This window comes from Haemaphysalis longicornis, unplaced genomic scaffold (genome assembly GCF_048455015.1).
Source record: "Haemaphysalis longicornis isolate Haplotype H1 unplaced genomic scaffold, Haemaphysalis longicornis Haplotype H1 scaffold_18, whole genome shotgun sequence".
Classification (NCBI taxonomy): Eukaryota; Metazoa; Arthropoda; class Arachnida; order Ixodida; family Ixodidae; genus Haemaphysalis; species Haemaphysalis longicornis.
The window spans coordinates 3,870,837-3,942,925 of NW_027526282.1; positions in this window are offsets into that span (position 1 = coordinate 3,870,837).

A 72,089-nucleotide genomic window follows, 5' to 3' on the forward strand; every position below is an offset into this window, starting at 1 on the left:
TCTTCCTTGACGCTGCGAATATCCTCGGCGAACCCTCCCGGTCTCTCCTCATCCGCTTCTACGAGAGAGCGCATACATTCTACTAGTCAACTTCATTTCGCCTTTTTGTCTCGCGCCTCCTGTTGTCCGACTGCAATGGCTGCTCCTTTGACGCGCTTTTTAAAACGCTCCCACGACACCGCGTCGATGCTCTGCGGTCGACGAAGGCAGCGTCATCAAGGACCATAGCGTTCATCAGCCAACGACTGCCGACCTTTTTGATTTCAGGCCTGATTTTGAGGGAGCATGCTACGAGGCCATGGTCCGACAAAGCGACAGGGGTGACGGTGTAATCGGTCACCAGTGATAGCGCGTCACCCGTCACGTAGACCCGATCTAAACGAGCTTGTGACGTGCCACGCCACCAGGGTGAAGCGAGTGGTCGACCACCCGCGCAGCAGCGCCACGTCAATCAGGTCACCTTCGCGAAGGGTAGCTTTCAAAATACGTGCCGATGGGTCCACTACACCCCGAGCACCCGCTCTGTCGCTGGCATTGACAACACAGTTAAAATCGCCTGCTAGGACGAGGCGACCCGGAACCACGAGAATGTCCCGAATGCAAGAAAAGAAGTCGGCACGCGCCGCCTGGTCATTCGGCGCATAAACGCACATAAAGCGTGTAAGCTACCCTCCCACCCGGATGTCGACAATACAAAAACGCCCGTCCTTTGCCAGCTAGCAGTCAATTACGGTTACGAAATCATCCTTCCGGATTAGAATTGCGGTTCCACCCGCTCGCGTAGGGGTGAGGGTGTTTTTAAAAACACCAAAATTAATGGCCAAAAAACGTACGAAATTTTGGGCGTCCTCTCGTTAGGCAATTTTGGTTTCTTGTAGAAAAGCCATGTCTATATTTTTTTCGTTTAGAAGGTCTGCCAGCCAATGTTTCCTGTTATGTGAGGTTAGGCTCACCATATTTAACGTGGCTAGCGTTACTGCGTTCTCGTGTGCTGTCATGGTGAGAGAGGTGCTTACCGACTGGGCTTTCAACTCCTTCCGCCTGTTGAGCTTCCCCCAAGGTTTGTTGACCCGGTGTCTCCCTGGCTTGGCTTGTTGGTAGCTGCACCGCCGTGTTTCCCGCGTGCCTTCCGTCGCGTCTCAACTCCCGTGCGCGGTGGTGCGGCGGCCTTCGTCGGGAGCTCCTCGTCCGCGTCGTCACAGCTGGTCCCTCCTGGCTGGTCGCTCAGGAAGGCTGCCTCCTCTCCCTCAACATCGGTGGTTTTCACCTCTTCACTCCGCTGTTCGCCGTCCGCCGTGGGCTTGGGGTTGGTTGGGGCAACGGTCGGGGAAGCCTCAGCATCGCGCTCGGTGAACGGTTCCTTGAGTTCGCCAGCCGCGCCGCTCTCGTGGGCCCCGTCGCTGCATTGTGGCAGAGGGGAAAGGGTGTTGTGTGCCTGCGGCACTCCCTCTTTTCCCATTGCAACGCCGGCCGCCGTAGTGTGGGACGCTACGGTAATCCGGCTCGTCTCGACTGCCGGAGGGTGGGTGAGGGCCGCTGGGGAGGGCTCCTCCTCACTCGGCGGGCTTGGGGTTGGTGTCAGTGCCGCAGACATGGCCTCCATCTCTTCGGCATCCATGTATTCTTCTAAAGATTGCGCTGCCTCAGGTTGCCTGGTCCTGGCTGCGTACGACTGCGAGCAGTCTGCCTTCGAATGCCCGAACGAACGGCAGCCGCGGCACCACGGTGTCGTGCACAACCTCCGGATGCGACCGATCTGGCGGCACCGCAAGCACATGGGTGGTCACCCGGGTACGTCGTTCAGTATAGGGCTCCCGTTGATCAGGGTTTGATGCGGCACTGATTCGAGCGAGTTGGGCTCCCTGAGGATGATGTGCACCACCCTGGTGGTGCTGGTCATGTGCTCTATGCCGGGGCGGCGCCACCATTCTCTAACGACGCGCAGAACTCGGCCGAAGCGGGCGAACTGTCGTGTGAGCAGCTCGTCCGGGGCTTTGGGCGGCATCCAATGGATCTTGACCTCTTTTTCCTGCTGGTTGGGGTTGATGACCAGGCACCTCCTCCCTTTGGCCTTGATCTCCGTTTGCGATGCCAGCTGCAGCATTTCTTTCTCAGTCCTGAAGGTCACCATCCACACGTGGTTGAACTGAAAGGGCCCCAGGTTGGTGATGGTCTTCAGGTCCGCCACTGCAGATATCGCTGCGACGATGTCGTCGATGCCGTACGGCCTGGCCCAAGGGTCCGCTTGCAAGAATACAGCGTTCTCGCTCATTTTGCCGGTCGGGAGCGTGGGCAGCAAGGTCCGGTAGGCCGTCGCGGCCGCCGGCGCGGGGCGCGGGTTGTCGGAAAACCGGTCCGGCGCGGCTTGGAAATATAAGGTATATAATGTATAACCAGTTTACACTTTTATTTAGTTTTAGCATTCCAAGCAGCTTAGGTGACTATTTGTAGTTTTGAGCTCGTGCAGTAAGCATCCCCCAAGTTTCCACAATATATCACGTCTAGCAATCGCATTTCTTAGACGGAAAAGCGTTCGCAGATGCGTAGTTCTGCTGCTGGCCGCTGTGCTTGTTCGCCCAGCGCAAAGAAGTGCTTTCCACACCCCAGTTTTACGCTGTACGGTAAAAATATCAGTTGATTTTATTTCCTTAGTACCTATATTGACTTCGCTGACTCTTCTCCCGTCTTCAAGAGGCCTTATATATTTCCTACTGGCGTACCAGTCAGCGAAGCGTCGCATGTGCGCTTGTGCAGCGCTTGTGTGAAGCGACCTTGACTTGGACCTAGATACAGTGTACAAACTAACCAAGTAAAGAAAGGCACATTCTTCCATTCACAAACGTGTCCTGGCTTCGTTTCAACTGAGCGAACGAATTGCGACGACCCGTCGGCGGTCGGCGGATGGAACGCTCGGCCGACTGACTCTGCATGAAGGCCGGGGAGCCGTGCAGTAGCGCAGCCCATTGCGAGGTCGGCTCCTCCCGACGTCGCACGAAAACGCCACAGAAAATGGGCGAGCGTAAAGGGAGGAGGGCAGCATTTTCCAATTAATTTTTCTACTAAATAAAATCGCGTAAACGCGCCCAGAGTGGTCGAAACATGGCCTGGGGACTCCGGACAACAATTTGCGCAAGTAATCCCGCAATGTTTACATATCACTTCAGTGCCCCTTTAAAGGAGCCATGAAGAGAAAATACAACTTCGTGTAATTTGAAAGAACTAGGATTCAGTATCTCACTCAGCTCCATTACAGCCCCAAAAGATGTTTTTAACGAAAAAAAGCAAGAAGTATTTAGAAACTTTCAAATTGGGTGCCACAGTGACGTGTATAAGCAAGAATGACGTCATACGGGCCAACAATAAAACATAATTTTCACTGCGTTAACAGCACGTTAGCATTCAAGGTCAAATGGAACTAGAGGCCTCATTACAGACGTCCAGTCATGTGTCGTCCCGACAGGTCAGTTAGGCGGCCGCCATTCGCACAAACAAGGTTCCGTGACGTTATAGAAAAGTTGCGTGAAATTGGCTAATGGGTCGCGACTGCTTCACACATTTTCTCTAATATCTCCGTTATTTGTTCGAAGATTGCGATGATATTGATATCATTGTTATCGGGACTAAGCAGTCTTTTTAATAAACCCAACTTGTATTTTGTCTTCATGGCTCATTTATTAGAAAGATGATTAAAACGCGAAGCTTTCGCCCATGCTACCTGAGTTACACTGAAAGACCAAAAACCAGGCTGCTTCGACCGTGTCGGGATGGCGCAGTCGAACAGACGTCGACTTCATAACGCGAGGTACCCGGCAGGTTCGATTCCTAACACAAGAAGCGTTTCTTTATGAGGCTCTTGCTGTGTCTTCGCTAATCATCATAATCATCACTATAGTAGTAGTAGCAGTTTTGTGAAACCATGTTACAAAGTTGGCTTTCCTCCAGTGCGTTTTCCGCAACGAACGACGCCAATGAGTGAGGTATAGCAAGCTTACCTTTAAAAAGCTTGTTTGTGACTTCACGGCGAGATGCACGTTTTTGCTACCAAATGAAAGCTTACACGATGGGTATTGACAAAGCGAACGAGTCAAATACACATAGCTGATAAAAGCAGTTATGCTATGCGTTAAAAGTGTGCTTGTGAGGCCAGTGTTGTGAATATGTAGGGTTGCGGTTTAATATTTGGTGAATGTGAAAGAGAACCACTTGTGCTACAATATTAAACTACGTGTATGCACAACGCATCATTTACTTCAATTTTCTACCGATTATTTCTGATGGTTTGGTGTGGCAGTATTCTACGGAATTCCAGTGGTGTGACACGGTTGCATGCATATTTCGTAATTCATAGCCGCACTGTCATATTACTGCCGACAACTTGTCAGAGCGTGAGTGATTATGTGGTTGGCGGAAACCGCTTAGGACACCAAGGTTTTCTAAACGGTTTCCCTAAGAAACCTAGACTCTAACGTTAAAGTAGTATTTGTCATACTGTCAGGTGAAGGTGGCTATTATCATGATATTATCATCTGGACTGAAAGGGCAAAGCCAATACACCGTTCTTTCTTTGATTGACACCGAAGGCATCTAATATATGAGAATATTATCTTGTCAAAGGCTTCAACGAAGGCCTTTGAACTATATATCTGCTGAAAACGGGTGACGTCAAAATCACTGTTTTTTGCGATTTGGGGCCGTTCACAAAAGCGAAAAAGTTCAATTAGTGAGCGGCGCCACCGATATTTAAACTGAGTGTTTTTGTGGACCGTCATTGGCTCAGCAGCAGTCTTCACGTGTCCCTTAATTGGGGAGCCATGCTGTTCCATCTGTAAAAGAGGGCTAGCCATCGCTCCCCCTCCCGCCACTATTCCGACGTCCGTGGACGTGCCCACACTTCGCTGAACATGACCGGGGAAAACTCCGGGGAAACCTTAATATCATATATTCACATGACGAGGCGTGCACACAGGCGAATCTTTATTGCGACGAATTGGCACTTTTGCAGCTGAGAGTTATCTGGCGCGAGTAATTTAGTTGAGGACGATTCCGGTGAAGACTCCCAGGCGCCATCGCCAAGAAAGCTCCACCTTGAAAGCGCTCCTCCAGCAAAAACTCCTTCCTCTCATCCCATCTCCCGACGCTACGGCACAGGCTCTTCTTGTTCAGTTAAAATTTTCACTGGCTACCTAGCGCTCCCCTTCACCCACCTATCTTTCATATCTTCCATTTACCCATTTGTACTCGTCCACTTGAATTGCACTGGAACGCATTTGTCCCGAACAAAACACGCGATGCCCCACGAAGCTGCCGCGAAACGGAATCGCGTGTTCAATTGCGGATTCCCGATATAACGCCACACTACAACGGCGGTCAAGGACGCCAAGATGGCCCCAGGTTTCCCATGGGCAAAAATTGTTTTATTTGTTTTTTTAAATAAGCAGGCAAGTGCCATTCGTGTACTTGTAAAACAAGGAACCACAAATTGCGACCCTGGTGTAAAACTTTGAGCGTGAACGGGGGAGCGGTTGGCGCGAAAAAAACTTTTTAAAGACATTAAGTTGTCGATGTATCACACTCAATAGTTGTGATTACAACCGATTGTATACTACGGAGATGAACTGACGTGTGCAGGTTCGCAACGTGTTTTGCCGGAAAATACACTGCGTGCTGTTCCATACTGCACCGGGTGTCCTTGTCCTACCTTTTATTTACGAGTGGGCACCCAGATATTCACAATATGCTATACATTCGTGCAGCATGACCGAAACAGAAAACTTACGTGCTCGTTTTGTTCTCTTCAGGCCTGCGACCGCTCTACTCCTCTTGGTAAAACCAGCCTGAGGAAGAACTACAAGTACGACGATGCTGTTTTTTCATCGCTCGCCTACGACCAGAACGCAGAGCGCACCATGACGTTCGACACCATTAAGGAACTGAGCTTCAAGGTTCGTGTCCACACACTACCCTTTCGTAACGCCCGGAGTGCGGAGTGCCAATAGAATAAGTCAATTTCTAAATTAATCAATCCATCGACCGCTTATGACAACTACGCACTTAAAGCAGCACCTTACCGTTTCAGTTGAGTTGTACAGCTGAAGTTTGGGATGGGGAACTGAATGTGGTTGGCAGTGCAGTGTCACATTGCGCGTAAGCCGCATGTCAACGATAGGCGAACTGAGATAGCAACTATCCAAAACCGGAAAAGACCTATCGAAAAGCTGCGCACAAAGCACCTTGAATATTCATGTTGGCTGCTTGGCGGCAACGCGGACCGCGAGCTGCCCGCTCACGTCGTAACCTGCTGTGGCATAGTTGAAAGGCGAAGAGAGAGAATGCGCATACGGGGGGCCGTCGGTGCCTTGTGCAGCCCCGTTCCACTCTGTCAACGAGGGAAAGGGCCCCGCGACCTTATTAGGTACCAGGGTAACCCCAAAGGACTCTACCCGGTCCCTGATGTTTATACGACACGAAGGAAACCCAAAACCCCGCTCCACAAATGAACAGTTCCTGTAACAGGCTGCACCAAACAATTCTTTCTTCCAAGACTGACTGAACGCCATCACCTTCTCCTCTTCACTTCTTCTCTTTCCCAAACTACGGCCATGTGTCCTATCCGTCTCAACAAATGTTAACCAAGTGCCCGCCATTATCTGCCCCAATCTCGACAACTACACTTGTTTTCATGTGATCGAATCAGTTGATCAGCCTCGCAGACCGAATTGATGATTTTAAAACTCCTCAAGATCACCATTGGGAAGTCATACAAAGCAAAAAAAAAGAGAACTCAGAACCGGCTAAGTCCTAGGAGCAGCAATAGAGAGAAACATGCCACAAACCTCCTCAATGAAACCTTCATGGCCGATCTGCTGAACACCAAGGTCACATCTCACCGCAGACTGTACAGGTCACAGGGTGTCATCTCTGAGCCAGATCTCACGAATAAGAAAGAAGGTTATCTTTGAAAAGAGCTGAGAGATAAGTGCGTAGTGGAAGTGTCCTCATCGTCATGCATAGAGCCAACGACGAACTTCAACGCCTTGTCAGCTGAGTTTCGGTCGCTGCAAAGTCTCAGAATACATCTCTACAGAGAGTTCTTCAATACACACGGGTTTCGAAATTCCGCTTCATAAACCGGGCGGTGCGAGCACCCCTACCTCCAAGGAGTAAAGAAAAGCTTGGGAGAAGCCCTGACGTCACTATTACTGAAGCCGTAACGCCATTTTGGTAAGCGGCGCTTTTATGCTTGTATTTTACGCGCACGCGTCACCTCCTCCGCCTTTGCTCGCTCCAGTTCATAGGTCGGCGTACTCACTCGTGAGTATACTCATTTGTACTCATTTGTACTCAAACTCACGAGTGAGTACGATGATGAGTGAGTACACACCCAGAAGAAAATTGAGTACAATGACGAGTGAGTACAGGGGTAAGTCCACTACTCGTGAGTACAGTACTCATGAGTACACTACTCATGAGTATGAGTACTCATGAGTACAGCATTTATGAGTATGAGTACTCAGGAGTTTGAGTATAATGAGTATGAGTACTCATGAGTGCACTGTACTCGTGAATACACAGTACTCATGAGTACACAGTACTCATGAGTACAATACTCATGAATAGTGCTTTTGCGAGTGCTTGCACTCTTGAGTATGTGCACTCGTGAGTACAGTATTTAGTGCAAACAAGTTTTATCACGAGCTCGAGTTTGGACGCGCGTGTACGAGTCGCAAACATTTAGCGGTGCCGCTTAACTGTCAAGGATGGCAAAATTAAACAACGAAAACTGCACCTCCCCCCTTTCCCGGTCCCTGTTTGGTGCTGTAAGCGGTTCTCGGCGGTCGCTTGCAAAGGGGTCACGGTGAAGAGGGGAAAGCGAGGGGGTGAGGGCCCGGCGGGAAACGCGGCCGCAGTTAATCTGCTCCTATGGCACTTGTTGACTGCCGCAGTTATTTTTGTTGACGCGGCCTGTGAACGCGTAGCGGCTTCATTGCGCCTGCTCCCTTCCAGTTGTTTTAGGGGAGAGGCGGTGGAGGCTGCTAACAATGCACGCACTAGGCGTACTGAAGACCATCTTTTTCGGTCTTCAGAAGTTTCCGTAGACGCATGTCAGGCTGTGTAGTCGTTTCGTGAGCCAAACCGCTCATTTCAATGGTCGCAGTTAATTTATGTAACTCGCGTCAAACCGACTGCGTGGTTTGTAACGTTTGTCTCATCGAAATTGTCCGCATCATTCCGCTTGAGTATTCAAGCGAAAATTTGGCTGATGTACGTGCGCCCATATGGTTTTATTAGGTTCCCGTTTTGAAACATTTTGCTCTGGTTCGCTAGTAATATGGTCTCGTGTAGTGCCATTTACAAGTGAGCATATAGCCCCACCGTACAGGCGCGGTGGTGGAATTTGCCCCAGCAATGGAAACAAAATATCCGAGTACACCTAAGCACGTTTGTGAGTTGTGAATCGGACATCATAATATCCAGTTGAACGCGTGCGACGCCTTGTTTAGCCTCGCATATTTTGTCGAAGAGCTCTGGCATCTTGCCGCTGGAGGAGTGTTTTGCTTTCGAATGGCTTTACTTTCGAGTGGCAACCCCATTCGCCGCTTCTCGTTTATGCCACCGTGTAATGACGGCGCTGACGATGACGGTGAATTTCGGTGGTTGTTATTCCCCTACCTTCACTACTGTTTACAGGCGGGCGACCACCCCTCGCTAGCAGCTACTGCCGAGTTTAAAGGGACACTGAAGTGAATTTGTCAAGCTCCCGTTTTTGCTTGCACTGCGTAGACTGGCTCAAATTAGCACACTTTTCATCGTTTATTCGGTTGACAAATCGGTAATTATTTTACAAAGCGCGAAAGAAGAAAAACTACCATGCGCGGTTTGCGGCGGCCGCACCAACTAAAGCTGTGACGTTAGGAGGAGCGGGCACCGTGATTGGACGATGCCCAAGGTGAGCAACCAAACAAGTTTCGGTTTCGGTTTCGGTTCTGTAAAACACAACCGTTGGCGTTGTTGGATGGGCATTCTCAATAACTCAGTAATCATCGTACCGCGCTTCTGCCATGTTGTCAGCTGTAAAAATGCATAAAGATAAGACTCCTAGGACGGATTGGAATCGTAGCATTCACTAGCGGAAACCCACGCAGTGCATGAACGCCCTCCGCGTACCCGCAGACGCCCAAATGTCATGCGCTTTTCCCCCATATTTGGAGCTTGCCTCCCTCATGCCTGTGTCGTAAAAAGCGTGTTCGCACCAGGCCAAGGATCTGTTCATTCTGGCCTGTGCCCACTGCCTGCAAGCAGTCGGTGCTTATGGCAACAGCACGCCAACGAGAACTCGCTAGCGCGCCAGTGCCAGCCTGCGCGCGTTTTGTGAACTAGTTCGTGGAGCCATGAACATTGCGGCCCAAAAAAAGGTGAACTCAATATAGAAAACATCGGCGAAAAACGAAAAAGTTAACTTACAAAAAAAAAAAAAAAAACGCAAGTACCCGCGGGGATTCGAACTCGTGACTTGCAAAATACTTGCGGTGGCAAATCTAGCACCCCAGACCGCTCGGCCACGGAGGGGGCATCTGGAGGCAGCGATAATATAGGGTATATATTGTCAACCAGTTTACACTTTTATTTAGTTTTGGCATTTCAAGCAGCTTAGGTGACTGTTTGTTGTATTGCGCTCGTGCAGTAAGCGTCGCCCGAGTTTCCACACTAGCTCACGTCTACCAATTGCATTTCGTAGACGGAAAAGCGTTCGCAGATGCGTAGTCGTGCTGCTGACCGCTGTGGTTGTTCGCCCAGCGCAAAAAAGTGCTTCCCGCACCCTAGTTTTACGCTGTACGGTAAAAATATCAGTTGATTTTATTTCCTTGGTACCTATATTGACTTCGCTGACTCTTCTCCCGCCTTCAAGAGGCCTTATATTTTCCTACTGGCATACCAGTCAGCGAAGCGTCGCATGTGCGCTTGTGCGCAGCGCTTGTGTGAAGCGGCCTTGACTTGGAGCTAGATACAGTGTACAAACTAACCAAGTAAAGAAAGGCAACTTCTACCATTCACAAGCGTGTCCTGGCTTCGTTTCAACTGAGCGAACGAATTGCGACGACCCGTCGGCGGCCGGCGGACGAAACGCTGGGCCGACTGACTCTGTCTGAAGGCCGGGGAGCCGTGCAGTGCAGCCAATTGCCAGCTCATCCCCTCCTGACGTCACACGAAAACGCCGCAGAAAATGGGCGAGCGTAAAGAGAGGAGGACAGCATTTTCGAATTAATTTTTCTACTGAATAAAATCGCGTAAACGCGCCCAGGGTGGTCGAAACATGGCCTGGGGACTCCGGACTACAATTTGCGAAAGTAATCCCGCAATGTTTACATATCACTTCAGTGTCCCTTTAAGCTCGCACTGTGGGAGGCCTCATGAAGGAATCGTTTTGAAATGATGAATGCCAACGCCAGACGCCGGGATTGTCGCTTAAGCTCGCGTCTTGGAACGTCTCGTAAAACATGTGTATTGCACATAACGACGCCACCGCACTTTTTGATCGATCGCTGTTAGCTTCATCCGCACTGCTTGAGATAAGAGCTGCAGATTTCCACTGTGCAACCAACCCACCAACACGGCAATACAGTGACGTCAGTGCAAGCTATCCTGCCTCCGAAAAACGCGTCTGCAAACTTTGTTCTCGAGTACACGAAGCACGGCAGCGCAGTTCGACACTGCTGTAACGGCTGCCAAGCACCGGAAGCAACTGGCTGCCCTGCGGCCCTCGACTGCGAGCGATACCCTCTCCACGCCCCCCCCCCCCCCCCCCGAACACACACACACACACACACACACTGTTGGGACTGGGCCAGTCCTGCTCAGTCACCACTGTTGCGACGTTGCCCTGCTCAGTCCCCCATCGACGCGGCGCAGAGCAGAGCGGTCGAGCCGACGGTGATTTTAAGCTTCATTTATATACAATACTATATACAAAGGTAGCAAGAGCGTTACATGGCTCCCGCAAAGGCGATAGCACTTCTCAACTCAGTGCCTCGAATGAAATGCCGCCGCACAGCCGCTGCTTCAGTGCTGGTTTTATACTCCTGGGGTTCTGCCGCAGCCGCGTGCTGTTCGAATCTTTCCAATCAGGACTACAGTCAAACCCGTTTACAGCGAATGGCAATATGCACCGCGATTAGTTCCATATATCCAATAGTTGGATATAGCCGAACACGGCAATAACGAACTTATCGTTACAAGTTCGCAATCCGCGGGAGCCCCCTCCCCCTCCTCAACTCCACCATCCCCGCATGCAAAAACGAACACAGTAAAGTAGCCGTTACCAAACCCAAAATAATCCATTTATTGGAAGTATTAAAGCTACTTTCCGCCTGAACTGCCTACTTTGCAAAGAAAAAAGCGGTGATTTTTATTTTCACTTTCGTTTTGGCGGCTTCAACTAGCATAGCATTCTCTACACGAAACATTATTTGCACCAGTTAGAGTCCGCGTCCTCCAAAATCTAAGAAGCATTGGCGGAGCACATTGACTGCCGAAAGCGCTTCATTATAGGCGTCGGACGGCTTTCACTCGAGACATCATCGGGAATGTGGGGGAGCTCTTCCCACAGTTCACCGATGCTGCTGTCTTGGTCCGGACTCGCTGACTGCGCGGGTTCCGTCGTGAGTCCCGCGCGTCGGAAACAGTTCTTGCTCCGTGGTCGCGGCCAATCCACATCTCAATCGCCGCTCCGAGACCATGCATTTCGGCAGCCATTCTAGGCGCGCAGAGTTCGATATATCGGATGTGAACTTCGTTATAAGGAATACGTTTCCCATGTATTTCCGCAACTGAATTATTTTTGTTCGATATATAGCATAATTCGCTCTATCCGGGTTCGTTATAGCTGGGTTTGACTGTATCACTGGCCGCAGTTTGAAAGCGAAGTGATTGCGTCAGCCGAGCCACGACAAGAAAGGGAAGGCGACTCAGCGGCGCCGTCTCCAGGGTCTACTCGCTGCGTGTCTTTTTCGGGCCGGTGGCATGATTTGGTGCGACCGTCTCGATGGGAAAAGGAGAGTAGACTCGGAGGCGCTGTGTGCCGCCAAGTCGCGGCACGTCTGCCGCGGGCTGTTTGAGCGAGGCGCGAATCAGGCCCACCGTCGGTGCGTCGCCAGGTGCAGCAAATTTGTGTCGGCCGTTCTGGTTAACCGCACACACACGCACACAAAAATTAGTGATTAAGGTGAGACCTGTGGGGCTTTTGACCGTGCTGTAAGGGAAATAGACACAGCGACACGTAGCGCCCCTTTCCTGTCCCTTCCTCGCTGCGGGACCTCCCGACACCTTCATGGCGGTGGTCGTGAAGGCCAACACGGGAGAACTGCTCAGCGCCGGGAGCGTGCGGGCCACGACCGCCCGCCAGACCGAAGAGGCGGCGATCGCCCTCGCCCTGGTCCGGCCGGGCACGACGACCATTCTCAGCGACTCCAAGTCGGCGATAGCGAACTTCGCCCGGAGCACGGTGTGCAAGAGCACCGCGCGGCTCCTCTCCAGCATCGGGGAGGGAGCCCGCGCGAACAGCACGAGCATCCGCTGGTTCCCCGCCCACGCGGGCCGGGAGCTGCGCAACGGCCACCGCAACCGCAACGAAGAGGCGGACGCCGCGGCTCGTGACCTCGCCACGTGCTAGGCCGCGCCTCCCCCCCTCGCCCGACCCCCCTCCGAGCCCAGAGAAGAACAGCAAGACGACGACGACGACGTGGAGCCCCTGACCGCCTACGGCGCCACGCTGCGGTGGTACAGGCACGGGAGACGAGCCTTCCCGCCCCCCCATCTGGGGCTTACGAGAGGGGAGGCAGTGCTCCTGCGGCAACTACAGACAGAAACGGTTCTTACGCCGGCGCTCGCGCGCCACGTGTGCCCGGACCTCTACGAACGAAGTGAGTGCAGTGTGTGTGCGCGAGTGCCCGCGGACCTTGCCCATCTCATGTGGGGCTGCGAAGAACACTATGCGCGTGACGGAGGCCGCGGCCTCCCACCGGACGTTCGCGACATGATCGGCTCTACGGAGCACGGATGGCACGGACTCCAACTCAGGGCCGTCCAGCGGCTCGAGGCTGCTCTGGCGCGGCAACGGCGAAAGGAGGACCCGCGCTCCCCCCCCGATTGCTTCCCTCGGGAACGGTGACAGGGGGCGGGGCGGGGACACCCCTAGTAGCCCGAACCGCAGGCCAGGCCCATTGCTTCGAGGTCAGCCCGATACCTAGAATAGGTAGATAGACGGGTGACGCGAAGCCCTGCGTGGCCTGACCCGCACTCCCCGCCGGACAACGCAATAAAGGTCATTTCTATCTCTCTCTCCCTCTTTGGCTTTTCGCGCGGTAGCCGGTTTTCGTCTTTCTGTTTATCTGTTACTTTGCGGGCTGGCAGTGGTTGGGAGGGGTACGGTTGCGCAATGTTCGCCAAATGCGGAACAGTGGCGGCAACGTCTCTTTCCAGCTGGTTTTAAAGACGATAGCCTTTCTTGGGCCACTTGAGCACGAAAATGTTGGCCTGTCAGTCTGCCTGTCTGTGTCTGTCATAAAGATAATTTATTATTGCAACTTAATATCACGCCCCGCTGTATACATGGGAGCTACTGGCGTCACCGTTAAGTAGCTTTATGTACATAATGTGCCCTCTCTACAACTGGCCAACTGACCCGCGATTCAGCCGCTCGGCCAAAAGTTAAAAGAATCCTTAATCAAGCGCTTCAGATTGGCAAACTATTCCCTCGCTACTAAAGCTGGTACCATGCTTCCTATTTATGAGTTTTGTTCAGCAAAAATAACATTAGGGATATTTGAACCCAGACATAAATACGAAAGTGATATGAAAGTGAAAGTCTCAGGCTACAACCCCGCGCGCTTCGGTGACACATGGAGTCTCGGGAGTTCTTATTTACAGACATGAATTATACACGGAACCGTAGCCACACAAGCTTGGCTAACAGCCGTGCCCTTTCTGACGCTACCGGCGTCGACAGTGCATTATTTATATGTATAGCGGAACACACAACGATTAAAACGTTGCCGCGCTTTCGAGCTATTACAGGAACTGTACGTCATGAAAGTAAGAAAAAAACACCAGAGCGCGGCATCAGAAATGCATCAGAAGGGCGTTTTTTTCCCTCTTCGCTGCCACCACCACTACAAGCACGGGCCACCTCACCATCTTAACAGTCTCTCAGCAGGCCTGCCGCTACTACCTCCTTGGCCGCATTCCCTACCAGGCTCTCAAGATACTTCAATCCCTCAAGACTCCCCCAACCATCCAGAGAGTGTGGACACCTGGGCATGCCTTCCTACCAGGGAATAAGGCAGCACATGTCGCTCCCCGTGAACTCATTTTCCGGGATTCCCGTCCAAGGACAGACGAACTGGCATCCGCACCATCCCTCCACCCTCTGCCGCTCAGCTACACCGACCTGCTTGCCCACTACCGCCACACTCGTTTCCACTACCCCCCTCCCCACCCGTCGCTCACTACAGCCGAGGCCCGTACGGCTACAGACCGAGGCCCGGCTACAGACAGGCACACACTTCAACTGTACCGTACAGTCGCACATCTCCCCTACCACATTCTCCTACTTCTGCCATTTCTGCAACCTCCGCGCCACAACAGCCCATCTTGCATGGTTCTGCCCGCACGATCCCGATCCCCTTCCTTCCCCATCCCCTGAGCGGTGGGAACGCGCGCTGACCAGCCTGCACCCGGAGGACCAGCAACGCCTGATCAACCGGGCCACCCGGGTTGCGGAAGCGCGCGGCTTCCTGAACTGACGACGCCACCCACCTTGTCTTTTTTGCTCAATAAAACGTTTTGCCTCCTCCTACTCCTCCTCTTCGCTGAGCCGCCTCGTTGGCGCGCCGGAACCGGGAACGCGAGCGTGAAAGTAAAAAGAAAGGGTGTGCAACCGGCGGCACAAGGCGGCGAAAAATCCGCTTTTTTGTTTGTTTGTTTTGCTGACCTCGGTTAACCCACGCCATGGACCAATGAGAGGCATCCCATTGCCTGTTGGTCTCAGCTCCTTTCCTGGCACCGTGATAGCATCCCTGGAGAGAAAGAAAGAAAAAGCGGCGCGCCACCCTGACGCCTTTCCCTGCGTCCCGATACACACGATGGACCGAATTCGCGGTCCAATCGGTCACGTGATGAGACGTCACGGTCCGCCGCGTTCCGATCCAAAGCAGAGCGCATCCACACGGCGGGCCGGCTGAGCGGACCGCTAATGGCCGACCGTCTGAACTCACAAGCTAGAAGGTTGAACGCAGGCGCCGTTTGGCCGCGACAACATGTTGTAACGCACAAGCCTGCAAGAAACGTTTCATCCCCACAATAACGGACACCCGCATGCAAGCCGGGCGGGCGTGCTCACGCAGCCGCCGCCGTCGTTCGCACGAAGGCGACACGACGAGCGGCGACGGCGGGGCGATCCGGGCTGCATACGGCTCGTCACCGCTCGCTGGAACCGAACTCTGCCCTAAATTGAGGTCCACATGCGTGAAATACAGTGATAATGATGGTTAGCATCGCACTAGTACGAGTCATAGGACTCGCAAGAAAAAGCGCGAATGAAATATGCGTCGCTATTGTAAGCCTAGCCCGTCGCTTATCCAACCGCGGCTGATTGACAGGCTCCTTCGAGCGCTTCGAAACAGCCGCGCTTCCCACGCTGTTCTCTATTGGCGCAACTGGACGCGGCTCCGCCCACGCGACGCGGCCGCTGTCAGACCACGCTGATTGATGTCGCGGTCCGCCGTCGAGACTGCGGAACAAAAAGCCTCGGCGAATATTTGGACCGCGAAGGCCGCGGTCCTGCGCGGTCCAACGGCGGTCCGCGAGAACTGGTGACGTCCTATCACGTGATGCGTGGACCACGGTCCAAATAATCGTTTTGGTCTGCGGTGTGGATCGGCGAACACGCAAGCCTTAGCCAAGAGGTAAAGACATCAGGGAGGGAGTACTTGTGGCGGTTGCGTCGTTAAACTTGCAACTTCGCGCTGCGTAGCGCGAGGTATTGCAGTGTCGTCCGTTCCTCTTTCGCCCGTTCCCCTTTCGTGCTGTCCCGGCGCCGGTCCACGCAACCAACGACATCACATCCGGATTTGTGGACATGGCCCCGACAAGCAAGCAAGACGCACGGCGCCCGAAATGCACCATACGTGGCGAACGACCGCACACCAATTATAGGGGAGTTTCCTAGATAAAACGAGACGCACAACGCACGAAACGCACCAGAGGTGACGAACGACATCCAACTTGAACCAGTGGAGCTGACCACGGTGAACGAAATGCACAGCGCACGGAACGTCGCCAAGCCAGCACACACGGAGGAAACTGCTATTCGAGACATCTTCCGCTCCCGCTGCTGCTATCCAGACTTGGTCAGCGAATGTTACAACCGCAGAAATCACCTGGCCACAAGCAACAAAAGACCCAGCGCACGCGGTTCTACCCTACCGGACCGTACGAGCTCTCCGACACCCGCTGCTCCAGCCCGAGTCTAGCGGACGAACGACATAACACTCGTGCAGGTAGGTCCGTCAATGAGCAACGACACGGCCAGCGCATGCGGCATGTCCGAGCCAGAACGAACAAGATCCCCGGCACCCGCGCTCCGACCGAGACTCACACGATAAACACCATTTTGTACAAGAGGACGCAACCGCGAGCAAGCGGACTCGGGACGAACGGAACCTGCTTGTATGGGAGAGATAGCGATTATAGCATTCTCGAAACAACGGGCAAAAGACGAGGGCTTGAGCGACGACACAGCAAGAACGGCAACGAATGAACCCGATCCAGACAAAGGCATCGAATGCCCTAACGATGAAGTCACGCTTGCGACGCCAAGGAATGTGGGACCTTACGGACGGCACGAACTACGCCCGCTTTCCCACCACAACGGTTTCACTTCCGAAACAACCACGGCGACTGCGAGCACGGAGCCGCAACGACTTTGACCGATCAGCCATGCCACCCTACGAAAACGCCACGCTACCGCACACTATACGAAAAGCCAATCGGCTCCGGCACCATACGCAACGCACACGTCAATGGACCTCTCCCTGTATGTAAACACCGTGACGTCACGAAGCGCACGTGCGCGACGGGTGGCGCCTGCTGGCGGCCGCGAAATGCGGCTTCGGTTGGCAGAACGCGCCTGCGCCGCCGGCCCGGCCTGGCTGCGCGGTGCCCGAAAGGAATGATGTGCCGATGGTTCGGGCCGTCGCTGGCCGCCTACATTACAGGTGGGGGTCTAGCTATCCTAGCTGCTGACTTCGCACCTCCATGTTGCTTTCTGCACCAACAACCACCGCAACACTTTCGTATATGACGAGTGACGCTTTCGGACAATCAGTGCGTGACAGAACAGCATTAACGAGTCATTCTGAAGATTGGGGCATTTGCGACGCGTTCCAGGAATGTTTTGTTATGATGCTTTATGTTAGGACACATACCAAGGAAAGCTCATCCATTGTTGTTTTCGAGGTCCGCTTAAGCTGAGCGCAGTGCCTCAGGCAGCTTATACGCTCCCTGTTCTTGGTATCTCTGCGTCACCCGGATACAGTGGCTTACGAACGATTTCATGTCAAGGGGGGAAAGGAAAGGTAAAGCATGAAAAGATTAAAAAGTAAAATTAGCAGCAACGAAACAAAAATATAAAGAGCAAAAACCAAAAATTATTCAAATAAAATTATCGCGATGATGTCGTGCTCATGCGTAGGTGACCGATTGCTTTGTTACATTTTTCCCCAGTAAAATCGCGAAACGGCTCATCGCCATTGTGAGAGTAACATAGCAGCCACATATTGTATGCATGCGTATAGCTTGCGACAGTGGCACTGAAATAATTATCGGTACTCATTATTTCATGATAGTTAAAGTTAGTGTCCTTGTACACCCGCTGAATTCGCCGGCGTCGGGAGGCCGCAACAAAAGAATACATTCACTGAGTCCGTTCGCTTAGGGCCAAGAGATATCGAGTTTTTTCGAGACGCGTGAGCGGCCCATCTCACGCCGAAGGCATGGTGCTACATGCATGTGAGCACGGCAAGCATATCAGTTTTGCCGCGTCCTTAAGGCATAATATCTTTGATCAAGGTAAAACTTTATTGCATTTACAAGCAATGAATTTTGTTCGTCTTGAACAGATCTCCCCATACGACCAAACTTGTCGTGGTCGATCCGCGATAGCAGGCGGCTATCGCGGATACTTCTTCGAAACATTTATTTCGCGTAGCTAAGCAGGTCAGGCATTCATTGTATCTTTAAACAGTACTCTGTCTCATCAAAACATGACAATATTTCCCAGCAAGAAAGTTTCCATCTGACCCCAACCCCCGGTACTATTTCTGCGGGTGCTGCATGATAGCAGATGGTTAATAAACAGCATCATTTCATGGCAGTAATCAGCGCGGACTGCCAATGTAGACGATATGACTGCGCTTTGAAGAACAGCAGAAGTTCGAGAATGAGAAACGTTGTTATGAGTAAGAGCGGACGATGTCGCTGCTTGTGCTGCTAGCCTCTTCGGCGCATTGCGCGCATCCACAATACCTGCCGAATTTACCTGTTTGGGGACGCGGCAAAGCCTGATGCCGCTGATTTTGCTCGCACGATTTGCTTAGCCGAGAGTACAGCAACCCACCGGCATCAGAAAACCGAACACATACACACAAACGCCACTTTAGCGCGCGTCTAATGCAGCCTCACTGCATACGCGCCGCGCGCGGGTCCGAATGTTTTGCCAACCACCCTCCCGGCCACACCCAGCACGTGCGCTCGCCGTGACGTCACGGCCGCCGCGTGACGTACCCCGGGAGAGGTCCATTCAAGCAACGTCCTCAACGCGCCGAACTATGCCATCCCTACACAGCGCAGCTCGCCACCGGACAAACCGGACGTCTACGCCCCGACATGTATCAAGCACGCGACGAGCTAGTACACGAACGCAACCGCCGACGGAAGCGGCGCGAGTAACGCAACGCCGTAAACACTGTCAAGTTCAGGTCTGACGAATTTAATCCCACGGCCAACACAAAATAAAATATAGCAGATTTGAAATTCACCGAAGCTCAACGAGACGAACACCCCCTTAACGAAGTTTCTAGTGTTCGGAACAACAAAAAACACACGCCAGCATCGAGCATCTGTGAATAAGCGGACAGTGATCTGGTTACGAACGGACGTCAATCTACGGAAACGCTTCATTGTGCCTGGAGGCAGGCACAATTCAGATTTGGAGCACGATTAGGAGAGTATCACCGTGCCCGGAAACGAAAACGGACGACAAAAGCTGCCATCCGAAGACACGCAGAAAACCGCACTTTACGGCCACGGCCGCACCGACAAGCCCCGAGCTCCCTTGAGCACGACACTGTGTTTATCTAATCAAACATTCTATTTTTTTAATTTAGTCTTTCATTCGAATTACGACCTAGCCAACAGTGCAGATAAGTTGATTATTCGAGAGTAACACAAATTGAGTACTCATGAGTAGAGATTGAGTACTCATGATTACAGAATGAGTAGTACTCATGATTGCAGAATGAGTAGTACTCATGAGTACAGATTGAGTACTCATGACTACAGAGTGAGTACTCATGAGTACAGAGTGAGCACTCATGATTACACATTCAGTACTCATGAGTACAGATTGAGTACGAATACTCGTGAGGACAAATGAGTTTGAGTACAAGTGAGTATGATTACAAATGAGTATTTGATGAGTGAGTACGAGTGATTTTTTGAACAGACGAGCTTTTTGAGTCTGAGTTTGATTGAGTACAGCGTCAACGAAAAAAATTGTGATTGAGTTTGAGTGAGTTCTTTCCGTTTTGCCGACCTATGCGCGGCTGCACTGTCGTCTGCTTCGTCTCTGCCTGCCGACCTTTGGCTACCGGCTGGGCAGCGCAGTTACCTTGGGCCTCGGCGGGCCGACCTTCCGCTCCGTTGCTAGGACGCGGTTGCCAGCGGCCTACGGTGCAGGTGCAAAAACTACGTCACTTCTTCTACACTTCTCGCAAGCTTTCGTTTGTCCATGCCTGCTTTGTTGAAGTGGAGGCAATAGATGGATGGAAAAGCGCTTATTAGGCAAGTGTATTCGCGCGCAAACCTGAAGTTCGCGCGCAAAGCAATTCCTTGCAAATCTGAAGTTTGCAAGGAATTGCTTAAATACGCATTTTACTTAATTGAGGATTTGTTAAAAAATAAAGAAATATTAAATTAGGTTTAGTGTTGTTAAATTCAGTTTTTCTTTTATGGCGCATACGGCGGCTGCCGCAAGCACTTGAGTACAATTTCAACTTGCTTCTGACAGATGGTAGGCTAGAAAGCTTGCATCACTTTACCTGCCCCATGCTTGCCTCTGTGTCGTCCACTAAAGTAGACTTTCCATAAACGGAACCTCAAGGGAAAGAAAGAATTAGTTACGTTTAACAGGAGTTCCGTTTACTAAGAGAGATGTGTGAAAGTGCAAATATATGTACTTCCATACTTTTAATACTATTGCACAAAACTCTCTGAACTGAAAATATAGCTGGCAGTTTTCCAGAAAGCAAGTAAACTACATGAGGTTTAGGCACAGCAGTTGATTTGGCCCCAATGAGTCGCTGTGCACTACAAAAGGCGTCAGTTATTTTTGTTTAAGTCCTTGCAACTGCGTCTTCACGGAGGCCAGAGGCCTCAATTTGCCGAGTGTTTACGAGTCACTGAGTTTAGATGACGGCAACGTAGTGATGAAGTACGAATAGTACCACGATGGCACGAACGAGGCGGCAGCAGCTGATCCCTGTAACCCCGACGTCTTGAATCGAGACCGAACGACTGGAAAAAGAACTGCGGTGTTGCATTCGTCACGCTAATATGGCTGACTACGAACAAGACGGGACTCCCGAGGCCAATCAAGTTAAAAAAATGAAACAGCCGGAACCGGTAAAATCTGATGCTCATGGCAATGAGTCGGACAAGAAGTTCCGTTTACGGTCCCGTTTGCACGGCGAAGCGGAAATTTTAGTTCTGATTACCGAAAGTGTTTTTATCTTATCTGAATAAACAACCAACCAACTTAAAGGCTAGTGTTCCATTTACGCGGCAATTACGTTTAAACGATTCTCGTTAATCGAGATTGTACGGTACTACAATGGTGGCTTCGTTGCCCTCGTACATGTAGGCATCACCATACAGCGTATTTTTGTTATCTTTAAATTTCCAATGAAGGAACTTGGCCCTGGCCGGTTTCCTCTTTATTGTGGGCTGCTGGCCATGTTCCTCGGCAGGGAAAGAGCTTTTAAATGAGCCTCCTTCACACTGGAACAGGGGAAGCTGAGGTTTGAGTGATACGGTTATCTCTCCGTCTCCGTCCCCAGCCGCAATCTCAACACCATAGCAGACTGGCAACGGGCTGTGCGACTCCTGGCAGCAGAAAGAATTCCAAAGCGCTTCAGCGGCCTTCTCCCCTCCCTCATAAAAAAGACCATAACATTACTTGGGCCCTAAAGCATGAGGTCCTTGAAGAGAACGAGGCGGCCAACCGGCGGCGCGATTTCTCATGCCACGCCGCTTATGACCATGACTACCACGTCCCCTCCCCACAAACCTTGGAGAGCATGTCTCCAGCCTAAGCTTAAGGCGACGCTCTTTCCTGTACCTCACAGGAGCTTGACTGCCACTGAAGCCACGGCACTTGTGTGAACACTTTTATTCACGGGTCGGGTTGGGCACATAAATGTGGAAAAAAATCAGCCAACCGTGAACTGAAATCCTCAGCAGTGCAGAGAAGTATTTCGCGCATCTTGGGCGTGTCCTCGGATATGGCCCTGGGGCTGCATTGAAGCCACACGCCCCGTTTTAACAGAGACACGGGAGGCGTCCCTGGCCAACTCGTCCCTTCATGATCTGCGCTCATTGACGGAGAGGGCGAAGGCAGCTGCTGTTGCAGCTGAAGCCCGGCACCACAGGTTCTACCTATGAACTCTTTTGTAGCGTAAGCTACACTGGCCGAGGTTGAGCAGTTTCGCGTGGACCCTGAAGAGCCGTGCTGCGCAAGCGCGAGGAGCATTGGATTGGATTGGATTGGATTGGACTTGGATAGGATTGAATTGGATTGGATAAAATTGGACTGCATTGGAGTACGGGTGTGTAGGAAATTGGGTCTGGACATTCACCGGTGTGCGAATTCCAGAGGATTGATGTCATAGCCGCGGCAGACGCACTGGCGCCGGCTTGTGCCCAGCAGTGCGCCTCCGTTGCGCAGTAGCCAAGTCTGACGCTGCACCGGAGCCGCTTGATAGCCGCTTCGCGTGGCTCCTGGAGAGCCATGCTGCGCATGCGTGAGGAGCAGTGACTAGACTGAACTGGACTGGACTGGACTGGATTGGATTGGATTTGAGTGCTAAACCTTACCTCACGCTACGTATATCCTGGCATAGCCGAGCTAATCACTACTGATTTTTTCTTATTCTTTTGTTGCTCCTCTTTCATATTCCCCTTCGTTTTTCTACCCTCTAATAATCGTTTTCCATCCACCCATCTCCATGCCTGCCTCTGTTTGCCACCAGCGCGGGAGTAGCAACCGCGACCGGGTTTTCGTTACATGGGGCCCATGAAGAATTCTGCAACTGGTGTATTTCAAATCCCTGCAGTCTTTATCCGTTGTTCTGTCAGAGCTTATATCCTAACCCAGCGCCGTTTCTCTAAATGTCAGCGTTTCGAGAACGCAAATAACTCTTGCCGTGGTCGATGTACCGATGCAAAGTGTTCAGAACACGACCACTCCACAGATCAGCGCCTGGCTCAGGAATTCGCGTGCAGCAACTGCCAAGCACCACACTGCGGATACCCCTTTCCCAGTCATGTGAAACGTTATGGCTTGAAAAAAGTGGCTGATCAGCCACTCTGCCATTCTGCGTATAGTGTCCAGGCCCAGCTTGCTATCACTTGGTAGGCCGTACATTCCGTGAAGGGTGTTTTTTTAACACGAAAGTGTTTTATGCCGGGGTACACCACGATCTAACTGACGTCATATCCGTCACGGAAATGACATCGCCAGAAAAACTTCGATTGACGCGAGGTAGGAAACGCGATCCCGACTGCGCTACGAAACAGACGCGTAACGAAGACGACGAACGCGCCTTATATCTTTTCTTTTAGATGGTGCTGAAGTGAAGCGAAGTAGTGCATCACACTTTTCGCCTCGATGCCAGCGCCTACGTGTACGGGGGACGCGCAGCGTAAGCTGCGGAGAAGCCGACTTGCGGATGTCGCGCTCGTGACACGGTCCGCGGCTCTATTCGCTGCAGCGGACCGTGTGTTCACCAAACGATTCGCTGACAACCCGTTTGGTTTCGTCCGTACGGACGGTTTGCGCGGACCTGTCATTTCAGTCGTTAATCCAGTGTTTAACGTTGATGGGTATAACGGGGCCACACCGACGAAATATAAATAGCGATGTGCAAGTTCATATCGACGCACAATAAACGTTCAACTGCTCCTGCGAAGGCACATTTCACTTTCGTGTTTTACCAGTTGCTATGGAAGAGGGAACATCCACATTTTTAAAATCCACTTCGCCGTTTCAGTAGCGCCTTGGAGTGATATTCTTAAAATTGTCTTTGCGTATTTGTGCGAGTAACATTTACTAGCTACAGTAAATTCGGTATATCATTCGGTCGAACATTTATCGATGACTACATATAAACAGACAAGTTATTCCGAAATGCAGATTTTCACCATAAGGGTTGGTTACGGCAAAACGCTGAAGCTGCTTTTAGAAGTTTGACGGGCTACATATACCTGCAAAAACCCCTTCGCTATTCCAATCGACACGAGAGAATACTCACTAATCAATTAGTCAACACAATTTGCACTTTCGCAACATTGAGGGTGGAATTTCCGGAAATCCAGCACTAGTTCGCCTCTCCGACAAAGCCGAAATTTCTCCCGAAATTTCTCCCGAAATTTTATGTCTCTAGTTTAAGCAGTTTTATCTGGGCTATGATCAATTCATGTGTATTCATGTGTCGCTCTGTCCGTCCTTCCGTCTCATTGGAAGGTCTCATTGTGCCAAGAGAACATGTTATTCAGTCAAGCAGTTACGTTTTTAGGTAGTCACAAGCTGTCGGAAGAGCAAATTAGCAGTGTTTTGCCTAATAGCGACTTGCAAAAGAAACATCTAGACATTCTCCGCAAGCATAGCGTGTACCACGTCCACCGACCCGAAAGCAATGTTCCCGCACTTCCTTTGCAGGTCTGCGACATGAAGCGGAACGCGCTGGACGTCAGCTACGACATCGCGGTGTACGACATCGACTCCGATTTCGACAACTTCGAACGAGGCTGCAAGGACATTAAGCTGCCTGATCGGTACAGTCGGCTCTACCTGCTCGAGAAACTGGGGCACTTCCTCTACGATGACTACACCTCGGCCGAGAAATTCAACGAGTGCTCTCGCATAGGATGACGCGGCTGTGGCTTCTGATTTGATATTTTTAGAGTAATAGAAGAGACGATAGACAACACGCACAAAAGAAATGAAAAAAAAAGAGCTCAATTGTCGTTTTGTCTTTCCTGCAAAACGCTGTTACGGCAGGAGGTGATATAGCTGGTGGAGGCCTACGTGGCCTTAGTGCTAAACTGCCGGGAAAGCGCGCGAGCGTGCATTGGTGAGCACGGAAATTTTTACCTTCAACTTTGGGCCATAGCACTGAAGGGGAACATTTCAGGAAAAGCTTATTACGGTATTACCGCGCGTATACTCCGCACCAAAAATGCGAAAATTTCTGCGGTGAAGTAGAGGTGCGGATTACATGCACGGCATTTCCTTTGTTGCAGCTTAGCTGCAATGCGCGTTGAGTCGTGAGTAATCTAAAGCATTTATAGCGACTAAGCTACTGTTATACCAATGACAGTGCTTATTTTGCACGCACAGCTAAACAATTTACCAACTGAAAAAATGTATGCGGCAAGTCCTCTAGTCACGTAGGTAAGCTGTTTTCTTAAACCAATGTGTAATGTCGCATGAGTGGGGATATTAGGTCCATCCATTTTATGTATAAAATATGCGGGCAATACGCGGGGATATATATTATATTAGTCGACGGAAGGTGGGGGTGTGGGTTATATGCGGGGGAGGTTATACGCGCGAAAATACAGTACCTCTTGCACCGCCTGGCATGCCACGCCTAGTAATGTGCATTTCAACGGCCATTCCGCCCTGGATATGAGTGGAGCTGTACCTCATTCAAGGGGCAACGCCCGTCCGTTTGTCGTGCACAGACACGGCCCAGCATCGCGCTTTCAGGAAGCGTTTCGCGTACGGCGCACTTTGAACGTTGCCGTGCATTCACGCTTCGCGACGTCTCGAACGTTGCCAATTACCATCAAATCTCTCTTCAACCAAAAGCTATCACATACAACTCAACTTGAAATTCTCATCCAAAAAGTCACGGAGAAATTTCGCTTGCGCACTATTATGCTGGTGCAACAGGTATTCGCCGCCCGCCCCCCGTCGCGAATTAGGCTTTCCCCGCGGTCTCAACAAAAGATTTCGGCAAGTGCTGAACCAGCTGTGCCTTGACTAGGCGTATACCCGAACTTCCAAGCTTAGCGAGGGTGCGAATTCAGATTCAGCACTGTGCCGCAAACTCGCCTTGCGAGAGAGTGCTTAACTTTTGTGGTGCATCTGTCATTGATTCACCGCGTCGCGCCCAACGTACTTTGTGTGCGACATGGGGGAACACTTGAACTGTCACTTGATCCGGCGTTGAGTTGGTCCAACATGGAAGATTTAACTTTATGAACTGAAAAATTTCTCGGGGCAAGCAATACCTCCGTGGCGGTTTGGGGTTTGTTTTGGTGGCGGACGAGCCCTTCGCTCAAGCTACTCCGCAGTGATCCTGAAGACCAGAGTACGGGCACGACGGGATAAAAAAGCAAAGAAAACTGCATTTACAGTAAGTTGCAAATAACTGTCTACAAAATGAGTGCCCAAACATCGCTGTTTTACCGTTCACCTGAACTTATTTAAGCCACAGAGATTCTTTCTTGGCCATTGACTGCTCCGTCGGCACGCAAAGTATTACGCAAGCTATGCACGGATCTTCGCTCGTTCGAATAGCTACAGCCAAGTGTGGCATTGACCGTGTTGCATGCGAATTTAACACTTTAACCCAAGTTAGCGTTTAAAACCCCGTTAAACAGCTTGCAACCTGACGGTGTGCTGGGAGTTGGCAAGCACCCTATGTAGTAAAAAGACAAGGAAACATTCTGATAGGCCGTAAACGCAACCAGCAGTTTCCATTTAAACAATACCCACCGTAAATGTAGCATGAAGACAAAATGCAGGTCTGGTTCATTTGAGGGATTCCTTCGTTAAAATAACACTGATATCACCTTTAACGAAACTTCGCTCAAATAAAATTTATAATTAGGAAAATAGAGAAGGAACAGGCTACCCACTAGCTCATTTCCCGCACAGGAATCTATGACGTATTGTGGGCAGCTGTGCTCTTACCTCAGGCCGACAAAAGCACAGACAAATGTGGCAGGGCTTACAAGTTTGTGAAACGATCCATTTGAGATTAAATTTGATGCGTGTTCTTTTTCTAATCATGTGGCAAACAATAAAAGTTACGAACGCACACGTAAATAGAGAAGCACGAGTACGTACTGCGCACACTATGGTTGTGATAACTGCACAGCCTTCCGACGCGTTGAGCGTATACACTGGGCAACTGGCATGCGCGAAAATGTCTTCTGTGACTCTGATTATCGGGTACACTTAATATTTCAGGAAACGATTACTATCAACAATGACAAAAATTAGCCAGGTGTGGATGTGGCCAAAAACGGACAGTGCGGACAGCGGTCCTGAGCAGTATTGACGTCCCTCTATCTGGGAGGACTAACGGTAAACCGGGCAGCAAAACACGTTTGAATATTTACTGCAGCCCTAGTCACCGTACTACCAATCGTTTCGAGTCCCTGCCCTGAATACTTCATCCCTGACGTAACACAACAAACGATTTAGCGGGAGAATTCATATTTTCTTTTAACTTGTTTCATTTGTCGCTGAATAAAGCATTGTTTGCTGCCGGACAAGCAACGGGGGCACTGTAAAACGACAAATCTTTCAAATCAAACAAAACTTGTATTTCTTCGTGGCCTGTTTAAAGCCCAAGGTATGAACACAGGTAGGCAGTCCTGCACACGTACCATACAATACGGGCTAGTAATCACATCGTGCGACAAGTCTAGAGGATTTAGCCTTCCCCAATGCAATACAGTGTCCACGTATGCGCTCGGCCGCCAAATCAACAAAGCACCATGGAAGATGGATGACCTGAGGGCTCAGGAAGCTCTACGGGATAGATTAGCTTCCACACCGCGACCTTCTCTTTTGTGCGCTGTAACAGCTAGAGAGTTGCACTGAATCACGGTGAACCAGAGTTTCCCAGCCAATGCAGTCAAAACTTGATCTGGTTGTGGTGGGTGATGATGTTTATTAAAGGGGCCCTGAAAGGCATTTTGAGCACACTAAATGAACTAGCGCAACCGTTAGATTGGGTCGTCAACGTCCTCTGTGCCAAGTATTACTCTTTTACGCGCAGCGGAAAGTTCACACTTTTGTTGCAAAGTTTGTCGTTTTTTTCTCACCCTTCCCTTCGTGTTTTTGGACGCCGCCATCTTCACATGTCTACATCATCGCTTCCCAGATGTTCGTCATGAGCTAGACATCCTGCTATTGGGCGGCTTTTTCACGCACTTGCGGCAGAGAGATGAGTCGTCTGCTCAGCGTCGGCTCGCCGGCTGATCTGCCAGCGGACTGCCGGAGTGCTTGGGCATTTTACGACAAACGAAACAAGTGTAAAACAAACGCTTAACCGTTTGTATTGAATGCAACACGGCCATAACACGACATCGATATTCTCTTACCTGAGTACGTTCCATAAAGAAAGCGTTGAAGCCCCGTGGTACTTCTTTCGTGCTATCGCAGAGAACGCCCTGAGTCGAATGCCCGGGTTTGACGAATACATTTTATTCAACTTCAAAACAATCCAGAGATGCGTTTCTAACGAACACAACGTCACAACATGCGTTGAAAGTCTGAACCACGATTGACAGAGGATGGGGTGCCTCCTGCCCGTCGTAAATTCGGTACTCACCTGGCGCGCGGTTTGCGGGGACGAACAGCAAGTCACTTAACGCTGGTGCTCAAGCCGATGGCTTTAAGCCACGCACACTGCACATACCCCATGCGAGGTTGAGTCGTACGTCGCTCGAGAAAGATAATCCAGACCATGGGAAGCACTATCCACCTGCAGAAGCACAACGTCGCATTTCATCGCGAAACAAAGGCGTCCACAACACACACACCATCGCCTCCTGTAATGCCAAACGCATCTCGCACTTCCCAATGGGAGTGAGTGGTACGCCTGCAGTACCCACATGTCGCGAGGTGGGGCCCCAAGCCGAACCGGGATCACGCAACCGTAACTGACTTCTGGAGTGGTTTGTGCCTTGTTGCCAAGGCAACCGATGTTTGAGATTGTCAAAGAAATGGCGCTCGTTCCAGCGCCAGAAAGCTCAGACCCGCGGCGGAGCATGTTTTGCCAACGTTGCCCCTCTCCACCACGCGTCGCCCAAACGGTTCAATATGACTTTTCCACATGCCGCCGGCAGGAATTACCACCGCCGCAAAATAAGACCCGGCACCAGCGGGGCCACATCTGATACGGCGCTTTTTGGATAAACAGTGCGCGGTGCATCAAGGGAACGAGCGCACGACCCTCCCTGTGCGGCTGCGAGTGCGGCACATGACTTTTTATCGCCGCCGATAAAAAGTCATGTGCCGCCAGCAACGTACACCACGAAGGGGCAAGGCCAGGCCACCGCATACATGCGGCCAGATTTTTAACTGCGAATGCACTTTATAAGCGACCCCGAACCTTCCGCCGTCCGCATAGCAACAGTTGCGGGTGCGCGCGCTTTTTGTCTTCCTTAGCAACGGGGGAGATGGGCGCGCGCTGCCTGGCCGCTGACATGGCACATACCCACGTGGGAGATTGGCTAGGAATAAGTGCGAACGCACTTCTTAAGCGAGCCTGAATCGTCGCGCTCGCATAGCGCCTCCTCTCCCCCCTCGCCTACTCTCCTAAAGCCCCTTTACTACTCTCCAGCTCGCAACACCCTCTCTCGGCGCGCCAGCCAGGCCACTACACTATATAAAAAAAAGACAGCATCCGGCGCCAGGTTTCGATCTGCGGACCTTCCGGCCGCAGCGCAACGCTCTACCGACTAAGCCACGGACGCGACGTCGATATCAGTGTTAGTAACGCGCCTTATCTCTTTAACGCATTCAAACTACGTCGTCAGCGGCGTGCGTTGGCGACTCAGCGGCGTTATAGCGGCTTGATAACTGCGTGGTATACACGTGATACTACAAACCCGCTAGTCCTGCATTCTCTCACGTGACTGCGCCTCCTCTCCCTTCACTCCGGTCGGCGCTTCGCAGCTGCGGTGCGCTGCGGTGCGGTGCGCTCCTCCTCTCGAACATACACGTTAATTCACCAAGATTTCCGCAGAGGGACAAACGAGGCGTGTTAAGCCGAACGTGATCACGAGGGGGTGTTAATGTAACTAACGGGCAAAATGCCAACAAACTTCAACAAACTCCCCCTCATAACATCACCCCGTGCTTCGCACTTCCTCATACTCCCCTTCGGGGAAGTGCGGGGGAATTTTTTCGCTTTTCCAGCCTTGAGCGGAGTGCGGGATTCATGGTGTCAACAAGATTGCCCGTAGCAGACGACAGTCTGAGCAGCGCAATAGCGGAAGTACGTCAGCGCTGCGGAGCGCAGCATCATGGGAGGCAAGGCTCGCGCGCCGTCAACAGCGGAGAGTAAGTCGAAAGGAGGAGGAAACGCGGAGCGACAATAATGCGCGGTTTTTGATTTACGGTTTATCAGCTAATACTCATCGCTTTAACAAAATTCTTGCGGGAGGAGATTGCAAATACATTGCTTTATTTGGGTACATGTACATCCATGCATCGGCGGAAGGTTTTTCAGGACCCCTTTAACGGATGGATCTAACCTTGCGTGATATGTCCGCAATTGCACCCCCGATCAACACGTCCTTGCCGCTATGCGCGGGTTGGTTGGTTGGTTGGTTGGTTGAACTTTATTTGAGCCCATAGAGGGGTCACCATCAAGGCGGCCGATGGGGCGGTCCCCTATTCTCGGGGCCCGTATGCTTCCAGCACCTCCAGGCCCCTAGCCACGAGGGCTATATGGGTCGGCACGGTAGGGCTGGACCGCAAGATCTCCCATCGCTCTTTAGGTGAAGGGTTGGGTGAGGTGGGGGAGGTGGGTGGTGATGGGGGTGGAATCTTTGGGATGAGGGTCTTGAGGGACGTGCACTCTGCAATGACGTGACGCAGAGTGCCTCTTTCTTGTTTGCAGAATGGGCATGTGTCATCATACCGATTTGGAAACATTTTATGTAGCATTGTTGTATGGTATGTACTAATGACCCGGCCTGTATTCTTCGTGGTATTGTTTGCTCTTTTCGTGTTAGTGAACGGTGAGGCTCTGGTAGTGTACACCGATCCTCTCTGTACATCTGTGTGATGTCTGTTTAGCTCGTGACCGGGATCGGGTCGTCCTCCCCTCCGCTTGACTCCTCGTGTGCCCGGCGTGTCATCTCTCGAGCGTGGTAGTCAGCGATAGTGTTGCCAACTAGTGAGGAGTGAGCCGGGGTCCACACGAGCTCGACGACTTGTCCCGGTGGCTCTTTCTTGTTTACGATCGCTATAGTGCCGGGGAGGAGATGTTGCCCCTTCGGTAGCTGCTATATGCCTTCTTGCTATCCGTCACCACAACCTCGACGCGGGGTTGAACGAGCGCCAAGGCTATGGCCACTTCTTCCGCAGTCGTGGATTCCCTGGTCCTCGTCGAAGCCGAGACGACCAGTCGGTCTCTCGTTGTCACAATTGCTCCCGCCCGGTCGCTGCCCTTCTGGAAAGAAGCGTCTGCGTAGAGGACGCGGGAGTTTCCCCCCAATCGTCGCGCTAGAGCCGTTGTCCTGGCTTTTCGTCTGTCATCGTCTACTCCCGGTGCCATGTTTCTTGGAAGAGGCTTCGATGTGAGCATTTCCCGCCATTTTTCTGGTAGTTTACTTGTCGTTAGTGTGAGTTCGACTATCCATCCCAACTTCTGGAGTACCTGTCTTCAGTGCTCCGTCTGACTAAGCCGTACTCTCTGACTAGAAAGGTGGGCCTCCACAAGTTCGTCGTCGGTGTTGTGGACCCCCATCTGATTCAAGCGCTTTGTTGATGAGTACATGGGGTGTCCCAGAGCCTGTTTCATTGCCTTTCGTATTAGTACGTTTAGTGCCTCTCGCTGTGTCCTCGTCATCTGCATGTACGGTGCTGAATACGTAATCCGCGAGATGACGAAGGCCCGTACTAGACGGATGGCGTCGTCTTCCTTGACGCCACGGTTGCGGATTGCTACTCGCCGGAGCATACCCACAACTTGCTCGGTCGTTGTTCGGACCTTAGTGATCGCTGCGTCTGCTTTCTCGTCGTTCCGTAGCATCAATCCCAGTATACGACACTGTTGGGTTGGCTTGACTTCAACTCCATCGATTTGGACAGTGCTACTGCATCTTATCTTGTTGTTGACACCCGGTTGGACGAGCGGGAAATCGCCAGGAGTCACTGAGGCGTGTGTCCCTTAAAAACCCGAGGATCAGGCGCAAAATGTCTCTTCTGGTGATCCAATGGCCTATAGGAAATAGATCATCGTGGTGACGGAATCCATACGCCGATTGCCGAGGCGTACGACGATTGATATCTGTATATCCATCTGTGTGTGCACTAGAGTGTAGACTCGACAAAAAACATCCCCCTCGCGAGGGGCACGATCAAATGCAGAGCATTTCTGCGGGGGGGCGCGCCTGCAAGTCGTATGGATTACGTATTGGTTGTTGTTGTTGTAATTGTTGTCTTCCAGCGTAGACATTGTCGATGAAGTCGATGGTGAAACGTGCCGTGAACCCCCTGCCGCGGCTATGACGCAACGTGGCGCGGCTATGACGCAACACAATCCAACACAATCCACTTTAATCCAATCCAATCCAAATCCAAGCCAATCCAATCGAATCCAATCCAATGCTCCTCGCGAGAGAGTGTTATAGCGCCGAAATCGCCACCACGCGAACGCGTGATGCTGACGTCACGATCACGCCACAGATGTTAGCGACCGCAGCGCGCGCGAACGACATATGTGGTTTAAGCGCGAACCGACCACGGCGAGAGAGCGCGATGCGAGCGCCCCACCTATTCTTGCGCGCGAACCTAACGCGGCGAGAGAGGGTGTTGCGCACGTCCCCACCTGTTGTGCGCCCGAACCGAACGCGGCGAGAGAGGGCGTTGCGAGTGGAGAGAAGGCGAGGAGGACGCGGGGGAGAGGGCGCACCCCTGGCCGACGGTTGAATGAGTCAAGGATATAAGGCACGTTCGTAACCTTCCGTTCTGTGTCGGCTTTGTGGCTCAGCTGGTAGAGTACTGTGCACCTTGCGTTCCGCCCGCAGAGCTGTAGGGTCGAGACCTGGCCGAGACCTGACCCTATTTATATAGTGTAGGGGGAGCGATGCGGACGCGGACTACGGACGCCAACGCGGGTGACATCGTGGGTTACTGAAATGCTCTGCATTTAAAAATTATATCACCCTAAGAGGCGTGCGGAGCGGCTCTCCTTGGAAGTTAATAAACAAAGCTAACCTCTCCATCGCATTCTTACGAATTTCCCGATCTAACGAACAAATTCGGTGTCATGTGACAAGGGCACCCCCTGAGAGGGGGACGCATCAAACCCCCGAAAAATTTGAAGTGCGCGCCAGGAGCGCGCCAATCAGCAAGTGCCAGCGCCGACGCACCGAGGAATCATGGGCAAAGGTGGCAGCACACTGGTCGGCCAAAGGGAAGGCCACGCATGGGACAAGTGGCGAGATGGCCATATAAGGACAGGGAGGAAGCAAGAAGCCAATTGGAGTGCGCCACGGGATAGCCCAGAGGGCATAAAAGCGGGGCGCACAAAGAGAAAGGGGAGGCAAGAAACCGAAGAAATCAGGAGGCGGCCTGAGCACGTGCGCCTCAACGAACGAGCCAGGGGGACGCGGCCAGACCATCGACCACGCCATCCCAGCCTGGGCGGGAGCGGGCCGACTTCGCATCGGCACCGTCATCCTAGGTGCACCACGAACCGGCGTCTACGTGGTCCCAGCGGCATCGGTCGCGCACCAGCGGCCAGCGTCCACGCTCCGTCGACGTTCGTCTCGACGGCCCCGAAAGGCTACGTTCGGGCCGAGCCTACCTGGAACCTCCAGCGGCAGCGGCTACCAGTTGGTAGCCACCGAGGAAGCACGCCGCCGCAGGGATGACCTCGCGCGTCGAACGCCGGCATCAAGGACCTCCGGCGAGAGCGGCCACCAGGGGGTAGCCACAGAGGAAAGAAGTGAGGACGCGCGGAGCCCACACCGTCCAAGGAGTGACCGCGCGCATCGAACGCCGGCACCGAAGAAGCGAGACGAGGAAGGCTACCACCGAGTCCCGGCCACGCAAGGGTGCGACACGTCAGCGCCGACGACCGGGGTAGGCCAGTCCAATAGGGACGCAGTCTTAGGACACAACTAGGGAGTTGTGGTTTAGTGAGATCACCTTGAGGGTGATAGAATAAGTTTATTTGGACGAGTTGTGTAGAACTTTATATTGTAGAGACCTTTGGGTTATAGTTGAATTGTATGTTGGGATTGTTAGAGATGTGAGTGTTTATCGTTTGAATATTGAGTGCTTTACCTGAGGTTTTTTTTGGGTGTGCAATAAATGTATGTTGTTAAACAAGTCAACGGCTTCCCTGTGTCCATTGCTCCGAGCTGGTTAAGACCACCCCACCATCCGTTCATGTGACAAATAATTGGCGAGCCTGCCAGGATCTTTGCATATCAACTGCCAGGATTGATTTATCCTTATACAGGATATTTCCATCGGGCCCAGTCACGTGTCTTACCAGCTGCGAGAATGGATCTGGGAAAGTTGGTGTCGTTGTGCAGCTCATTAGACTTAAGTAAGGAAGAGGCGATGGCTCTGTTGGACAAATGCTCGCGTGACGAAAACGAGAGGCTCGATAAGGAGAAGGAGGTGCTGGAAATGAAGCTCGCTTGGCAGAGACAAGTGAACAGAGTTCTCGAGTAGTGCTGGATACTACCTTGTCAGGGGAGGCGACGCCGCGTTCAGGGAGCATATGCCCCAGGAAACTGATTGCCCCGTTTGATGAAAAGCGTGACGATTTGGACGCTTATTTGCACCACTTTGAAAGAATCGCCTTAGGGCAGGGGTGGAAACGGAGTGAGTGGGCCACAGCCCTGAGCATGTGCTTGGTTGGCGAAGCAATGAGTGTGTTTGGTAGGATGCCCGCGGAGGAGTCAATGGACTATGATAAGGTGAAAGTAGCGTTGCTGCAGAGGTTCCGCCTTACCACGGAGGGCTTCCGCGAAAAGTTTCGAGCTTCCAAACCGGAAGACGCTGAGACAGCCAAGCAGTTTGTCGCGCGCCTCTCGAATTATTTTGACGGATGGATACAGCTGGCTGGAACGGCCAAATCGTTCGAGGGACTTCGAGAGCTCATGATTGCTCAGCAATTCTACGAGCGCAGCAGCCCGGAGCTGACGGTGTTTCTGAAAGAAAGGAAACAGAGAGGGCTGGCGGAAACCGTGGAGCTTGCGGACAGGTTCATGGAGGCTCAGGGCCTAAAGAACTTAGCGAAACTGAAGCAAGAACCAGTCAAGTTAGATGACCAGAGACAAAAAATCGATGGGCAGGATCCTGGCCGCCCGAGAAGTGTTTTCATTGTGGTCGGGTAGGGCATAAGGCTGCAGAGTGCAGGGTGGTACCCCGTCGGGGCGCCCCGACACCTGTATGTCAAACGTGTCAAAAGAAAGGACACCGCACGGAGGATTGCTGGTCGCGAACCCCAGACAAGGTGGCTTGCATGATATGCCCCAGGGTGAGTCCCCCAAAGCGCACCAAGCAGAAAGGCGAGGGGGGCCAGGTAGTTGCTGGGGGAGACGCTGATAATCTGGCCGGTGATGCTGAACCGAAAATGCCTGTGATATATGGGGAGATGAGCGGCCGACTAGTGTCAGTGTTAAGAGAGAGCGGTTCCACTACGGTGCTCGCTAGGAGGAGTTTGGTTAGAGACCAGGATTTAACGGGAAATAGGGTGGTTATAATCATGGCGGATAGCACTAAGAGGTGGCTGCCAGAGGCAATAATAGAAGTGCAGACCCCGTACTACTCGGGAAAATTAAAAGCCAGGTGTATGGAAGACCCACTGTATGATATTATCTTAGGCAATATACCTGGTGCCAGGAGAGTAGATGAGCGAGATTCCAATTGGAGGAGCAAGTTGAAGGTGAGCGAAAAGCAAGTGGACCGGGCTGGTACACAGCCGGCAGTGAAACAGTAGATACGACAGTGGGAATAATACAACAGTGCACGCTAGAGTGAAATCCGAAGAGGACAGAGGGATTACAATAGTAGAGGCCACAGTGTCGCGAGGGTTGAGGGTAACGTTAAGCGAATTAGCGGATCACCAAAAGAAAGATGCCTCACTGAAAGAGTGCTTTCGAAAGGTCGGAGAGGAGGCTAGGCGAAGGTGCAACCCCATGGTATACAGGTTTCAGATAGTGAAAGGAGTTTTGGTTCGCCATAGCACCTTTGGTGGGGGTAGACAAGTAAATCAGGTAGTAGCAGGAGGCGGACTCTTAGCCTTCAACCCAGCGTCCGGTCTAATTGTGACTCATGCGGCATATTTTCCCCTGGTGAGCCTGGGGAACATTACTGCGTTGTTGTTGCTCTAGCAACGCCACCGCCATGTTGGCCTTGAAAGCGTTATAATTGCCATGGCAACAATGCGAAGGCGCGCAGCTTGCATGGGGGAGAGGTAACGCTCTCCCCTCTCATGTGGGTTGGATTCCTTCCCCAATCTCCGTGTCCCCCCCATTCGCACCTGGCAGCGTATTCCCAAACCATATCCCGTAGGGGCCCAGGCCGACCACACCCCCTAAGCAGGGGCGCAGCCTAAGAGATTAAAAAAATTGCATTTTTAACCTCCTTGGACGCACCACCGTGACGTGTCTACCTATATGTACGCGACTTCGTGCGAGGTGGATTTTTTCTTTTTCCCCCTCCCCTCGTTTCGACTCCTTGGCAAGCGGCCGATGGTTTCGCTCCGTGGGCGGGGCTGGCCTGCAGCGCTGGAGAAGCTGACGCACATGTGGTAGAAGCTAACCTTTTGTACCTGAGCCCCTGATCTCTCCGCGCTCTTCTTGCGCACCTGCAAGTTGACGCTGACCTCTGATCGTGTTCCTAAATAAGCGCTCGTCTCGGTGCTAGAAGTGGGCGCGCGCGGATGAACGTTTTCACGCGCATGTGGCAATTATACACTGTCCGGAAAGCAAACGCCCTCATTGAAAGCTCATTCTACAGCACACAGAAGGGTATACAATTGAGTTGGGTGCTCTTTCACTATATACACACCTCAAGACGCGATTCGCGGCTGCAGGTAAGGATTACAAGAAAGGCAGCCAATTACCCATGACTGCATTTACAAACGGTCCTACTCTTGCGAAATATTACAGCTGCATGAGCTGCTGCATTTTGACACTTTCATAAGCATTATTACATTGAATTTCGTTAACATTAACTCCATTTCATTATTCTTTATCAGGAACAGTGCCACTGAGGAAAACATTGACATTTTGTTAACAGCAATGGAAGGTGTGAATCGTTCTTGCAAGGGTGATACATTGATAAGAAAGACACCAGCTCGAACGTACACGTTTTACACTCGGTCATGAATTCTGCTTAATTTACACTGCTGGTCATAACAATTTAGGGAAACAATATCAAAAATATATACCAACCAAGGGCTAAGTAATAGTTGGATTGTACAGCAACTGAAGTACTCGAGAAGTTTGATATATGTCTTCTGTACAGGGCTATTGACCACAGTCTCTTCACTGAATCCACCAGGCCGAGTTTGATATCAGTAATCATGCGTGCTACCACTCACGCTATTGCCAATGTCGATTAGTTATTTTTAACAATTTGTGCGTCATGCACACAGAGATTTTACTGCATAAGATACATTATTTATAAATAGGCAACTCCAGCAGGATCCGAATGGCGTTGATGCCCCCCCTGTAATCGGGAAGGCACACCAAATCGTTACCACTTAATTTGGCTCTGTCCGTTATTCTACCGTAATCGCCACCAGCTTTTAACTATAGGTCCCGCCCCTGCGACTGAACAGGAACATGTTAGTCGGGTCCGTGACGATCCCAGCGCACTAGAAGCAATTACCGAGTACGCCCTTGAAAACAGACTCTACAAATTGGTGTAGCAGCCTGGCCGACTTTCCCGTTCGGTATACAATGTGAACTGTCTGCAGCGTGCATTGTTTTCAGTCTGAACCGCATTGTCCACAGTGTGAACTGTACATTTAAGTGTGAACTGTGCGTTTTGCTGCCACTGACTGACTTTAATGAGTTCATTCTGCGATTAGGACCCCAAGACTGCAACTTTGTTCGTTGTGCGAGTTGTGACCTTCCCCTTTTCTCCTCATCCTTGCTCCCCAGGGCCCCATGGCCTCTCATTTATTGCAGTGTTACACTCATTCAGATACGTATATTCTTTTCGCTTGGACTAATGACTAGTTGCCTGTGAGCTTGAAGTCACGGTAGTCGCAGCAGAGATAAAACTAAGTAAAAAAAATTCCCCCGCATTTCCCCGAGGGGGAGAATGTGAAAGTGCGAATGCACGGTTGTCGGCCCGCTTGCGGCGCTTGCGCTCGGCCCCCGCAGCCCACCGCCTCGCCGCCTTCTCTTCCATCTCTTCCATCGGGTTTGTAGTATCACGTGTACACCACGCAGTTATCAAGCCGCTATAACGCCGCTGAGTCGCCAACGCACGCCGCTGACGACGTAGTTTGAATGCGTTAAAGATATAAGGCGCGTTACTGACAATATCAGCGTCGCGTCCGTGGCTTATTCGGTAGAGCGTCGGGCTGCGGTCCGCAAAGTCCTCGGATCCGAAACCTGGCGCCGGATGCTGTTTCTTCTTTAAAGAGCACTGCGGACGCCGCCGCCGCCGCCGGCGCCGGCGGTGGATGGTTTGGGGTCGCTTATAAAGTGCATTCGCACTTAAAAGTTATGTCCTTGGCGCACTATTTTCACGATAGTGATCTCGGAGTCCAAGTAGCGGCAAAAAATGTTCACTTTTAGAGATCCACTGATGGGTATAGATGAGCAGTATGTGTCTCTTTCCTGCGGCGCATTTTTAGCTACCACATATATATATTTCTGTAGTGTCTGGCCTTTTAATTCGCCAGCATTGTGTCTCAGCTCGTGCCTCAACTGTAAGCCACACACACGCAAAAAATATACAAATGTATAAACAAGAAATAGCAGGAATAAAAATATAAATAGTGCAACACAAGTTGCCCGCGGAGCGAAACCATCGGCCACCCGCAAGGCAGCCGAAACGAGGGGTGGGGGAAAAAAGAAAAAATCCACCTCGCATGAAGTCGCGCACGTCACGGTGCTGCGTCCAAGGAGGTTAAAAAATTGCCATTTTTTAACCTCATTGGCTGCGCCCCTACTTAAGGGGTGTGGTCGGCCTGGGCCCCTACGGGATATGGTTTGGGAATACGCCACCCGGTACCCGCCGCCGCCACTATAGTGCCTAGAATATACTAGGCACTATACCGCCACCCCGCTGCCTCCAACGGGCAAGCCTCGCTCCGCCGGCACGAAGCCACGCCGCTTGAGCAGTAACGACGCCTGCTCGAATATCACTTGAACACTTTATTCGCGTTACGTGCGCGAACGCGACGTGCGGCGAGAAACACCGATGACCAATGCCAACACAGACAAGGCTGTCTGTCTTCAAGCACAGCACACGCACGACACAAGTTCTATCCTTCAGCTCAGCTTCACGTACGGCATACGAACGACGTTCTCACCTTTTGCTAACAGCACTCAAAGAGTCTTCGCGTTACGATTCATCCTGGTGTTCTTGGCGTCCCTTTTGCAGCACCGTTATGTCCGAGGGAGCAAATCGAGCACATACGAGAAACCGCCCACTACATGAGACGCGCGTCGGCCTCGCTGCTCGCCGTGCGGAAGCGGCAACTGCGGTGACCGTTATCGCGCATGCGCGCCCCCAGTCGCGCCGGAGAGAAGCGGAAAGAAAAAAAAAATGAGAGGAGAAGTGTTTCCCCAGCGCACTGCCTCTGGGCGCGCAATAATAAAACCGAAAGTAGAAAAAGTAGCATTGGCCTGGTAGTAGTGCCAAAGGGTTTCCGAGGTTCGGTGTTAACGCGTGGACATGTCAGTACTAGAGATGGACATCTACGAGCCCAGCAGACGGCTGCCAAAATTACTGAAGAATTCTTTTGACCGCGTCTACACAGTGACGTCCGGAGATACGTGAGATCATGCGGAGCATGCCGGAGGGGCGTCGATAAGGGGAGAATTGCTTTTGAGATGCAAAAGAAGCCTATCCTAGACATCCACCAGAATGAGACATCGTGCACAGGTAGTTGGCGTGGGCATAAGAGAAAGAGAATGCGCCTTCAGCCACTAAACAATTGTAAAGGCAATATGGCCGAGTGGTGTGTTTGCGGAAGAGTGAAGATGAAGTAAAAAAAATGAGTGAAATCATGGAGTTGACGTGGACTGTAATAGGACCTATAACGGTGACGAATAAGTTGTGAGTATGGTGAAAAGGCAGGGTTGGAGATACGAATGAGTGAGTGACAAAGTTCCCAATGAGAAATAGGGATGTTGAATATTAGAAAATTGATGGGTTTGATTTTGTGATGTGATCGAACAGATTGTATGAGTAGAGTGGTGTAAGTGCACAAAGTGTAGATATAAAAGCCATTGCAAAGTGCCGATTGAGGGGTAGGAGGAGGAAAAGGCGTTATTAGGTGTGGATTGGGAAATTGTATAGTCGAGTAAGAAATAATTGAAGTGATTGATTGCAGTGACGTGTTACAGAAGAGTTTGAGTATTTCGGTGTTTGAGAAAGTGGTGTATTGGTGATAGAACGGCAACGTTCTGTAAACCAAGGGTGTGGGTTGCGGGACACGACTTAACTACAGACAAGGGTGAAAAAAACTTGGTAAAGTGAAGTGTGAAGTGAAAGGTGCGTGGAAAGAAGTGATCTGTGCTGGTGAACAGTGGACTTATGAGAAGTCAGCAACGCTGGTTGAAAAACAAGACATCTGTGGCCAAGATGAAGCAGTTTTTTGAGAAAAAACTCTTAAAGCGGGGGGTAATTGTCATGTGTCAAGGGCATCCCCTGAGAGGGGGACGCATCAAACCCCCGAAAAACAGGCAAGAAACGAACAAAGGAACGGCCATTTGAAGTGCGCGCCAATCAGCAAGCGCCAGCACCGACGCACCGAGGAATCATGGGCAAAGGTGGCAGCACACATGTCGGCCAATCAGGGAAGGCCACGCATGGGACACGTGGCGAGATGGCCATATAAGGACAGGGAGGAAGCAAGAAGCCAATGGGAGTGTGCCACGGGAGAGCCCAGAGGGTATAAAAGCGGGGCGCACAAAGAGAAAGGGGAGGCAAGAAACCGAATAAATCAGGAGGCGGCTGGAGCACGTGCGCTTCAACGAACGAGCCAGGGGGACGCGGCCAGGCCATCGACCACGCCATCCGAGCCTGGCCGGGAGCGGGCCGACTTCGCATCGGCACCGTCATCCTAGGTGCACCACGAACCGGCGTCTTCGTGGTCCCAGCGGCATCGGTCGGGCACCAGCGGCCAGCGTCCACGCTCCGTCGACGTTCGTCTCGACGGCCCCGAAAGGCGACGTTCGGGCCGAGCCTACCTGGAACCTCCAGCGGCAGCGGCTACCAGGGGGTAGCCACCGAGGAAGCACGCCGCCGAAGGGATGACCGCGCGCGTTGAACGCCGGCATCAAGAACCTCCAGCGAGAGCGGCTACCAGGGGGTAGCCACAGAGGAAAGAAGTGAGGACGCGCGGAGCCCACGCCGTCCAAGGAGTGACCGCGCGCATCGAACGCCGGCACCGAAGAAGCGAGATGAGGAAGGCTACCACCGAGTCGTAGAGACCTTTGGGTTAGAGTTGAATTGTATGTTGGGATTGTTAGAGATGTGAGTGTTTATCGTTTGAATATTGAGTGCTTTACCTGAGGTTTTTTTTTGGGTGTGCAATAAATGTGTGTTGCAAACAAGTCAACGGCTTCCCTGTGTCCATTGCTCCGAGCTGGTTAAGACCACCCCACCATCCGTTCACGTGAAATTCGGATTTCCCCGCATGTGGTGATACGGCACATTGCTTTTATGAACTCGAACTAGCGAAACTGATTCAGAGCCATTGCCGATTTAGCGAAGTATTTCGAGTTCCGCAAGCCCTCAACATGAGCAAGTCGAAGAAATCCTGCGAAGCTCCTCGAAGCAGGTTTTACGAGCATCTTCTCTCGGCGAGGCGAGGCACCCCAGCTAAGCCTAACGAGGGCTCGGACGAGTACGGGCATGGCGTCGGCCACGTCGACGGCCGCCGCCGCCACCGCGGGCGTGCCCGGACCTGCCCAGCGGGCGGATCTTCGGCGCTCCGACGAGGAATTATTCTCCGAATCCTGTGAAATGGATGTGTCACCTGCGGACCCTTCCCAGCGAGTGCGGACTGTGTCAGACTGTGCATCGACGGGGACTATAATTGCGAACACCGGCACCGACGGCCACGTAGTCGACGACATCGAGTGTCCGCGCGCCGCCGACGAGCCGGAGGAAGACGAGGACCACGCCGGGTGGACCCGCGTATCCCATCAGCGTCGCCGTAAGAAGACCGTGAGTGTTCCCGAAGCTTCTCCGCAGCGGGCTTCGCCACACGCCGGTAAGCCGAGTGCTTCACAACTCCACGCCACCCTCACGCGAGCCCAGATCGCGAGTAAAGTCAACGGCGGCATGGCAAAATCGGCGCGCATGCCAAACTTTGCGTCGAGAGATGAGTTCCGCGTGGTCGTGCGGCCACGTGGCGGCCTAGAGATAGGCAAAACGCCGCTAACCGACCTGCGCCGCGCCATCTTCGCTGCGGCCAAGGCGGACGAGGAAGCCGTGCGCGAGGACACGATGCTCCCGAACATTGCCCAGAATATTCTCGTCATAAGCACCCCGAGCTGGGAGAGAATGCTACGCTACGAGGTTGTGAAGAGGATCGCCATCGGCGACAAAGAATACGAGACGTACGCGTACCGCGCCGCGCCGGAGGACACCTCTCGCGGCGTGATACGTGGAGTGGGCCTGGAAGACTCCGCGGACGACATCTACCGCCACGTAGTCAACAGGCATAACCCTACCGCCGGTGACGCGCACCGCCTCGGTCAGTCGATGGCGGTCGTCATCCTGTTCCACGAGAGTAAAGTGCCGTCCTACGTCTGGTATGGCGGCGTCGTCACGCGTTGCTACCTCTACAGGCTGCACAAAGAGGTTTGCAGAATCTGCGGCCAAATCGGACACAGGAAGGACGTGTGCCCAACGCCGGGCGCCCGCGTGTGCTTTGCGTGCGGGCTGAAGAACCCCGGCGACGGGCACGAAGGCAAGTGCAAGCCGCGGTGTCGCCTGTGCGGCGGCCCACACCCCACGGGCGAAGGCTCGTGCAAGAACAAGTCCAAAGTCCCGTATCAAGTCCGCAAGCGACAGTGGGAACGGAAACTGGAGGAGGAACGCGCGCGAGCGGCAACGCCGGTGCCGAAGATCAGACTCTCGGAGAGACGAGTTCCCCGAACTTGCCCCGCCGCGCGGCAGCAGCCGCGGCAGGAGCGAGTCGCGCCGGAGATCGTCGCGGAGGAGCGCGTCGCGAGGTGGCGCCAGGAGTACATCGCGCGGTCGCCGCGCCACGTCGAGAGGCCCCGCCTGGGCGGCGATCGCCGCCGGCGCAGCTGGCGGAGCGGCTGCCGCGCCGAGCCGCCGGCGCTCAAAGTCCGCGCGCCGCGACCGCTCGGAGTCGAGACGGAGGAGCGCGAGCCGGCCGCCGCCACGCCGCGGTAACAACGCCACGAAACAAGCGAGTGCCTCCCCGGAAACCGTGGAGCTGAGAAAGATGGTAAAGGAGCTGCAGGCTACTGTGCACGCCCAGCAGGTAACTATCGAACAACTAACCCTAAAGCTCGAAGAACTGTGGGGACCGAGAGCGACCACGTGGTCCAAGCCCGCGCCCGCAGAAACGACTACGACCGCCAAGCCGACGGAGTGCCCGGCCCCGCTGCTGAAGCAAGTAGCGAAGCGCCACGCGTCCCTGGCGCGGGAGCAAGAGGTGAAGGACGAGTGCGACGAGGACATCGGCGACGCCGGTTCCAGCATGTCGACTGCCGCCTCGAGCACAATCAGCAAGCCGACGAGTTACGCCAGCCTCAACAAGCGCTACCGCAAGCTCGAGTCCCAGATGAACCGCTGGGGGAAGGACTTTGACGCCCTCGAGCGACGACTCACCAACAGAATGATACAAGACCTTCAGCAAGCAATTCAGCAGGAAATCCTGCCCGTTCAACAACAACTCAACCAACTGGCAGCATCCGTAAGGGGCGCAGCACAAGAGCACGGCAACCCGATCACCGTCTCTCCGCCATGATAACGACGGCCAGGCAACGCACTTCGCTCCACATCTGGCACTGGAACGCCAACGGCTTTCGGTGCCGGAAGGCGGTCTTGCAACAACACCTTCAAACGTTGACGCCGGCGGAGCAGCCCGACGTCATCATAGTACAGGAAACCCACGCAGAGAACGCGCCGTCCCTCCCCGGCTACAGGGCGCACGCTAGCCTGCCGAGCGCTCGCACCTGCGGGCGCGGAGCGGCGCAAGGCGTGTGCACCTTCGTCAGGAAGGGCATCACTTTCATCAAGCACGACGCATTCATGGGGAACCGAGGAAGCGCCATCGAGATGTGTGCGACGGAACTCTCGGTGCACGGGCAAGCACAAGCACAAGAGCACGAGCACGATCGTCATGGTGGTTTTCACAGCACAACCAGCAACGCTTCAAGTCACTACTGCACAGAGCGCGCGGGGCAGTCTCCGCATGCGACGGCGCCATCGTCGTCGCGTGCGGGGACTTCAACGCGCGACACAAGGAGCTCGGCCACGCCGCCACGACGGTCAAGGGCCGAGAGTTGTTGGAGGACGCCGCCGAAGCGGATTACGTACTCCTCACGGACCCAGCACACCCCACACGCATCGGCACGTCCGTCGTGAAAGACACCACACCAGACCTGGCGTTTTTCCACCTGCCCGACGACCGTACGGCTAGCTGGAGGAACACGGGCATAAATCTCGGCAGCGACCACTACATCGTGGAAGTCGTCATCCCGCTCCGACCCAACAGTAAGACCAGCGCCGACGACGGGCGGATCAAGCACCGGCTGACGAACTGGCACGATTACCGCACCGAAAACCTGGGTGAAATCACGGACATAGAACAGTGGACGCGCAAAGTTGTCGCAGCCGTCGAGAAGGCGACGTCCGTCACGGAGACGTCCAACGAGACCACGCGAATAGACCCCTGGCTCGCGCACATGCTGGAGGCTCGAACCTCTCTACAGCGATGGTGGAAGCGGCAGCGGCGCAACCGCGCCCTCCGCAAGCGGATCGCCACGCTCGGCCGAGAAATCGAGAAGTACAGCCGCCAGCTGTGCGCGCAGCAATGGTTCGAGCTGTGCAACGAAGCCGACGGCCAGCTCCATCGCGGGGGAACGTGGAAACTCCTCCGTCACCTGATGGACGAAACCCAAAGCAAGGAGTATCAACGCCACCGGCTCGCGCAAATCATGTACGCGGCGACGAAGGAACTCGGGGAACGGGAGGTACACAAGCGGCTCAACGAGCGCTACCTTCCCGAGACCGCGATGGAACAACAAGAAGAGTACGCCGGCCCTCCCAACCCTTCGCTCGACCGCGACATCGAGGAGTGGGAGGTCCGGCGCGCCACCCAGGCCCTGAACTGCCGATCGGCGGCGGGCCCGGACCGCGTCACGAACAAGGCGCTGCGTAACTTGAGCGACGCGGCCATAACATCGCTCACAAAGTACTTCAACGAGCACTGGCGAGGCGGCAGCCTCCCGCGACAGTGGAAGACGGCCAAGACAATTCTCATACCGAAGCCCAATAAGCCGCCGGGCATAGAGAGCCTACGCCCCATCTTTCTCACGTCGTGCGTGGGGAAGGTGTTGGCGCACGTTCTCAACGACCGGTGGCAACGGTATCTCGAGTCCAACGGCCTGTACCCCGACCCGATGCTGGGCTTCCGCTCGCGGCTGGGGACACAGGACGCAATGCTGCTGCTGCAACGCGAGGTGCTGGCTCCGCCGTCGGGACCGACCTCGGACAACCGCGCCATCCTGGGCCTGGAACTGCAGAGTGCCTTCGACAAGGTGAAGCACTCGGCGATCCTGGCCCAAATGTCCCGGCTCGGCCTGGGACAACGGTCTTACAACTACGTTCGAACCTTCCTGACCGGCCGCACGGCCCGACTGGAGGTGGGCGGGACACAAATCGAGGAGCGAGAACTGGGCAGCGTCGGCACGCCGCAGGGCGTGCCGACGCTGCCCAGTTCTCTCCAATAGCAGCACGCCGCTGCTATTCAACCTCGTAATGATCGGCGTGGCCCGCCGCCTGGACGAGCTACCCCACGTCCGCTACACCATCTACGCCGACAACATTACGCTGTGGGTGCCGGGCGGCAGCGACGGCCACATCGAGTTTGCGTTACAAGAGGCGGTGAACGGCATAGAGGAGAGCCTGCGCGGCACGGGTCTCCGATGCGCCCCGCAAAAGTCGCAACTCCTGGTCCTGCCCCCGACGGGACGTCACCGCAAGAAGACCGAAGCGGAGCGCAGCATCGTGGTGCGCGGGAGCGACGGCACGGCGATCTCCGAAGCGACGAGCATCCGCGTCCTGGGTATGCACATCGACGCGAGCCGACGCTACAACAAGACCACGGTCGAACGGTTGGTAACAAAGATGGGCATCGCCACGCACCTCGTCAAGCGCCTCGCCACGCGGGCGCGTGGCATGCGAGAAGCGAGCCTGCTGCGCCTGCTGGCGTTCGTGGTCAGCCAGGTGGCCTACGTGGGAGCCTTCCATGACTGGCGGACCCAAGTGCGCGCAAATATCGACGCGGCGATACGCAATTCGTACCGGGCGGCCCTGGGCCTCCTCAACAGCACGAGCAACGCGGCCCGCGCGTTTCTAGGAGTACACAACACGCTCTCGGAGATCAGCGAGGGGCAGCGAACGTCGCAACTGGAGCGCCTAGGGTCGACCCGCACGGCAGAAGGTTACTTCTGCTTCCGCGCCAGCGACTACAGCGCGTTACTTCCGCGCCAGCGACTACAGCGCGTGGGACTAAGCTGCTCCTTCGACGAGGAGGACGAGCTAGTACCGCTGCGCGACGACATCGCAAGCAACGTGGTGATCCCGCCGCTACCCAAGAACGTGGCGCCGGGGCGAAACTTGGAGCGGAGGATGGCGCGGGCGTGCGCGCTCGCCAAGGGGTACAATGGGAGGAGCGGCGCGGTGTACGTGGACGCTTCCAAACGTCGCGACAGGGAAGACACCTACGCCGTGATGGCGACACGAGCCGCCACGGGAGAAGTACTGAGTGCGGGCAGCGTGCGAGCCAAGACCGCCAGACAGGCGGAGGAGGCGGCCATAGCGCTGCCCCTGCTTCACCCCGACACGCGAACGGTGTTCAGCGACTCGAAGTCGGCCATCGCCAATCTCGCCAGGGGTATGGTCTGCAAGACAACGATGCGAGTCCTCTCCGGCATCGGGGAAGGCGCGCGCAAGAACGCAACGACGACCGTGCGCTGGTTTCCGGCCCACATGGGTCGGCAGCTGCGAGGCGGCTACAGGAACGTCAACGAGGCAGCCGACGCTGCGGCCCGTGATCTCGCCGCGTGCCGGGTCGCGCCAGCGACGGACGCCGACGTCGACGAGGAGCCAAGCAACGACGAGGACGACAACGGCGCAGAGCCCCTGACCACATGCGGTGCTACGCTGTGTTGGTGAAGGACAGAGAGGCAGGCCTATCCTCCGCCCCACCCGGGGCTCGCGAGGAGAGAGGCCGTGCTTCTACGACAACTGCAAACCGGGACGGTGCTTACGCCGGCGCTCGCGCGCCACGTGTGCCCGGACATGTACGAGGACGAGGTGTGCAGTGTGTGTGCGCGTGTGAACGCAGACGTGGCCCACTTGATGTGGGGATGTGCGGACCACGACTCAAGTGCGGGGAGGCCGATCCTCCCACTGGACATTGCGGACTCAGTGCGCTCTTCGGGGCGAGAAGATCAGCTAAGGGCCATCCAGCGGCTGGCGGCTGCACTGGACAGGGAAATGCGAAAGGGGAACCCGCACTCCCCTCGGCCTCCTCCTGCGGGAGCGAGGGCTAGGGGCGACAGCGGCGGCACTCCAAGTAGCCCGCGCCGACCAGACGCAGACCTCGGGGTCGGCCCGACGCCGCGGTGAGCGGTGAAGACTACGGGACGGTGAAGCCCTGCGTGGCCTGATCCGTCCTCGACTGCCGGTACCTCAATAAAGTCCTTTCTCTCTCTCTCTCCTCGAAGCAGGCTCGCGGCTTAACGAGGTGGCAGCAGATCTGAGCTTCCAAGACTATCTGAGCGCCGACGCAGACGCAGACGCCGACACGATGGAGGTTTCGAACGATGAAGAAATCGCACAGTTATTTTACGGCGCACCAGAGATGTCAGAGGATGCTGACGACCCACAAGCTGCTGAATCGCCTGTGCCCGCTCCAGGCCAGCTTATAGGCAACATTGACTTGCACAAGCGCTTTTCTGGGGCTCCAGTAGTAACCGAGGACGCGTTGAACGCGCTTGCGTGCTACGAAAAGTCTGACTGCCAAACGCCAACTAAGCGCACGCAGGCGAAAAGACCAGGCCTTCTTACCCGAAAATAAAGTAGTTCTTGCAGGACCTGTGGCGCTTTATTGTTATTTTTTATCGTGACTTTCTTGGCGCTCTTTTCCCTAGTTGGCCTTGCGCCATTAACATTCAAACATCATCATCATTATTTTTATCACGAACTCTTCGTGCATTCCTAAATTATCGGCAGGCGAAAACCGTACCCACCGCAATTACGATGTCATGATTGCGCCTCCCTTTACACATCGAATTTATGGAGTCAACTGCTTGTAAAATGACATTCCCGATTTTACGAAGATCTCGATTTAACAAAATAATTCGCTGTTCTCGGTTAGTTAAATCGGGTTTTAGCTGTACTGGTAAATTTGAACGCAAAAATATGCGCCCTATCCATACTATAGATCACTCGTATGAGGCTACGGGTGGTTTTTCGATGTTTCCAAGACAGGTTTAATTTTGGAGTATCGCATATAATGCATTGGCATATTGTCGCACTGACATTGTCACAGCTCTATACCTAATGTATGTTTAAATACATCAAGACAACAGACCAAGAAAGCTCATCTACTGGCACCGAAATAACCGCTTCCCGGTATCAGTTTGTTGGGAAGTGACGCATTCTGAAGCATTCAGTTCACGCCAAAGCAAAAAAAAAAAAAAAAAAAAACAGAGCTGAGGAGACCGGGGCCATTCTACCTCTGGGTATTCGCCCACAACGGGGCACAGACCCTCGTTTTGCCCTTCAGCTTCTAATTCATGTTCGAATTGGCCGAGTAGCTCATTCGCAGGGGATTGGGCAAAAAACTAGGAATGCTTCACTTTGGCCAAAAAGGTTAATGGCATGTTTGCAAACAAGGAACACACGCAGAGAGAGCGAAAGATAGAGATAAACCGTTTTAATGTGATCTGGAGGGAGCATTTTTGTGGTCGGGGTCTTCTGTACAAAACCCTTCTGGTGGGACCGGCGTTCTTGTCGGTCAAGGCGTGTGCTGTCTGGCTGCTGCGAAGACCAGAACGGCTGGGTTGCACACTATTTTGACGTGCTTCTGAGGAGTCGTCGGAGAAAGACGAAGCGCGTGCGGTGAAGGTCTACCGGCTTGGTACGCTCGGCAGGATGTTTGAGTGTCAGAGACAAGAGGGATGTAGGCAGCAGCTGCTCAGACGCCTAAAACCCATCCATACTGCTCTGAAGAGCAAGTTAGCACCGTATTCCACTGCCGCTTCAATAAGGCGGCTTTGATCCTGTAAGGCTTGATCACGAGTCACGCAATCATGCGTAGATACGATTCGTCTGCACCACGGTCCAAGTCGGGTCCGAAACTGTGGGCGCTACGAGAACCGGGCAGCAGCCGGCGCCACACATCCAACGAACCAGTACATCTAGCATGGGATGTGTTCGCTCGTATGATGCAATGGTACGGTCGATGTGCCCGCTCATTGGATGTAGTTGCTCACCCTTCTTCTTAAAACGCCAGGTCTGTAACAAATGGTCTGCGCCTCCTCAATAGCGATAGACAGGGGCGTAACCAGGGAGGGTCTCGGTTTTATACCGCCCCCCCCCCCCCCAAATTTTCTCAGCACCGCATCTCTCGCTTGGCTTTCTTTCGACCTTTTTTTCGCCTCTTCTATATACACACTTATCCGATATACTACAATGAAAATACAAAAATAGGAAGTGTATGTGTTTATTACAGCGTAAAAATGAATTAAACTTTGTTGAGGCGCACGATCTCTCTCTTTGCTTTCTACCCCCGGGGTATAATACCCCCCGAAAAATATTTCTGGCTGTGCCACTCGTGGCAGCGGCAGATAAGTAAAATATTGAGTTGTAAAAAGTACCCAAACTAGTGTTAAAAGTTTTACGGTCATTTTATCCTCGTGCTTGAGCATTTTTGGCAAGAACTGCAACGCGAAGGTGGGACGTACTTGGCGTGGTGCCTTCCATTGGCAAAATAAACCCATAATTTGTCAAGGTGCACAGATGAGCTTAAATGTAGATTACATGTAAAAGCTACTCAAAGATTACGATTGGCGAAGCCCACTTAAAACAGCTCGGCTAATAGCGCTCCTTGGGAATGGGGCATTGTTTCACATTGCCCCTAGAACAATGCCTTCCGAGCAACGACTTGTGTGTACTGGTAAAGCCGTTTCTGAAACGCCTCGAAATGGACTTAGCATCTCCTGCTGTGTTGCCCTGCCTGCACAGCCCTCCGGGAAAGAGTATTTCAGTCCACCCGCCGCGGTGGCTCAGTGGCTAAGGTGTTGCGCTGCTTAGCGCTAGGTCGCGTGCTCGATTCCTGGCCGCAGGAGCCGTTTTTCTGATTGAGGCGAAAAGCAAAAACGCCCGTGTGTTCGAGATTTCGGCGCACGTCAAAGATCCCCAGGTGGTAAAAATTCATCTGGGGCCCTCCACTATGGCGCGCCTCATCGCCTGCGTTGCATCGGCGCGTTAACGTTTCAGTCCCGCGGCGAACGTCGACCTCGCACCTTGCAGAGTGGATCGATCAGCTATCGTGCATCGGCCCATCGGACGCACTCCGGTTCTGGTGGGCCCTCTTGCACTATTTTAAAGCAGTGTGTCGAACCGAAAAAAAATACCGGTTCGGTACGGTTCCGGTTCAGGCGAAATTGTTTCGTTCCGGTTCAGTTCCGGTTCGACAAAATCACGTACAGAACCGGTTCGCAAACCGGGTCTGGAGCTTGAACCGGTTCGCGAACCAGTTTGATGAGTTGAATTATCACTGAAATTAGAAATACATTTAATAATTTAAAACGACAGACAATTCAAAATACAAACAAAAATTCCAAATGCTGCTGTTCCCTAAGGGCCTTGGCGCAATTGCAAAGCAAACTTCAAACAATTACGAGACATTAGGAAAACAATGAAGTTCTTACCACCTTTTACCACCTACTTGCTCGCCCAGACTTTATGTTGTCCCAGCGACTATTCATAAAGCCGCCGCCAAGAGATATGACGGTGGGATATATTTTCTGCCCTTTCCTTTTTTGTTGAAATCGCAATCGTCGCTATGGAATCGCCCATCAGGCTAAACATTGAAGCGTTAAATTTAGGCCTGCGTACTGGCGCGTTCAAATACCAGCGCTTAATACCAATGGCGCACATTTTGTATATTTTTAACAAAATAGAAAAATCCTACAACAGGTACATAAATACTACCAATGAATTAGACTATTTGGTCACGCTGAATATTTTTGTTAGCTGTCACCTTATAGAATGTGTTAGCCACACTTTTGTTAAAAGTAAGGTTTAGTAACGCTCAGTCACTGCATTATTGCTCTGACCACTGCAATTCTTTTCGATATAGCTATACCGGATGTGTGCATTATAATGAGTATGTCGTCGTACCGCCTTACCCCCGGCCATCATTCCGCGGGCTACATTGCGGAATCTTATAACAGATTATGCTGTTGCAAAATGAAATGAAAATTTGACGCCCGGAGCATCAGATGGGACTTCTCTGGATAGGCGCTCTTTAATTCGTCCACAGCAGTACTTCCCTCCGGAACGAGTAGCAGTAAAAGTAATGTAGTGAGTTGGGCAGTCAGTACAAGTGCACCTTCGAAGAAAAGCAGATCTGGAAGGGACAAAACTGCAGAACAAGCAGTAAAGGTGATCGCTGGGCGAATGGGACAGTGTGTACCGGCCTGCCTTTCTGAACGTGCCATCTCCTTTATAACTGTTTCTGCTTCCAAGACAAGGTCGAGGGCTGCAGTTTCTTGCCAAGGGATTAAGTGCGCACCTTGACAGTTTTCCCTGACATATCTGTTGTTATTTGTATCTGCAAAAAACGGAACTTGTCCACTGTACTATCCTCAAAAACTGACCACGGGACTTACTTCCTTCGCATTGATGACACATTTGGTTGTGAAATGCAGGGCAAAGAAAAGTATAGAGCAATATCCATGTTTTCGCGCTTTTTTTTACTTTTTCCGTTTTACTTACTTTTTACGTAATATTTTAAAACAACGTGTTTTGCGTTTTCTGTTTTGTTGTTTTTGTGTAAAAACATTAAAAAAAACCGGCGCATTTGATGCCCCGTGCTATATCGCTGCTCCGAGGCGCAGCTCATGTTGCAGGCCGGCAGACTTATCTTAAACCAGCTGGTGATATTAAGCGCGGATCAAAATCTCGATACACGGACGTTCTCGATTTCCATCTACTTTCGAGAAACGATCATGGGGAAGGGAGATCGAGGCCACCTGTGGTCAGAAGCAAATGGCTTAGCCACTGAGCAGCTCCTGCGGTCACACTTGTCAAGTATTTACAATTTGCAGGTGTCGGACCTTTTAAAGAAATTATGAAATGCAAAAAGTTTGCACACATCGGGTGTGGGCTTTCGCTGTTGCGCAGTGGAGCACTCCTGAAGCCTGATTGCTCCAATAAAGTCGCAGCTAGGGAAGGGCAAAGTCGTTTTATATCCCCTGCAAGCTGCCGAGAATGATATTTCGTTTGGTCAGCTTTCACTACGCTCGATCTTCAAGCAGCAACAGACCATTGCTACATTGATGCTCATTCATTTCCCCTGTTGTTACATAGAGCGTGATAGCGTTCAGTTGTCTGGAGGGGAAAGTGCGCGAGCGGGTACGAAGTTGATGGTAGTACGTGAAAGAAAAAAAAAGCCTGAATTGCATTGACTGTGAAATATCAACAACGGAGGGTCGAACCGTTTCGGCATGAACCGGTAACCGTTATTTATTTTTTCGGTTCAGTTCCGGTTCGGGTTCAGCGTGCTCAAAAAATAACGCTTCGGGTTCGGGTTCAGTTCCGGCAAAAACACCGGTTCAGTTCCGGTTTTCAGTTCGCTTCGGTTCCAGTTCGACACCCTGTTTTAAAGAAAAAGAAGGACCTTGGCGTTTCTTCGCGAAGCCGGCCTCGGGACCACCCTACCGCGAAGAAGTTTACACCGATGCCCCTCCGCCACCACCTTGACCGACCCTATATGTGCCGCAATAGTTTTAACCTGTTAGATGCAGAAGTGAATACGCACACACACAGAAAAAAAACTAACGAAATCAAAGAAATCTACCTAGTCCACCACCCCGCGCGAATAAGCAAAATGCAAAAATATAAAAATAAAGACACGATTAGGCACCCCAAATAACAAAAAAAACCGTGAAAAACACACCGAATAAAAACAAAGGACACGTGTTCCTTTTTAAAAGCACTCGAGAAATGAGGGACGGACAGAAAGGACACAAACGTTTCTACTTATTGCAACGAAAGAGAAATTCTGAATTTTACCCGTCAACTTTACTAATAAATGCCTACTCATACGCCTACTAACACTTAACTTGTGCGTATTATATAGTTCCTCTTTATAAGGATACGGTGTGCAGCGTTTCGATGTTTCGAAGTCTGGTTTGGTGTAGAAAGATCGCTATAATATAATTGCCAATTCTCGCAATAACATCGTCACAGGTTCAGCCAATCCATGTACAAATACCTCAGACCAACAGGTCAACACAGCGGATCTACGGGCACCGAAAGAGGCACTTCACCTCTGATCAGTTTGTTAGCACTTGCCGCATATTGCAGCGTATGTTCACGCCAATGAACCGTAAAAAACACACCAAATAAAAACAGATTTCTGCCTATTTCCCACTCACTGGAACTGGGTATAATTTTTCTCTTCTACTGCTCGCTCGCCCCTTGAACGCGGCCATATCCGCAATGCTTGCGCCTGCAAAACCGCACTTGGAAATTCTAAAAAAATTCAGCAAACCACATGCCCTAGATGGGCGAATTTCCGCCACTAAAAGCCTGCGCTTCAATCGCTCTAGCCAGCCCTGTGCCCTGGGCATCATGAACCGCTGCTTGTCGAGATAAGACTATTGTAAGCCCGGACATGCTTCCCATGCGGTTCATGACATTGCCTTCCAGTGGCTTCCAAATCACTGCGGCATTATGGGTAACGAAGTGTGAACACTGCCGCCCGGTTGTTACACCAAAGAACGGGGACCATATCCAATCCGTTATCCAGGACGGATGCAGCTACGACTCTCCGCATACTTGCCCGGGAGAGCACGCTATCCAAATGGACTACCGAATAGTTCAAGAGCGCTCGTAATAATGCCCTCGACCCACATCTTCAGCATCCTCTTACATTAGGCCTCCAATTGTCTGATGCAACCGTTCTTTGTGGTCTCTGGCTGAAAGTAACGTTCACAATTGCTTAATCCTGTTTGATCGGTGTGACAGCCAGTGAGGCTTGTGAATTCGTGACGCACCAAAGACCATACTCCATGTTCAATGTGAGTGTCCACGTTCTTCATCGGAAAGATGGCAGCTCTCCTCCACTCTACAGAAACTAGACTCGCGGAGGCCGTTCTCTGAGGAGAAAATCCTCGGCCACTGGGCCTCTGCATCATCTATGCACAAGGCAACAAGAGCGCTCCCGTGCTTCCTAAAAAACGGCGGACTTATACAGAAGACTGTATCATAAAAGTCTACGCTCTATGAGCTCACTGAACACTTTTCTCTATAGAGTCCTAAGGCTGGGCACACTGCTTTACGCTTTGTCCTTACCTTTCCCCTTTTTCTGTTCGCTTCTTTTTTCCAATTTTTTCCGTATAGCCTGCAATTGTATAGCCTGCAGTGCCTATACGCGCCGCGGACACTGGACACACATTGTTACGTTTGGCCGAGCTGGGCTCCCGGCCAACGCAGAAAGCCGTCGGCGGGCGCTGAAGAATCATATTAATTATCACCGTCGCCGTCACGTAGTATTGTATAGCCTGCAGTGCCTATACGCGCCGCTGACATTGGAGACACATTGTTACGTTTGGCCGAGCTGGGCTCTAGGCCGATGCTGAAAGCCGTCGGCGAGCGCTGAGGAATCATATTAATTATCACCGTCGCCGTCACGTAGTATTGTATAGCCTGCAGTGCCTATACGCGCCGCTGACATTGGATACACATTGTTACGTTTGGCCGAGCTGGGCTCCAGGCCGAGGCAGAGAGCCGTGGGCTGGCGCTGAAGAATCATATTAATTATCACCGTCGCCGTCACGTAGTATTGTATAGCCTGCAGTGCCTATATGCGCCGCTGACATGGGAGACATATTGTTACGTTTGGCCGAGCTGGGCTCCTGGGCTCCCGGCCGACACTCCCGCCCACACCTCTTCCTCTCCGCAGAGTGTCCGAGATGCCGCAACCTCGACACGCTATACCACTCCTTATGCGAGTGCCCCCCGGACCCCTACCCCCCCTTCCCCAACCCCACCCACTGGGAGCAGGCCTTGGGTAGCTCTTGCCTCGTGGATCAACGGACCCTGACGCAACGGGCACTACAGGTCGCTACGGCCATTTGGGCTGAGGCCACCCCCCCAACCTGAACTCGGTGTCTCACCAATAAAGTGTTTCTCTCTCTCTCTCTCTCTCTCTCTCTCTCTTTCTCCCGGCCGACGCAGAAAGCCGTCGGCGGGCGCTGAAGAATCATAATAATTATAACCGTCGCCGTCACGTGACATTTTTTACACTGCGGTGGTTCATGAGCGCCGCCATTTTGTTGTTTATGCGATTTAGTCCTTAGACTTAGCTTGTCCTCCCTACTCTGCGGCTGCGTGCGACTCACGTCTTTCCGAGCGCCTATCAATGATAACGCCGGCAGATGCATTTCACCAGCAGAAGTGTGCCCAAAGATGCAGTTTTGCTGCATCTTCGGTAATGTTGTTAACAAATGACCCGGTCGACCGGTCGAAGTTAGCGGCGAGGCTGTAAAAGCGGAAGTCTGGCAACACTGACAAACACCAAAATGGCCGCCATTGCTCACTTGCGTGCCTCAGTGGCGGAACTCTGATACTTTATCTAGCGACACTAGTGGTAGTCATTCAGAGCCAGATGTTTCCTGCAACCCATACCGTCATCACTTGTAGCGCTTTCCCAGCATGGTCGCCTGCCACTTGTGGGAGTTGGCAATGGGAACTCGTAATTCTGTGTTTTCACCTGTACAACCACGCTAAGAGGGCGCACGAAATCTCAACACACGTACATTTTTTCGTCCCCGAGGACTTTTGTTTCGGACATTGTAACTTGGAAATTAAGGTTGCGATGAAAAACGGTTACGGCTGGCCTTGCGCCAACGGCGCATCACGAAGAGGAAAGTAACCGGACCTGAAAGTTGCGCTGCTCGCGCTGGCCGCCAGATGGTAACCGCAAACCCGGAATTGTGTGTGCGCAGGAAAGCCGTCGCACGGAGTGACGATATTGCGTCCAGAAATTGGTACAACCCGGCACTTCTTGCCTGGAGGAGAACGTTTATTAAACGTGTTGATATGCCGCGCCGTTCTCCAAAACGGACCTGTAATAGGGCCAACCAATGAACCCTTTTTTATGAAAAGACTGCGCAGAGTTACGCAAAGAGAACATTGTGCACTAAGTAGTGCCACGGGTCTTGGAAAAAATATGAGCAGTGGCTTAGCTCGGCTCTATCAGGACATACGTAGCGTGAGCTAAGGTGCAGCTGGTTATTCTGAGCTTTCCTAGTTGTCTGGGATTAGCTTGATTATCATGCTTACTGCTGCTTCGAAGACACACACACGGTATACGCATTATGTGACACATGTATATTTATCAAGCGGCTCCGACGCAGGGTCACCAATCACCCCAGAGCTAAGCTGGTTACAGAGGCGCACACTGGTGTTGCTGCGACTCACGAGTCACGACCCATTGGTTGCACACCTGGCCACCCCTGTCATGATAATTAAGTGGACCGGGGCGCCACGTGCCGAACGGAGGTCGGCGAAGACGCTGGGCCGCGAGCAATGTTCTGTGTGCCGTACGACGTCACTACTCCTCGCGCATACGCGCATGGCTCTCCAGCAGCCACGCGAAACTGCTCAACCTCGGCCAGTGTAACTCACGCTACAAAAATACTTGGCATTACGGGGGCTCAACTAAGTGGCCGTTCCCCGCAAAACCAGGGATTCAACCTGTTGGCTGCGGAGGACGAATAGCGGAGTTTGTGCTTGCAGTTACTGAAAAGAATCAGATGAGTGTTCCAAGAAAACCAGTAGGTGGCGCTATACGCGTAGAGGAATTGCCGGGCTGGCACCCATCTGGGAACGGAACGTGGCCAAGGAGTGGTGCTACCAGTTTTTCTCGACAACACAACAATAGCTGAGATTTTATCTCGCAGTTAGCAAGTGCATATGGAACTTGGCGTTCACTGGGCTCTTTTTTTCTGAGGGAACAGGGCGAGGTAATACTTCATGCCCACGAGGCTAGCGTTGGCAGGCCTAACAACTGACTTCGTTTTTGGCGAATCGGCCGTGTATACACTACCACGCGTGTTGAGAATTGCACGTGGTAGGTAACACCACTCAGGGACCAGAAGCATTTAATGCCAATCCTATAAAAGTAAGTTTCGGAAATGAATGGACAAAAAATTTTGGAAGCACGGTTGCGACCCCAGAAACAATTGTTATTGATCCCAACACATAGCCCTCTGAACCATGTGGCAAAAAAAGAAAAAAAAAACACATTATTTTGACTTATCGTCAGGGTCATATAAAACGATGAAACGGAAGTAAGATCACGCTAAAAGTATCTGCGAATGAGAAGGAACCAAGGCAGCGAAAAAGTAGCCCGAACACAACACCTTGTTGCCAATTTTGGGACCTTGAGACGTCTTTCTTCTTCAGGGGAAGCGTCAAGTATAGAAGGAAAGAAGAAGGAAGAAGGAGTCGTGCCACCCACGCCGTGTTTCTTGCTCCAGCTCCCAAGATTACATCTTTAGTTCGCAGCGGCTTTCCCTGCAACCTGCCTTCGAAATATGGGTGAGTCTTGTTTATATCTAACGCTCACCGATTCACAAAGCACCAACAAGCGAACTCACCTCTCCCTCGAATCCGCTGCAGCCTTTCCGTGTGGCTGTGCAACCTTTCTCGCTGTTGAGATTGAGAACGTTAACGTTCATGGTCACATCGGAGCGCTTATGTCACCGCCTATTTTGCTTTGCTGGCATTATCCTGCATCCTGCATTTGGGAGCCTGAAAATATAAATGGTCGGCGGAAGGAACAATGGGGTGGCAAATTACCCAGCGAAGCTGTTTTGGTTTCTTTGGGTCACGCATATCCTCGACAGCAAACAGGATTGACCGCGGATGCGCAGTCCAAAGAAGTGCGCGAAAGTTCTGCGTCTTCCGTGCAGACGGGGTCCACGTGAATGGCGGTTGAGTGACAGTGTCGCGTCCCATGCCGCGCCTTCTCTCCCGTATTCCACGCCACGGCTTGGGCCGAGAATCACCCTCTCCCTTTTCCGCGACTCGCCGACGCTACACTCTTTGCACGAAGTGCGAACCCACGCAACGATTTTTCGCGCACAAGGGAAACGCATCTATGAATGATCTAAATCTCTACCGATATGGGGTTTATGAGATCAAGGTATACCATTATACGCCGTCTTCATGATCGATGCGTGTGTTGTTCTATTAAAAACCTTTCGTGTTCCGCGATTTTAAAGTATTCGTTTGACGCAGCAGAAGCCCAGCTTCGCGCATGCGCCGTGTGTCCAGAGATCCTATCAGAGCTTTTCGGTCGACCAAGCGGTCTATGGGGAAACGCATTAGTTTTTTTTACAGGACGCCATCGGTCCCACTAAGACAGCTTTCGCTTTAAAAAGCATGGTCCCGCGGGGTGGTCCAGGGTACCTCGTCCCGTACGAGCGTAAAGCTGCTCACACGGACCTGTTTTCGCAGTTATTTATGCGTATACCCATATACCCGTCTGTAAATCCGAAACCAGTTGGCACCGATTGAGTCCTGACCGACGAAGGTTTCGGAGAATTGATGTCGTTCAACAAAGGGATAAAAAAATTGTGGTTGACCCCTCTTTCATAGGAATCGGTGAAACACGAAAGTGAAAGGTGCTTTCTCCGAAGCAGTGGAATGTTAAAGGAACCTCCTTGATGTGCGAAGGGTTCGCGAGCCTGACCCCGCCAGAAGAAGTGATGCCGACACGCAAGGAACAAAAGAAAATAATCGCTTTATTCTGGGACACCAAAACGAAAAATGACATGCACAGAAACAGCAGCTCGAAACACAATGGTCATTGGAACAACGCCACAGCGGAGCCTTGCCTCAATTCGCACGCGTCCTCCGTACACGAAGGCGCTGGCGTCAAGGCGCCAACTGTCGGCAGTCATTAGCGTCATGATGCGCTACTTCGCTTCGCCTCTCCTCGACGACAGCACCAGGTGAATGATTCATAGGAAATGACATAAGGTGCGTTCGTAGAGCTGCCCACGTCTCTGCTCATATAGCACAGTCGGTAGAGTGCCACGTACCTCCCGTTGCGACGAGCAGGCATGGGCTCGAATCCCGGTGCCGCAGCGTCAATGGCGCTTTTTCTGGCGACGTCATTTCCGTGACAGATGTGACGTGAGTGAGATGTTGGTGTACCCGGGCATAAAACACCTTCGTGTTAAAAAACATCAGCTGGATTTGTGTTCTACTATTACGAACGAAACAGTGTGAAAGACCGGGACGAAAAACGAGGGGCCTGCTGGGCACCGAGGTTTGCTGAAAGCCCCTGCATCGAGTCGCTCATGAGCAAAACTGCAACGCTGAACAGACACAAATCGAAAAGGGGCTCTTTCAGATGTCGAGAAAAACCTCGAAAAACATCCGCCCTCCTTTTTAGTCCGCTATCCGCGTTGTGGCGGGTGGCGGACCCGGCTGGCCCGGCGGCGTATTCCCAAACCATATCCCGTAGGGGCCCAGGCCAACCACAGCCCCTAAGCAGCGGCGCAGCCAATGAGGTTAAAAAAATTGCAATTTTTTAACCTCCTTTGGACGCAGCACCGTGGCGTCTCTAACTATATGTGCGCGACTTCATGCGAGGTGGATTTTTTCTTTTTTCCCCTTCCCCTTGTTTCGGCTGCTTTGCGGGCGGCCGATGGTTTCGCCCGTGGGCGGGGCTGGCCTGCGGCGCTGGGGAAGCTGACGCACATGTGGTAGAAGTTAACCTTTTGTACCTGAGCAGTGGGCGGCAGAAAGTTAGAGGGGCAGATGAGATTAAGAAGGTTAAAGGGATTAATTGGTCACAGCTGCCACAAGACCGAGGTAATTGGAGAATAAGGGGAGAGGCCTTTGCCCTGCAGTGGACGTAGATAGGCTGATGATGATGATGATGATCACCTGAGCCCCTGATCTCTCCGCGCTGTCCTTGCGCGCCTTCAAGTTGACACTGACCTCCGATCGTGTTCCTAGATAAGCGCTCGGCTCGGTGCTGAAAGTGCGCGCGCGCGCGGATGGATGCTTTCACGTACATGTGGCAATTATACAAGTTCCGGAAACCAAACACTCATAAAAATGAAGACAAAAATTTGTTTTGATCTTTTGTGATCGCGCTGCTTCGCAGCGGCCGATGGTTTCACTCCTAGCAAAAGCCTGGCGTACGCGCTAGGAAGATGAAGTTTGCTCTCCGCGCTCTCTTGTGCGCCGTCAGCCGCTCGTCTCCCATGCTGTTCCGAGTTAAGCTTGCGCTCGGCGCGTTGCTCAAAGTGCGCGCGCGGATGGGTGCTTTTGCGCGTACATATATGTAGTTATTGTTTACGTTTCGGAAAGCAAGCACTCCCAATAAAGTGAAAGCAAAAATGTTTGTTTTTTTGGTCTTGGGTGATCCTTTGGACTCTCTACCGAAGCGCAGAACGTTTGCTCTCATTCGGTCGAAAGCACACGCGTACGTCGGTCGCTCGTCTGCTGCGAACATCAGCGTCTGTGCCTCGCACTCGCGCAGAACTGCCCATCACAAGGTCCGTTGTCACATTTGTGTGCGCCACGCGCCTCCCCCCCGCATTCACGCGATGGTCGCGAAGCTTATAACTTCTGCTTCGTCATGAAGAAGAGAAGGGCGTTGCGAACGCAAGTGACGCAGCTAATTAATGCGGCGGAGGCTCAAATGCAGCAACGAGCCGACAGAGAGCATCTGATTGCCACGCAAGCCCAGATAAAGGCTATAGCATCAAGCCTAGCGAAGCACAACGAGCAGATGGAAGGTTATTTAACGGATGAAGGGGAGGAGAGTGAATTCCAGAGAGTGATAGAATACGACTTGAAACTTGCAGCCATCTCTTCAAAGATGGAGAACTATTTAAAGGAGGCTACGGAAGGCATGCTGTCAGCTCAAGCGCAAGCACAGAGAATCGGATCGGCGAGTCATGCAACGCACGGTGCGCAAGACTCCACGGAGCTTGTGAAGCTGCCGAAATTAGAAATGATTAAGTTCAGTGGAAATTCCCTTGAATGGACTAGATTTTGGACGCAATATGAATCTTCACTTGAGGCCTAATATGAGCAATGGACAGAAGTTCAACTACCTCATGTCGACACTAACCGGCAAAGCAGCCGCAGCGATTGAAGGACTTCAGTTCTCGGCCGAAAGTAACTATGAACAAGCTATCAAGATTCTAAAAGAGACATTTGGAAGACCTGAGCAGTTGGTGGACCTGCATATGAAAGAGCTGTTACGACTCGACAAGGTACCATCAGTCTATCATACAGAAGCCCTGCGAAAGCTTTTTCAAAACGTGCAGATACACACACTGGTACTACAGGCTCTCGGAGTGAACACAGAGTGCGACGCCCCAATGTTGGTGCCAGGACTAAAGAAGGCTATGCCAGCAGATCTCTTGATCCAGTACAAGACAAAGGAGGCATCTGAAAACAGGTCGATGGCTACCAGCGAAGAAACGTCACCAATGGGAAAGAAAAGTGCCGACGCGCTGCAACGAATGATAGAATTTCTATGGGAACAGGTGTGCTTACGCGAGGAAGCCCAGCGGGAGCAGGAGACAGCAGGTACGGGACCTAAACAGGAGAACAAAAAACCGTACAGCATGACCGCTAGTTTCTACAGCTCTGCACACAAGCCCTGCTTGTTCTGCAAGCAACCTAACCACCTGACTGAAGACTGCACGCGAAGCCTACCTATGGAAGAGAAAAAGGAGCTGCTAACCGAAAACAGATCATGCTTCAGATGTACTCGACCAAATCATACGGCAAGGATTTGCAAAGCAAGTGTGTTTTGCAAGAGATGCAAAGGCCGCCATGCAACATCAATATGCAAGAGAAAAGACAACAAAAAGAGACTGGAATCAACCACAGTACAGCAAACAGCAACGTCCCTGATGCAATCAGTGGGGAACCCGACTAGAAACTGCGTGTTGCGTCCGACAGCAATAGCTTGGGTACAAGGAGACGCATCAGAAGCCATCTGCCGAGTACTGCTTGATATTGGTAGTCAAAGGACATTCATCACAACATCTCTGGCGGAAAAGATCGGAGCAAAAACTCTAAGGCAAGAAAAGCTAAGAATTGGATCCTTTGGAGGGAACGAAAAATTTCAATGCATGGACGTCGTGAAGGTGATGCTAAAGAGTCGAGAAAAGGAGTCAGTTATATCTGTCGAAGCCCTTAAAATAGGGAGCATCTCCCACAGCCGGAAACACCAGAGAAACATTTCACACAGACGGAAACATCAGAGACAAGATGCGGGAACTCAAGCTACGAATTTGAAACTAAGGACGTTGGGACAACCGGACTTCTCATCGGTTCAGATCACTACTGGGAGTTCGTCACGGTAAAAATACGACATATCGAGAACCGACTGGTCGCAGCCGAGACCACACTTGGCTGGATAGTGCATGGACCAGTCAGCGACAGTAGGATCAGACTGAAAGAGGCACAGGCGGTGATGGTACTCGAGGTTGAGGCAAGTAACGTCGAGTTGAAGATGGAGCTGGAAAGATTTTGGAACTTAGAAGCCATCGGAATCGAAGCAAGGACTAGCCAGATGGACAAAGATAGCATGGTTGCCCGAAAGTTCAAAGAGCAGGTGTGTAAAGAAAATGGGCGCTATAATGTGAACTTGCCGTGGAAGGAAAACATCGACATGCCAACCAACAAGGACACTGCAATGAAACGACTTGTTCAGCTGACAAGGTTAAACAAAAACGAAAAGCTCATCGAGCGGTATGACAAAGCCATCTCAGAATACTTCAGTTCGGGAGTTGCCGAGAAAGTAAGCGAAAATTCAGGATGCGAGTCCAAATTACGGGAGGACAGGGAAACGACAAAAGTTCGAGTCATTTTTGATGCATCTTCGAGCTCAATCAAGGGAAAATCATTGAATGACAGTTTGGAAGCCGGTCCTAATTTCAACGAAGATATGCTTTCGCTACTTCTCAACTTTCGGAAAGAAAAGGTAGCTCTAATGGGTGACCTTGAGAAAGCGTTTCTTCAAATAGCAATTCACGAAGATGACCGCGACGCATTACGATTTCTTTGGTGGAAACACGATGATGAAGGCGGGCTGACCAATGAAGTCGAAACGTCACGAATGACCAGAGTTACATTTGGAACAACTCCAAGCACGTTCCTCCTAGCGGCGACAATTAAACATCACTTGGAGCAAATGAAGGATGAATTCCCAATTACCACGGCGAAGCTGATGAAGGGAATTTACGTCGACGACGTGATTTTTGGAGCAGATACAGTTGAGGAAGCTGTCAAGCTGTACAAGGAGTCCAAAGAGATTTTTCAAAGAGCAGCAATGAACCTCCGAAAATGGACATCGAATGACGAAAACCTCTAAGATATTGGACGACAACGAAAAGGACACAGCCCACCAAGAAACACAATAGATAGGGCACACAACGATCCTGGGTATGAGATGGAAACAATCAGAGGACATGCTGTCATTTCCAGTAGAAAAATGGATGTTCCATGCGACTACGACAAGCATGACTAAACGAGCAGTGTTACAGGCGGCGGCGAAAATCTTTGACCCAATCGGGCTACTATCGTCATTCACGATACGAGCCAAAATAGGATTTCAGTGCCTCTGGAAGATGGGAGTAACATGGGACGACCCGTTACCATCAGAGGAGAGCGATCAATGGAAGAAACTACTTGAAGAATCAGAGCAGTTAAACCGTCTTCAGGTGCAACGAGGTTACGTGAACAAAGAAAAGGACATAGAAAACCGGCACCTACACATGTTGTCTGACGCAAGCCCGTCGGCATATGAAGCTGCAGCGTACATCGTGCACGAGTTCAAAGACGCAACAAAGGAAGCGACATTAATGATGTCGAAAAGTCGAGTGGCACCGATGAAAGAGTTATCCTTAGCCAAACTCGAACACTTGGCAGCGGTTCTGGCAGCGAGGATGAGCGAGTATATAAGAAAACATTACGCCGAAAATTTTGAAAGTTTCAGCCACTGGACGGACTCAATGATAACGCTTCACTGGATCAAAGGAGACGCCAAGAGAGAAGTATTTGTCAAGAGGAGAGCTGATGAGATACGTGAAAGAACATACCAGCGTAGTTGGGGGTTTGTCCAGGGGGAAGAAAACCCCGCAGACATGCTCACACGCGGAATCAGCGCAAAGTATCTAATAGAGTCAAAAACGTGGTGGCACGGTCCGAGCTTCTTCAAATCCGAAGAACAGCGTCTGTGCACCGAAGACAACGTCAAAATCAACACTGAGGGCGAGCGAGAGACGGTACATTGCAACGAACTTTCAGCAGAGTCAGCAGCACCATCAATACTCAACGTAGAAAGCTGTGGCTCTTACAACGAGCTACTACGGGTGACAGCCTGGATGTTTCTTTTCATTGAAAATACGAAAAGGAGACGTATAAAAGGTGCACTAACAGCAGAGGAAATAACAAAGGCCGAGGAGTACTGGATTAAGGAAACTCAGAAGTGTTTTAAGGCTTTACTAACCAACATAGGCAGCAGTCAGAACGGAGGTTTTCAGCTAAAATGGAAAGGAAGTGTGCTTGGACGACGCAGACATCATACGACACAAAGGGCGATTACAGTTCAGCGCTTTAAAAAATCGCCATGTCATAGTACTCCCAAAGGAGGCACGATTTACCGAGCTTCTAATCCGGCACGTTCATATCTTGGTGCTGCACGGTGGTGTTCAGGAGACTCTCACAAGACTTCGTACCAAGTTCTGGGTCGTACAAGGACGGCAGGCGGTGAAGCGGATCATCAACAAATGCATAACATGCAAAAGACACAACACAAGACACGTAGAACAGCCAGTACCTCCACTGCCAGCGGATCGGGTAAACGAAGCGAAACCATTCGAAGTTATTGGAGTAGACTTCACCGGAAAACGGTACGCAACGTACAAAGGCCAACAATTCCAACAATATGTCCTTATTTTCACCTGTGCAGTGACAAGAGGATTTCACTTAGAATTGGCAGAAGACATGACCACAACCAGTTTCCTACAAGCGTTTAGACGATTTGTAGCTCGAAGAGGACTCCCAGAGGTCATATACTACGACAATGCCAAGACCTTCAAACGAGCCGAAAGGGACATTAACAGATCGCTTGAAGCATTAATGAATAATCCAGTGACCCGTTTCACCAGTATGCACAAGATCAAGTGGAAGGCCATTGCAGAGTGTGCACCTTGGTGGGGCGGTTTCTATGAACGCCTCATACGAAGCATGAAAACATCCATACGCAAGGTAATTGCCAAGAGAATCACATCTCTTGTGGAGCTACGGACTGTGCTAACAGAGGTGGAAGGAGCTCTTAACAATCGTCCAGTGACATACGTATACGGCGGGCCCGACGAGCCACTTCCATTAACACCAGCGGAAATAATTGGCGGAAAGCTGCAGATTCATGACTCCCCGGTCAAGCAACACAGCCGCGACATTGAAGAAGCATGGAGGAGCCGTTGTCGCATCACGCAAGAGTGGTGGGCGAGGTGGTGCGATGAATACTTAAAGGAGCTTGGATCAACGGTACGAGCCAGCGCTGCAAGCAGCCAACAGTTATCGGAAGGCGACGTCGTACTCATCAAAGACAAAGACCCCAGGACATTTTGTAGGATGTGCCGGATAGAACGGACGTATACTGGTAGCGATGGAAGAATAAGATCATGTCTTTTGCGATCAAGCGGCAAGGAGTTGCTACGAAGATCAACAAAACACATATATCCGCTTGAAAACTGCTTCAAATGAGGGTGCATATTTCAGCCATTGAGCCATTTTCGGCAGGCGGGAACCTGTTGAAGATCATCATCAGCGGATCTCCCGTACAAGGCACAATAAAAAAGAGGAAGAAGACGCCTTGTCTCGTGGAGCGCGCAACAATCATCATCTTGCTTTTCTGCTATTCCTTTTTTATTAAACCTACGCTGTGAAAACGTCCTGCGGTCTCTCGTTACTAAAATGGATAAGCACGAGCAGCCGCTCGAGGTCGTCAGAGATGACCTCGCGTCAACAAATCACGAGTCTGTGTTCCGCGCGAACCTGTCTGACGAAATAGCAGTCAACGCCTTCATGGACACGTAGAGCGGGTGCACCAACACAACCTGGATTGTCCAAAAGCTCCAGAAAAGGGGTGAAAGGTATGTTTTTCGATACGAAGCGTTGTAGTACGCGAGGCGGCGTTTCGCAACTTGTGTTGTACTATTTATATTTTTATTCCTGCTATTTCTTGTTTCTACATTTGTATACTTTTTTGCGTGTGTGTGGCTTACAGTTGAGGCCCGAGCTGTGACACAATGCTGGCAAATGAAAAGGCCAGACAATACAAAAATCTATATATGTGGTAGCCAAAATTGCGTCGCAGGAAACAGACACAAACTGCTCATCTATACCCATCATTGGATCTGGAGAAGTGACAATTTCTTGATTTGATTGATTGATTGTGGGGTTTAACGCGCCGAGGCAACGCAGGCGATGAGGCGCGCCGTAGTGGAGGGCTCCGGATTAATTTTGACCACCTGGGGATCTTTATCGTGCGCCGAAATCTCGTACACACCGGCGTTTTTGCTTTTCGCCTCCATCAGAAAAGCTGCCGCCGCGGCCGGGAATCGAACCCGCGACCTCGTGCTTAGCAGCGCAACGCCTTAGCCACTGAGCCACCGCGGCGGGTCGACAATTTCTTGCCGCTGTTTGGACTCCCAGATCACTATCGCAAAAATAGTGCGCCAAGGAGATAACTTTTTTTTACTTAGTTTTATCTCTGCTGCGACTACCGTGACTTCAAGCTCACGCGCAACTACTCATTAGTCCCAGTGAAAAGAATATACGTATCTGAGTGAGTGTAACACTTTATAAATGAGAGGCCATGGGGCCCTGGGGGAGCAAGGATGAGGAGAAAAGGGGAAGGTCACAACTCGCACAATGAACACAGTTGCAGTCTTGGGATCCTAATCGCAAAATGAACACATTAAAGTCACTCAGTGGCAGCAAAGAGCACAGTTCACACCTAAATGTACCGTTCACGCTGTAGACAATGCGGTTCACACTGAAAACAGTGCACGCTGCAGACAGTTCACATTGTAGACCGAACGGGGAAGTCGGCCAGGCTGCTACACAAATTTGTCGTGTCCGTTTTCAAAGGCGTACTCGGTAATTGCTTCTAGTGCGCTGGGATCATCACGGACCCGACTAACATGTTCCTGTTCAGTCGCAGGGGCGGGACCTAGAGTTAAAAGCTGGTGGCGATTACGGTCGAATAATGGACAGAGTCAAATTAAGTGGTAACGATTTGGTGTGCATCAGCGCCATTCGGATCCTGCTGGAGCTGTCTATTTATAAATAACGGATCTTATACAGCAAAATCTGTGTGTGCATGAAGCACAATTTGTTAAAAATAACTAATCGACATTGGCAACAGTGTGAGTGGTAGCACTCATGATTACTAATATCAAACTGCGCCCCGATGGCTTCAGCGAAGAGACTGTGGTCAATAGCCCTGCACAGAAGACATACATCAAACTCTTCGAGTACTTCAGTAGCTGTACAATACAACTATTACTTAGCCCTTGGTTGGTATATATTTTCGATATTGTTTCCCTAAACTGTTATGACCAGCAGTGCAAATTATGCAGAATTCATGACCGAGTGTAAAACGTGTACGTTTGACCTGGTGTCTTTCTTATCAACGTATCACCCTTGCAAGAACGATTCACACCTTCCATTGCTGTTAACAAAATGTCAATGTTTTCCTTAGTGGCACTGTTCCTGGTAAAGAATTAATGCAATGAAGTTAATGTTAACGAAATTCAATATAATAGTGCTTATGAAAGTGCGAAAATGTAGCAGCTCATGCAGCTGTAATATTTCGCAAGGATAGGACAGTTTGTAAATGTGGTCATGGGTAATTGGCTGCCTTTCTTGTAATCCTTACCTGCAGCACCGAATCGTGTTTTGAGGTGTGTATATAGTGAAAGAGCACCCAACTCAATTGTATACCCTTCTGTGTGCTGTTGAAGGAGCTTTCAATGAGGGTATTTGCTTTCCGGAACGTGTATGATTGCCACATGTGCGTGAAAGCGTCCATCCGCGCGCGCGCACTTCGAGCACCGAGCCGAGCGCTTATCTGGGAACACGATCGCAGGTCAGCGTCAACTTGCAGGCGCGCAAGAAGTGCGCGGAGAGATCAGGGGCTCAGGGACAAAAGGCTAACTTCTACGTCATGTGCGTCAGCCTCCCCAGCGCCGCAGGCCAGCGCCGCCCACGGAGCGAAAACATCGGCTGTCCACCAACCAGCCGAAACGAGGGGAGGGGAAAAAAAAAATCCACCTCGCATGAAGTCGCGCACATAGATGAAGTGACGTCACGGTGCTGTGTCCAAGGAGGTTAAAAATTGCAATTTTTTATAGAAGTCGCGCACAAATAAGTAGAGACGTCACGGTGCTGCTTCCAAGGAGGTTAAAAATTGGCTGCGCCGCTGCTTAGGGGGCGTGGTCGGCCTGGGCCCCTACGGGGTATGGTTTGGGAATACGCGGCCCGGCGTCATTGCCACAGTTTAGCGTACGCATTTACCAACTTTTCACGGTCGCGCCAAGTCCCGAGGAGTCGTTGGAGTCGCTCCCCTCGAGTCGCTCGCTTCTTTGTCGCGGAACAGCTAACCACTCGTTGCTGCGCCCGCGCATCGCATGCAGTGAGACTGCGTTTGCCGGGACGGAGTTCACCCGCCGATTGATATACGGCAGACAGTTCTGGAGCAGTCCTCCCAATGCAGACATCCTTTCCCGACACGAACCTTCACAGCTGCGGTTGTTTTCTCGCAAACAAACATTGTTCTTACACCTTTACCTTTGACCTGTTTCCTTCGCTTCTGCAAGCCACATTTCCCATCACACAAGCTTCCGCGAGTGCCTAATCCTAATTTTCAAATCTTCATTCCGGAGTTCTTCACAAATTCAGCAGGTTTTGTAGCGCAAGCTGCGCTACGCTACCTCGGGCAGTCTTCGCAGGGTGACCAGTTTTGCCATTGAGCGCTAGAGGCCAAACCACGCCCCCTTCCACAAGTGCCCAGCACGGCGCAGCGGCCCGATAACGGGGAGAGATAGGCGAGGAGGAAAAGGAGATGCGCGCGGGACCCCTGCGCGGGACGTGGCGGAGGAAGGCGATAAGCGCGCGCCACGAAGGGCGTGCGGCGCAGAGCCGGGTGCGATAGAGGAAGACGAGCATGCAGCTACAAGACGAACAAGAGGAAAACGCTACTGTTGCGTACGGCTGCGCTACCTCCAAGTCTTGCGCTTTAGTGTGAGATTCCTTCATTTTTTTACAGTGTATGACCAAACTAAAGCAAGGCCCGACATTCGAAATGGGGAAGTCAGTTGCCCCCTTTCCCTCACCGGCCCACCCCCCGCCCCTGCCTGTCCAGGCGCCCCTGACGTGTGGTGAAAAAGGTGGATTGCATTCTATGGTGTGAATTGACGTAAAGCGAACCAGTGGAGAGTGAACAGATGAATGCGAGACGTATACGAGCAGGAACGTACGAAGTCTCAGTTAATCTGGCGAACACGTGGTCAATCCCACCACCGGTTGTCCACGAGGAGCGGTGAGTGGGAATTGTGCGAGCTAAGAAGTCGCATCTTATAGACAACTTCAATAAAGACCGGTAGCCACCGGTTTCCCGGCTTTCGAAGGTCTATACGTTAAACTCTCCTTTTCAAACGAACGGTGCCGTCTTCTCGTGGCTGTATTCGTAACCAGGAGTGACAGCTACAGATGCTTATAGAAAGAAGCTGAGGGGGAGTAATTTTCAATTTGTGTTTGTGTCGCTACTAGACTGATAAAATTTGTGGCCAAAGCGATGTCCACGTTGCCGTACTTGCCCGCGAAACGCACGCGGCGTCGAGACCACCACCAGCCGGCCTCGCCGACTGCGGCATGCTGACGTCACTAAAGTGTGTAGAAGGCGCCTTCTAGCTGCCCTAGTGTCGCTGCCGGGTGGACCCTGCCGGGGGCAGACATCTCCCGCAGCTGAAAAAAAAAAAACCCTACATGCGCGGAGGCGTCTCCATATGACAGTAGAATTTGAAAGGCGCCTCGAACCAGAAGACAGCAGCACCAGCAGCGCCCGAAAAGCCGGGAAGAGACGCAAATATGGCCTTGTTTTTAAATTTGGACTGAGGGGGGAGGAGGTTCCACACACTTGCGCATCCGAGTGAGTTCTTTTTTGAAAATTGCGGAATGGGGTTCCTGTACACAAGAACCACGACGGATTCGCCGTGCACATTAGTCGCAGAGTTTTAATTTTACCTGGTTGTGCTCATTTTATACGTTCTACGTCTGTCTTAAAAGAAAAAAAAACGGTTTGGTATCGGCTAGGGAATTTATGTATTTTCTGTTTTCTTATCAGATCCAACCGACTCTCCTGAACATCTATGTAAGTATTTAGCGTGACGTGTCAATATCCCAATGAACCCCGACCATTATGTCCGCATTTCACAGATAGGTAAAGGGGTGCCTCAAACACATGGCTGTATTGATATTTACTTGATATGTGTACGGCGATGATAAAATGCAATACAAAGCATGAGGTTAAGCTCGAGCAGAGCTTCTTGCCCGAATAAGAGAACGCGGGGGCGCCATATTGATACACGATACTGGGCGAATATTTTCCGTGACAACAGATCTACAGCGCACGTGTTGCTATTGCGGTTTTGTTACACTTTTTCGTTCGCTTTTTCGTATAGTCTATTTCCGCCCACACGCACGTAACCTAGCCGAAGTGCTTTGACAGTTTACTGAATGAAGATAACAATTTTTAGATGCTAACAAAGCGGACAAATATTTGGCGGGAGTGCGGACGGAATCCGCAACCTTCGGATTACGCGTCTCTTACGCGCCCGGCACGTCCCGTACGTATATGCAATATGTAAGGAATTGTTCTGATTTAAGTGCACTGCGAACGCGCCAGGCCCCCAACGCAGTTAGCGCGGGTAGTGGTCGTTATATTTTGTTCGTATCCCCTTTTTCCTAGGCTTTTACAAGCTAGTTGACCTGGTTTGGCATCACAAGCATCAAAACAATTACTTTGGCCACGTTAGTTTAAACGGTAATGTTGATCGGGCATCCAAAATGTTATCCAAAATAGGAACCAGCTCTTTATTCAACGGGCTATTTATGCCATCAGTTAACATAAATGATGATCTCCAGATATAATTTGAATACCGTTCCTCACATATTTTGTCATTCTGATGCCGTGTAAGCCAAATTTTGACCTATTTTTGGAACTTTTATTTCATACGTTTTGTTGTCTTTCAGCCAGCCCGGTTAATTCTGGTAAGTCTTCTGTGCTTCTACAGTAATTCCGATAGCTTTTATTTTAACCCCCCTCCTCCCCCCCCCTCCTGAAAAGCGCACACAAATTGACGATTGGGGTAAAAGCTGCGCAGTAGAACAGCTTTGCATGAGGCGACAGCTGTGTTTACAAGGCACAGAGCAAAAACCTTGTCAATGGCATCGAGCAACACTATACAAGCAACACGAACACTAAGGTCTGAATAAGTGACAAGGAAAGCGAACAAGTGAGCCAAGAAGATTACACAATTCATGAAAACAGAGGGAACATTAAAAAATGCCATGTGAACACATGATGTCAGACGAATGTCGGCGTGGAAGCGACAAAGAAGGTGCACTTCAATGAGGACGTATGCACAAGCTATAGGAAAGGTGCCTCTCGGGCAAATTACCGACATATGATTCGAAGAATAATACCTGTGAC